The sequence below is a fragment of the Diadema setosum genome, chromosome 10 (genome assembly GCF_964275005.1).
Source record: "Diadema setosum chromosome 10, eeDiaSeto1, whole genome shotgun sequence".
Taxonomy (NCBI): Eukaryota; Metazoa; Echinodermata; class Echinoidea; order Diadematoida; family Diadematidae; genus Diadema; species Diadema setosum.
The window spans coordinates 38,895,837-38,956,784 of NC_092694.1; the positions used below are offsets into that span (position 1 = coordinate 38,895,837).

A 60,948-nucleotide genomic window follows, 5' to 3' on the forward strand; every position below is an offset into this window, starting at 1 on the left:
TTCTTTTGTAAGAAGAGTAAGCATATGAAAACTTACAAACGCACCTGTTTCAATCAAATTTAATATTGCCATGACTGCACGTGTTTTTTTTTTTTTTTTGATTGCTTGCATGTTTGCTTTCTTTCCATTGCTTCGCGAATGCATGCGATTATAGGTAGATGTTGATCTGCTATTACTGAAGTCCAAATAATATCAATTGATGTATATTTATAGAGGTATCTCAGATTTATGCAAAATGAATTAATAACATAATGATATGAATGTCTATATGCTTGCTTCCATTTGATATTTATCAATAGAACGCAAGGCATTTGGATATCCTGGATAAGAGAAAGAAGACCAACAGAAATAGAACGGTTATTTGATCGGTTACACATCACTTCACGATTTTTTTTTTAAAGAGAACCGTGTTCCACAAGATGGTATCAGTTGCAACCATTTATCGAGGACTACTTTCGCCCTACGTAAGTCCAGTGCTGATGAGGGGAAAAGCGGCATTCACACTTTCTGTGTCTAATATGCTCCTTAGAAAAAGACCTTGTACAGATCTTTACGTCTATGTTTCTAATCGTTGCTTGACAAAGCAAGTCTTCGATGTCTCTTGAGGTTGTTTTGATAATTGAAGGCGTTGAGAAAGTAATCATGAAAATTAAGCATCAGTAGAAGCAGAACTTAATTGTCTTCTGCCAAGGTCTTGTCATGCTGACTGCTAATGTTTTTAATTTCTTGGTAATGGGAAAATGTCGTTATGTAAGGAGTGTATGAATGACTAGGTTGACAGAGCATGCATGCATAAATGCACGGAACATCTCATTCAGCACATTGTTCCGTGTCCATGACGAACGCTCTCTTTTCATTAGGGTTTCAACTTTCAACTGTCATAAACATTTAACTGGATTCTCTATGTCATAAAGTACAACAACATAAAAAGAGGTTATTTTCGAATCTCTATAATAATATATCCTTCCCTTTTACGTCGCCTTTCTGTAGATCCTCCTTTTACTTTGCATTTAGAGCAAACTTTTGCCGTGATATATAGCGTGTATTATTCCTTCGAAATTCAACAAAGAACAGTCGCTCGAAGTCTCCCGAATTCGGGGCCTAAATCCATTTCTCATACAGCGCATTGATAAAACTTGTCACATGCTCATAATTTTTACATGTCCAGAAATGTTGGGCCCCAAAGTACCTCTGCTAAGCAAAACAAGCAGCTAATAGTTGCATTTTTATTCTTACTAAAATCACACAGGATGGTAATTTGATTTGAAATGAATTGAATTGATGTGTTTGTTTTGCTTTGTTTTTGGTTGGAAGCATTTAACAGCTGGAAAGTAAGACAATACGGGATCTCTGCAAAGGACTTCTGCATTGCCTCGGGGAACAACAGCTGCAGCCGGGGGATTCGGACCACGGACCTCGTGACTGGTAGTCTGTGGTCTTAAATCCACTGAGCCCCAACACCCCCTCGTAGTTTGTTTTATCACTTCAAATTCTTTATATAACTGCGTATACTTAGTCCTACTTTGTCATATATTTCTCGATGTTCTGCTTAATATAAAGTGCATATAGAAATGTAAATATATTTCACCATGCGGAAACAGAAACAGCAAATTGAATCCAGCAAACAACGAAAAAACGACGTAAAAATGAACTTTCGGTCTGTCTAAAAAGGACGCATGCACAGAGTAAAGCCATCTCTGCAGACTAACAGTAACTGAATTCGCATATCAACTATAATTGGCAGCTACACATTTCTATCTGTTTTATCCAAGTTTACATTCACAATGAATGATTCCTATATGGAAATTCCCGATGCCAGAAGCTTCGCATTACATATGTAGAGTCATTTATCACAAATCCTATGGCACCATAGGCATTGGCTGACCTTCCAGAGACCAAGGGTCAAGTGGTCGATGGCATGATGGACCAGTAGACGAGTCAAGTGGTCATCAATGGCATGGATGGATGGTGTGGGTGTATTTCCTTGACCCAAACTGACCTCGCCGGACTAGCAAAATAAACCCACCAAAGGTCAAGGTTTCACAACTATCCGAGACCCATACTCTGCTATCTGATTTCTCCTTGACAGGACTGCTATAAACTGGGCGTACGGGTGACCTGATTTGGTCGCATCATGTATACTGATATCTTCACTGTAGAACATACATGGGGGGGGGGGGGGTGATGAAGTACCGTATGGGTTTATGACCATGGAGGTGGAAGGAATAATCCACCTTCTTTGTATGACCATGGAGCTACAACACACCCCATGGAACGATATTTATGGAAGCTGATGGGATCTTAGTTTGAGATGATACGGTGGTCGCCAGTTAGTTATAAGGAGTAACGTTCATTGAAATGTCAGTGGCTTAAAGGTAGGGAATCCCATTTGCATGCCTTAAATGAAGAGTTGTATAAACACAGTGGTATGTTGAAGAGAGTATCATTTTAGAAACTCCCATAAAGTATTGAAAGTGGAAGGTAACATTTAGTACATTTTTATTGACCGTTAGATTTTGAATTGATTTTTTTCGGGGCTCACCGTAAATTCCAGTACATTACTAGCCTACCTTTGCAGACCCATCCATCATGTATATTTTGTGAATAAAGTTCATCAAAACTTACAAACATTTCTATATACATTCTTGCCACACACTCTATATGTTAGTACATCAGCTCTTATACTTTTAGATTTGTGTTTATAGATTAAAAAAAAATACAGAAGACTGCAACAAAAAGGCTTAAGTGTGGCTGACACACAGAACTACTGAGTAGTTGAGTTTTGTGCATTATTCAAATTGTAGATAACTGTTTACTTTCAAATTTCTAAGCAGTGGCCTAAACAAGTCAACTGAGGTTCATAATGTTTTGCTGCATTTTAGGAGTTCTGTAAAAGGTATCCCCTACCTTTAATTAACCCAAGGAGGTACTAGTGAACTAGTACCTCCTTCATTAACCACATAACGGCTGCCATGCATGGGAACGATATAGGCAATAAAATGAAGATTAAAGGGATATACATGTAGTTATTCATTCACTTTTTATGGGGGTGTTTTCTGAAAGTTTTCATGAAAGCCGAGGCGGGTTTAAAATTCTACCACAGTCGGGTGGTAGAAAGCTTAGCGGTGAACCAGGTTTTCTTTCTGGGGTATGTTTGCGGCCACAATCATCATTCAGTTCATATCAGTAATTCACAGTGAAACGGGAGACTTTAACATCCGGCACTGGTCATGTTCCTGGTATGTGATTGTGTGCTTGTTTTGTCCTTATTTTTTGTTTACTCAGCTGCATACTCCGCCACTGTTTTGTTTTATCAAACCAATCATGATGTTAACAGCCATGTTCAGACCATCACGTTTTCACCACTGGACAACTGTCACTCTCATTGATGATAGACGGACATAGGGCCTGAACCTACTTGTATGAGGTCCGTTCATACAGTCCCTAACGTAGACGACTTTGTACAGTTCTGTGAGAACCAACAGGTGATCACGAGGCAGCCAGGTGGGCCCACGATCGATAGACTGACACCTTAATAGTCAGGGTCGTGCCATAATTAAATACTGACCTCAATGGTACCGGGGATTGTGATGCGATTCCTTTTCACTTTCGATATGTCGACACTATAATCGAAGAAAAAACAGAGATATGTTGTTTTAACTTAAAAACTGTAACGACATTGCCAAAGGTATTATGCGCTATATAAGAACGGTAATAATAATAATAATAATGATAATAATAATAATAATAATAATAATAATTAATAATAATAATAATAATAATAATAATAATAATAATAATAATAATAATAATAATAATAATAATAATAATAATAATAATAATAATAATAACACTGAGAAGAAAAATATCTTGCAGTTTTAACTGGATGGGGGATATCGTTATTATAGTTTTACCGGTAAGGTGATTCACTGTACAGAATATAATAGGCCAATCTAAATATTTCACGTTGCACGTCCACATGCACTAGAGCATTAATCCACTATCTTTACATGGCTTCGCAGCTGAACTGAGTTACCATTTCTACTCTTCTAGTAACGAAAAAAAAAGAGAAGAAGAGAGAAAAAGTAAATACTTTAATCTTGTCACAATCGCGTGACATGCTTGTAAGTTGTAGGAGATGACTAGTGGTATCTTGTTCCATCGGCTGCAGCAGTAATGTTAACATGTCAGGACGACGAATTTTCGCGTATTTTCACGCGAATGTTTCACATAACACAATAACAGAGTATTATGCGAAGATATCCGCCGCAAGGTTTTTATTTCGTCTGAGATCGTCGTGTTTACCTACGAGTTGTCCCCTTAGAATCAACAGTCAAGTATGATTTTCTATAGGAACACCTGTGTGTATGCGTGCATGTCTTTTTTCATGCGAGGTTTCGTTTGTGCCTATATACCGCCAGTGATAATGCCCCTTTCGTGGCCGGCTGAGCGGAAAACTATGTCTGGTATTCCCAGTGCTAACAGGTGCAAGGTTATTTTCAAAACTTCGCATCTGCCACGCATAAACAAGGCCCATTATTACGATCTGTCGTTCACAGACACGTTTCACACCGACTTCACTATCTGTCGAAGATAGGGCATGGCCGAATGTTCGAAGTGTTGTAAGATTCTGTTTCACATTAGTTCTGTTGTATTAGGGGGCTTCCAAAAAACAAAACAAAACAAAATAAAACGAAGAAGAAAAGATGATTCATTAGGTTATGCAATGAGTCAGATGCATTGTTACGGCAGTGCATAAATCAACTATTTATACGCATACTGAACCCCCTTCCCCCTTTATGGCTTGAATAAGACAGTTCGGAGTTAGCTCATGGGCACATTGGTACGAATGACCTTTCTTTTTTCTCAGTTGGTTAGGGGCACTTCACTCGTTTTCAGAGCGACATAATGCATAAGCTTTACGTAACAATTTATGGGATTCATCAATCCCGTTCAAACAAAGAATAAACTTGCGTAGACCAGATGAGCAGAATGATCTGTCAATTCACACTTGAGAAAGCATCCATTTCATTATTTTGCATTGGATGTATTGACAATCTCTTTCTATTGATATTGCCAAATACCACTTTTGCTGTCAGGTGGATGTGCTGGCAAGCGGCATTTATAAGGATTACATGAATAATCATTACATGACAGATGCTTATCCCAGTAAATTTAAAAACCAACATGCCTGTTGGTCCGAATGACCTTGTTTCTGCTCATGCGCAAAGTGAAACTCCGAACTGGCTTATAGTAAAACAGCAACCAAACCGAACAGGGCCCGGGTCTGGTTGTTGCTAAGTAGGGCAAGCCTCTGGCAAGCTTTGTGCTTGTTAAGTGCAACATTTGTGAACAAAGCCTGCATATATAATTTGAATACATTACCGAAACGGTCTATTAACACCTGATCAAAATTCGTGCCTTGTATTAGATCAAGAAAGACACTGAGTGTCATTCAAAAATAAGATTTGATAAAACATTAGTTTATTTCATTTGAGGATGAGGTTGTCATTTAATCGGTTTATCATTAAATTCAAATCTATCCTCTTCTTCTTTTTTTTTTTTCATTCTCCCGTTAATCCCACCACCTGCTAAGCAATAAACTTGTCTGTTTTACTATAAAACGTCACAAGGACTCTTGTAAATACGGGCAAACCCTCTGATTGCCTGGCACCAAGTATGTTGCAATAATTGGTGTATCTAACGTTTGAGGTATATTTATGTGGAAAACTTCCCCAGAAAACCTATCAACCACCAAACCAACAAACAACAAACCAACAACAAACAAACAAACAAACAAACAAACATTCTGAGCTGGTAATTCGCGTGAATACGTGTATAGCATGAACCATGTGATGCATTTCCAATCATTAGCGGCTAGTATTTCTCTGGACATATTTTTAGTGGCGGTATTTTGCTTTACATAATATGGATATATTTATTACGATATTATACAGATAAACTTGCTCGTCAGACACGACAACGGGATGTTGTTGGTTTGTTCGTATTGATCTATTTCTTAATCCCCGAGTAAAATGTCCTCGATCAGCCAGAAAAGACTGTTTTGTTGAGATGTAAAATCTAAAGTCCATAATCTCTTGTTTGCACGTACGCTGTAATATGAATTAACTTTAATATACGGTAGTGCGAGAGGAAAATGAACAAAAAATACACTGCTTTGTGTTCCTGTTGGTTTTATAATTACAGCTTCACAATATCAAATAAAAATTATTATATTTTTTGAATCGACATTTAATCTATAAGGAGGCAATGATAAGGAGTAACGCGAGATCAATACATATTGGCAGATCAAATCCAACGAAAAGGAAAAGCAAAGAGAGGTGAATATAAGGCAATGAGATTAAAGCCCCTTGCTTAGAATTGCAGATGATTTAAAAAAAAACTTTTAATTTAGTCTTTCAAAATAGTTATGGAATGTGAGTTAGGGATGAAAATAACCAACATCAAAATGTTGATCAGTATATACAAAATGTGAACAAAAGTTTTCTTTTAAAGCAAGATATTATGGGGGGGGGGGGTTCATTCAGCAAAAATTTATTTTAAAAAGTTTCGAGACCAAGCCGTCACCGTGGCGGTTTATTGAGAAAATCAGAGATAATTATACTTATTTTTGTAGGGTGTTTTGTGATACAACTGAATTATACCATGGAGGGACAAATAGGATAATTTAAACATTTTTTAATCACAGCTTCCCATTTTATGAAAAGGAAATCTGCTCAGTCCTGGAAACGAGAGGTAAAAATCACCATCTCGCATTAGGAGAGGCTGATAAAGCGGCAATCATTTCGTGGGAACGTGGAGACAACTAGGACGCCAACGTGTAGCGCGCATCTTATCACCTTTACACAAGGACTAAGGAGAAACGGGCTCTTATAACTGAACACAATGCACTATGGAAGCAATTCTTCGTCCAGTGAAGTTGATCTTTCTAAAGTGGTTGTTGAATGCATTCCTCCGCCACCCTCGACTCGCCCATTCATCAGCCCCGCCACGCCGGCGCCACAGCACCGACCTCCGCGCACACGTGCACTTCTTGCTGGCAGTGTACTCTTCCAGGCTCAAATAAACGCCCGCGGGACCAAACAGGGCTGACGTTGGGAAGAAAGTCGTCCAGATCTGAAAAACCTGTCCCTGTCTTTACTCACGTATTTACAGACAGTCGAATATTCATCTTGTTTGAGACGTCAATTCTTTTTGAGACTTCAATAGTAGCTTATTTTAAATTAAGAAGTCTTTTACCATTGTAGGCCTTCTATAATGTGGTGAATTAAAAATGCAGTATTAACATTCGAAGTCATGAGAAGCAATGTAAGCCTAGTCCCCTACATTAATATGATCTGTTTTTTTGTTTTCCTTGAAAATACCTTTATTTTCATCGGCAATGGCACATTCTCTCCTTTCTCCCTTCACCGAATGTCTGTGGTTATGACATACAGAATATGTACTAGTATCGTGTATAGTCGGGGAATCGGCAGCTGGGACAGGAACAGGGTGCTGTGGGACACATTTACCTGGGACGTAGTTGCCAAAGTTTTCTCGTTGACGAAGAGAATAACTATCCGAACTGCGATCGGCTTTTGTGTTTGTAAACACGACTATCGGAATGCGGCCAGGCCCATTCAGGCGGCCAGACAGCCTGGCGCCTGCCATGGCTCGCAAGAAGGACGGGCTGGGTCCACCTGCACGCAGCAGACATCGTCACCGGGTCCAAAGGTACTGGACCAGTGGAAAGCCTTGCCGACCCAGTTCGCTATTTGGTGCAAAGTCGAGTTTCACGTAACTTACCATGAGCCATGTGATGGTGTCCTGTTCTACACCATTCTCTAATTCAAAAGAAAGATTTAATCCACCTTTCCCCAGACGTAAATTACTGGAAATTTGTAATCATCCCTTCTTCTGATAATATTATGCTCCATCTTGTCTATATTTTTGACCGGAAAGATTAAAAAAAAAACAACAAACAAACAAACAAACGCACACACACACACACACACACACACACACACACACGTTTCATCTGCTGACTTACATTTCTTTCTCCATTCACGACTGCAGTTTGCTACAGGTATAGGCCTACACCTCATTATTTTTTCAATCTGTATGCCCTACTCCTTCAGTTGCTACCGTCGGGTTAATTCAAGCATTTCCTGCATGGTTTTGGGCTGGGAAACATTTTAAGAAGAAGAAGAGAGGCAAAACACAAATCAAGAAGCCATACAAGTAACGGAAACCAACATAGATGAATTATTGGTATGGTATCACAGCCAGTATCCTGAGGTTTTAGCACACATAGCACACACTAAAATCAAAGTTTGTATCACATCCCAGCAAGCCCTCTGGACGATCTGCTACTTCCGGCGACAAGCTATCTCCGCGCCGCAAGTCCTCGTTTCAAAAAAAAAACAACAACAAAAAAACGCCGAAGCCTTTGGATCATATCTGCTGTATGCGGGCGAGGGTCCCTTGCACACGTGTCCCCAAAAATGAAGTCTACCAAACAATAGACATTACATTGGAATGGTTGCACACAAGACAATGGCCCGTCAATAGACTTACCACCAAACACAACCTGTCGTAGTCTCGTACTATCAACCGTTTTAGATAAGTGTGTTTGCAAGGAAGGTTCTACAGATTATAATTTTTTACTCATATGCATCTCGTACCTTATTTCCTCTCTAGCAATTCGCATGAAATAAGTGTTACTTCATAAAGGGGGATAATGTTATCTATGAAAATATTTCGATGCCATCTATGGGAGAAACGATTTCAAAATAAGCAGACTACTCGTCGTTGGCTGACTGCGAGGTAAAAAAAAGAAAAAAAAAAAATCAGCCGGTGCGAAGTCGATAACACAGAACTCTTTATATGACATTGAGTAAAGATTTCTTTCTATTCTTCTTTTGCTTGTCGCCCCTCTTCTTCTTTTCTGCTCTTTATGAGTGTGACTTTTGTCGCTGGAGATAAACAAACGCGGAAGGCAAATAGCTCACAGGTGTGCGTTTATCGCGAGGAGAATGAACCCAAACCAAAATGCTCGATATCACCAGCGAACCAGCATTAGGCAGGTAGCGTTAGGGCGCCCTCATGAAATAACACTCTGGTGGACGCCACGATCTTGAATACAGCGAATAGACACCATCAACATTTTTGTCGGAAGATTATTCAATTTTCCCACATCTTACCAAATGCATTGATCACTATGAAAAAAAAAAAGGTTTTTATTTTGAAGTCTTTCGAATTTCATCACAATAATGACATGGCGAGGCAAAGTAGAATGTTTGATTCCGGCCAAATGTGATTCAATCAATCTTTGTCTTTACGTTATTGTTTCATTTTCATTTTTTTTTTTGTTCTTGTTTTGCATGAGCCTGCGTGTTATTTTGAATTTGTAATTTTGAATTTTTATATTCATCTAGTGCTGTGTATGTATATTTTCACTTTTATAAAACCATGTGTAATTCAGCCTCTGACTGCTATCAATGATTTGTTGAATAAAGAGACCATTAATGATGATATAACCTCCTTGGTACATTATAATGGCGGGATGTAAAGTGTGTTTATTGTTATATAATGCTAGCGCTAGTTATGCTTTTGTTTCAAGATATTACTTTTTTCGAGATAGATATTCCAGTAGGGAAAACTAGAAGGGCCATTACTTGTATTCCTGTCTAAATTACTTTGCTCTTACAAAAACTTCATGTTGTTACTTGGAGAAAAGCAAGCAATCTGGTAATTAATCCATTCATTTCAATAGAATGACGTAATTAAGTAGTGTTATTTACCCCTTAATTTACCAAGCATCTTTCTGCTAAATCACGGTATGTCAAATTGGTGTGTTACAGCTGATTGCCCTATATACTTTCCCATGGTAGCTTGAAGAGAGAGCAAAAATCGATGGTTATCGAATATGAACCACTGCTGTGGAACACCTGCTACCAAAGCAAAATATTTGAATTTAAATCTGACTTCTTCAAGAGGATAATGGATCCCATTGTTACAAGCATTTCGGCTCCTCCAATAACAAAAATCGAGTTTCAAACTACTGAAGAATAGCATCGTGGGAAAACGGAATAACAATTTCAACAAGTCCCACTTTCTCACGACCTAGTGAATAGGGAAGTTACTTTTCCCCAATGGTGCACCTGCTACCACTCTCAAAGCGTTGGTATTGTCTCCGTAGAACTCAGCTTCCTGAACGCTACAGCCTCGACTTCACAGAGGCCATATCGGCGATGTGAGGAGATCACCGCCCCCATTCAGACCTCAATAGTAATCTAACTTACAAAGGGCAATGCATCGATGAATGGACACCCCTAGCTGATTATTAGTTCACGGGGAAGGATTAGAACGATGACTTTAAAGTTTCCAATTTATCTTTTTAAGCTGTTCAAGAACGTCGCGATAAACAGAGGGGCTTTAGACGATAGTCTTGTGCAGCTGGGTTTTATGGGTCATGTAAAATGTCTGATACAGAGCGCAAAAATTCAACGTCTTTATCAGATATTTTCTCACTGGACACCGTTTCATGGGAAAAGGCGCCATCGGGAAGCCGTGGTTGAAATGTGTTGGGAACTACAATGTGGCATTATTGCAGCATAGAAAATTGGTTGGTAGAGAAGATTACAACAGACTATTTTTCATACCCAGAACCTTGAATCATGGAGCTACTAAACTGTTTAATAGTTCCTGCATGCTTGAATCAAGCATTCACGCCACCCTGAAGGCACCACAGATTTTGACGTTTTCAATATCTCAAGGAAAAAAAAAATAACATACTTTGCTATCTAGCTCCGACGTGTTAGCATGTTGGGGAGCAGTTTGGTTAAAATGTAAAATTTCTCAAATGACCATGGGTGGAATCTGCTGGAACAGTTTAAGCCGCTTCATGTTCAATATTAAAGACAAGAATTAACAAAGATGAAATCAGAGAAGACGCAGAGAGACAAGACACCTTAGTTGACTGCCACGAACAGTTTCATCGCCCGACCTCAGTCTCGGCTCACTGGATGGAATAGAATTTGAAGGGAACATTTTCGGTTAGCGGTACACAGAAACCATAAAGTTTTACCGATATTTGTTTTACTATCATAACTCCATAAATTACAAGGCATCGTTTTTGGTTAAAAAAAAAAAAACTCAAAACAAAGAGCAAAAAAATAAACCATACCTTTGTGAAAAATCCCGTGTCAAACCAGAAACGTTAATGTATGTTGAGAAACGTAGAAAATCGTTATTGTAACATATTTCGACTGTGTTGATATATATGGATTATGAATCATATGAAAATGAACATTTTGTCATAATCATTGTACCCATGTTGTCTGTGGTAAGACAGCAGGAAAATACGTCTTTGCAATCGCTGTTTGTTTTTTATTGTTGTTGTTGTTTTCCATTCCAGTATCTGTCACAGACCTTCGTGATGCAATTAATACTTTCACATCTTTCGGAAAAAAATGGTCGGTGCGCGTTATCCATCGTAACATCATGTAGATAACATGACTCCTATACTACTCTTCCCATGAAGACCTCTCTCAACCAAGTAGAGATTCACCTTCGATTAATAAAGGGAACGCAAACCCAAAGAGCAATGTGGGTTGAGTGAAAGCAGCAACATTAGTAGAACACATCAGTGAAAGTTTGAGGAAAATCGGGCAATCGATGCAAAAGTTATTAATTTTTTAAAGTTTTGGTGTTGGAACTGCTGGGTAAGGAGACTACTAGACGTTATGACGTATGAGTGGACTACAATATAAAGAAAATATAAAGGGAATTCAATAAAAATTCATTTTTCATGAAAATTACACATTCCATCAACTTGATACTGACATATGTTAGGGGTAGCAATTATTCCCCCTGCTTTCTGAAAGCGGTTAGTCAAGTACTCTTTCATTTTGCTAGAAAAGTGAATTTTTGTGGAATTCCTTTTATATTTTCTTTATATTGTTGTCCACTCATACGTCATAACCTCTAATAGTCTCCTCATCCAGCGGTTCCAACACCAAAACTTTAAAAATTCATAACTTTTGCATCGATTGTCCGATATTCCTCAAACTTTCACTGATGTGTTCTACTAATGTTAATGCGTTTACTCAATCCACATTGCTCTTTGGGTTTGCGTTCCCTTATTAAGATGTCGCGGAGTATTTGAAGATTGTATGAAACTGCATCCTTCCAATATCGAATATCGATGTGAACAGGGCCACATGCCCACACTGATACCAGTGGTTCCTTTGGGAGACGCACCGCCGCACCTTCTTTTCTACAGAATGGGCATCGATGACTTGTTCCCGACCAATCAGAGGTGAGAGTGGGCTATGAACAGGTGTTCGAGCGCGTAATTAGCTAAATAGCAGGTTGTCTATTCCTGCTCTGCGATTCGGGGATGATTCAAGCGTTCCTTCTGACACGTGTGCGTTGATGCATGAAAAGCATGGGAACAGGACACGCCTTGAACTTATCTAAATGTTTGCTTAGCTCTTTCTTGAACAACCTGCGTTCATGAAAACACCGCTTATATTGATTGTCAGAGATGCACTTCATATTGGTGGCTATGACGATGTTCACCAAGTTCATTGGCCGATAAGTGTGTGAATCATTGTCCAGTATTGAAAGATGAAGGATGAAAACACACCATGTACCCCCCCCCCCCCCATGATTGTCTTCTTCAAAAATGTCGGAAGTGACCATTGCTTATAGTTATTATTTCCTACACACCCCAACTGAACTATAAGGCTCAAGTCTAACCAAGGAGGTACTATCTATAGCCCAGTAGGCCTACCTCATTGGTCTAACCATGGAGCTATCATGTTGTAGCTCCATGGTCTAACAAGCATGGAGCACTTACCTCCATGCTATTAGGGATCTAGAGATCTATCCCTGCCTCAGAGGTCTTGCTCAACAGTGTTTTGGCAACGTGTCGCCAATCGTTTGACAGAACATTAAAAAATAGCAGGGAATTCATGGCACTCCTGAGAAAAGATGGACTATAAGCGAACAGAAATCGAATGAAACTGATTAAAAAAGGAAAGATGACAGAGATGAAAGATATAAGGAGACACGGGCATGTTGCTCGATTTTAAAATGTATTCCACGTCAGAAGAGCCGGTGACGCAAAAATTAATATGATAGAAGTGGTTCTTGATGTAAAACCAATCAAAGGAAACGAGTAAAGTTGACATGATACATGCACAATGAAAATTTGTCATTTTTCACGTACCAGTAGGTGTCGCTATCGTACGTACTTGCAAATGAAACGATCGAGGTTGCAATCATGTTTCTCGCCGTATTACTCACTGACCTGTACACAAAAATAATAGGTCTATCCTATGAAATCCGTCGTGTTAAGTCATTCATAGAGAATTTAAGTGGTGAGGGAGTTGTTCAATTACTGGTCCCAAAACATGCTTTGTATGTAAAATTGAAGAGTTGTGAGGCTCTGACGTCATCAAGTCACCTTATTAGATAATGTGATTGCTATTTCTGTTTCGGTTAAAGAATTCAACCCTTACTATTGCACTACAATGTACTTTCTTATTGTATTGCGAAGTTAAATGAACATTCTGCCATTTTGTATTGTACACTGATGTCACCTGAATGGGGATTGGCTTTCACTTCATTATGTCCAGTAATTTGTCTCGAGAATTCACATCGTAACAAGAATCGGAATGAAATGGGCCCAACATGATGGGATATACTTCAAATAAGAGTATAATGGAGAACATTTATGCCAGCATATAGCATTTTAACACAGTATTTCTGTTGCGAGGAAAATCAAGTCAAAACTCAACTGATGTTCCAAGGAGTTCGATTTGTCTACTTCTTTTTCAACTCTATTGAGGCCGATTTCAAAATGAAGTGTAAATGTCTCTTCTAGTATTTTGTTTTCTTCTTGAAATTATTCGAGTCTTTTTTTTTATCTTTAAAGGTTCGGTTGGGAGGGAATCAAAAGGATCGGTCTGTCACTTTTGAAATTAATATCTTCAACCTTGTCCTCCTGTGATAAAGAAATTCTACAACAATACGACGCAGTCTCATCTCTTCTTTCTTCAGTCCGATGGAATAGTATCATACATTGAACAAAGAATAAGGGCAAATATTCAGTTATCTGAATGAGCGACAAGTTATCAAGTTTCGCTATGAATGTGAAATTTCGCCCATGCCATTAAGTTTCCTCTTTAAATCTGAGAAACAATAAATCTCATCACACCTCAAAAGCTGTGATGTCATTTCATCCTCTCGAGGAAATTGAAAGGTTGTTCCAACGCAAGATGGCGCTATGATTTTTGTCACACCTCACTAGTAATCTCTGGCATGGGACTGGGGGAAAGTTGATGCGATCCTCTCTAGTTTGAAGATGACGTAATAAAAGACCTGACACTCACGCCTTGGGCAGAGTGAAACCCTATCAGAAAAGGAAGACAGAATACCAAAATCAATGGAAAGTCATTTTTGTAGTCACCTACATAATACTTCAAAACGCTGACGACTGCGTATGTGGAATCATACAAATTGAGAAACCCAGAATTCGCTTATGTCTGGAGGAATAGGAAGATGAGAAATGAAAGCGAACAAACCCTCTCAGTTTGATCTGTCTTGTTTTGACAACAGGAAAGAACGTCTGGCCGAGAATAGCTAGCCCGGGAGAGGCCATGATGTAAAACTAGGAAAAACCATGCAGGGACCACATTGTTGACGTTGCTGATGGCGTGTACGCCCCAGAGGTTGGGAGAGGCTAGCCTCACTGGCTGGCGGAGTTTTCACCGGGAGTATCGCATTTCCCACAACGAGTCGTCCAGTCTGCTGTGCACATGTGGCACTGCACGTCGGGAGCCGTGATGAAATGAGCCATTCCGTGATTCCTTCACCGTGCTTTATGACAAAGACATCAGTTGATAGATATCCCTCAGATCTGGCCAATTTATCTTCTGGAAATAACGCTGTAATCCTCCGTAACAGCATGTCCATGACATATCAAGACGATTAAAAGAATTCGTGATGCCCATCAAAATAGCTGATTTGTGAAGTGAAGCAGTGATAACGGGATAGTCTCCAGTATCTCTTAGCAAACCAGAGTAGAGCATAATGGGCGTAGTGCAAAGCATGATGGATCAAGAATTATGGTAATAAGAAACGAAATAATGTATCTGGGGTTTTTTTCTGTGCTCCACCCAACTTAAGATCATTGCCCGCTTTTGAAATTATAGACATCGTACCATGATGAATATCTTACCATAATACTATTTTATTATTCGTGGTACTGTTAGCACACGCGCGCATTAGTAATGTTTATCATGTATTTTAAATTTTTTAGTTTGTGTGTACAATTAGCTGTTTTCGAAGTGGTTTGTTCGATGGCGGCAGATTAACTTAATTACGTTATTCAATCTAGTCTAAATAATGGTTGTATTTTGTACGCTTTCCAAAATTTGATCAAGACATTCGAAATCGGCATTAAGATTGTAAAACTTTAAATACATTTCAAGGTTAATCAGTGAACACTTATACCATGGACCCTACGTGGTAATAAGAAACGAAATGATGTATCTGAGTTTTTTTTTTTCTGTGCTCCATATAACTAAGGATCACTGCCCGCTTTTAAAATACATGTATACAGCTATATATGTATATAAATATATATATATATATATATATATATATATATATATATATATATATATATATATATATATATATATATATATATATATATATATATATATATATATATATATATATATATATATAGAGAGAGAGAGAGAGAGAGAGAGAGAGAGAGAGGAATCTTCAGTGTACTAACGCAAGATGTTTAACTTTGAAAGAACAACCTAAAGATACTATACTTTATAATCAACAATTAACCCTCTATAATCATCACTGTATGAATCGGAATGGCTTCTAATATCAAAAGATTCACAGAAAGATTTTTTTTTCTACTTCATTGTAAAAAGGAGGCATTTTCTAAAGACTTGTATGCGCAGCAACGAACGACCATTGATGTGACATCATCTAATCAGCTTTTTGCAGACGATAAACCATTGTTTCATGCCGCACTCGAAAGTTCTGATGTCATTGTCTAATTTTGTCTTCATTTTATGTTCGCTGTCCACATTTTTGAGAATAATTCATATATATAGCAATATAAAACTGAATATGAAGTGGAGAATGCTCCTTTTCGTCACCGTTTTAGATGAATAAGTGTAAGTACATGTACGGCCTAGAACAACTAACAAAAGTTAACAGATAAGGTCAGTGCCTGTAAGTCACAGTTACAAATTTACTAAATTAGACGACAGAATATTATACCGCTTTTTGCGACATCACATGGCTGCATCTGATGCCTCGAAACCTAATCCTTAAAATGGTGGAAATAAAACAAAGCGCGTATGTAGCGGTGAGGAGTTAAAGGGCAACAAAACACAGCTATCACAATTTTCTATCGGCAACTCATACTTCAGACGGTGGATGGAGCGAGTGTCAGTACAGCAGGCACCGAGCGATCACAGATAAAATCGTCAATCGTGGCATTCTCCGTTCGGTAATCGATCCGCAAGGCGTCGGAACGTATCATCGGCAGACCGTCGCCGATCGCACATGTTTGAAATTCGAGAGATGCTTGTCGGCGGAAAATACAAAATAATGGTTCTGTTGCCGCTGACAGCTATCGTGTGTTGACGAACAAGGTCTAGGCTAGGGCAGCGAGGGATGGGGCTGGACTAGGGGTGGCCTGAGGATGGGCAAGGCTCTTGCCGGAACAATACTACTGATGTGGGAGTTGATTTTTTGTTTCCTTTTTTTTTTCTTTCTACCAACTTCATTATAACTTAATGACTTTCACGTACTTGTATATCTAAACGCTTCGGGAGTACTTCGGTCGTTCTGTAGGCCCAATGATAAAGACTCTTAGCTAATAGGCATCATAATGAAATCTCAATTTATTGTCGCTAAAAGATCCAGCGTCTCCTCTGGTTTAGTGTGTGATGAGGAGCAATACCCAGGGCAAGTCTTGTGTAAGGAATAGATACGAAGGTCAAATAACTCTTTTCTCGTTGTACGACACGACCTCCATAATTTACTAATTAATTTCTCGGCTAAGAAAAAAAAAAACTGAACAAATACGCGAAGTTCTCAGACTTTTAAAGACAAGGCAACACAAACAATCGAGTGTACAAAGACTCTTTCACACACGCCTGCACACCCTCTCACTCGAAAACGCATGCACATGGAGATCAGTGAATCACCCCCTCCCCTGCCTGCCTGGTGTAAGTTGTCAATAGATGGCAGCAATCACATTTTAATCATTACTCTTCATACCGATGTCACCTGTCATGTCGCCCCGCCATGAGTCTGCTTCTTCGTCCATGAGATTCATTTCACAACATTTTTCTCATCATATGATGGAATAGCAGCTCAAAGCCTACTGGAAATTCCCTCAAAAAAGTTCTCAAAATATCATTTGAATACGTTCGCGAAAATACTATATGTTATTTCAACATCTGATAAAAATCATAATATAACGAAACGGATAAGCTCGGCAATTTACAAATAAAACTACTTGTACGATCTACTAAACTCTGTTAAAGAGGGCAAGAAGATTACTCAGTATTGATTTTATCATCGCTGTCATCCACTGTGAACGTGACGAAGAATTCGATATAGATACCCGAATTTTTTTTTTTTTTTTGATACCCGAATTTCTTCCTTATTATCTGATAGCGTAAGATTTCTAAGTCTGCTGAAACCTGCATGAAGGAGTGTACACTATGTGTTATGTGGTTAAAAAAACCCCCAAGGAATACAGAGCAAAAGACAAAATAAAAGCAAAGATCGGTCATATCTAAATATGAATAGACTGTCAAGAGAGGCTCGATAGAACACGAAACTGTGTCGATATTACATGTTTATCATATCATAAATAACATTATCAATTCATCAGAGAGAGCGGGAGCTTTCGAGAGGGAGAGAGGAAGGGGCGGGGGGAGGGGCCGCGGCCGGCCGGTGCTATGTTTTGTTTTGTTTTGTTCAGTTCTGTTCTGTGTGTATAACATTACAGTCCTTCTCTCAACATTTATATTAGGGCAGACATTTCTGTCAGCACTGTCTTGCTGAGAATCAAAGCAGTTATCGTGATCCCGATGTGAAATCCGTGCTATCCATGGCAAAATATTTGGATACCCTTCGAGCTCTATCTCTTGTCGGTCTCCGATGAGAGACGGGATATTGGGCAGGGACTTTGCCGCCCAAGAAAACTGCTGTATGATCTGTCTTCATCGCCAGACGACCGGGGGACTTCAGCGATGATACTAGAACATATTATTTCGAGCAGCGCATTGAAGCGGACTACCGTGAGATCCCACAATAATTAGATTGTACCGAACCGTAATTAGGGCATGTCCAATCCCCTCCATTGCGTGTATACGGAAAGTAGGATAATAGATGACGAATTACGAGGAAGACATTATTTTGATTTAATGGTGGAGTTCGGTAGATCATGAGATAGCCATTTGATAAAGTGCTGAATATGCCCTCTTCATCAAGGCATGCAGGGAATTTTAAATTTTCTCTCTTCTCACCAGACGTCTTTCGACACTAGATATTTCATCTTGCCCTTTTATCTTTTTTTTTTTTTTTTTTTTTTACTTTTCCAAGGCTTTCCCTTTCTCTCTCAAATTCCGTCCGCTCTTACAATCATTTCTGTGAGTTAAACAGCGCAAGCATAATGGGATTGGTACTTTTTTATATATTATGGTGACTGGGGGTCATGAAAAAAAAAATGATACAAACGTAAGCAGGGTAATCAATCCACCAATCCATCCATCTATAAATAAATAAATCAAATAAAAAAAATAATTGGCCTTTCAATCAATCAATCAATCAATCAATCAAGCAAGCAATCAATCAATCAATCAATCAATCAATCAATCAATCAATCAATCAATCAATCGATCAATCAACCAACCAATCAACAGAACAGAAAAAGTGTAAGAAGTCAAATGGAAAATATGTAGTATGGTCAAATTTATTGGTCCTTGTGGAGAAAAAAGCTAGTTCCTCTAAGATCGTACGGATTCTCCCCACTGGTGATCTTCATTTAATCTTCCGAATAACGTTGCCAGATTTGACATAATTATGCGTTCTGACATAATTTGTGACGCTTCAGCATCTTTAGCATTATGCTAGGCATAATTAGTCTCTTTTTTTTTTCTTTTTTTAAAAGCATAATTCTAGATTCAATGTGGACAGTAGGCATATACATGTATACGGATTATATATATATACAAATCTATCTATCTATCTATATATATATATATATATATATACATATATATATATATATATATATATATATATATATATTGTAACAAAATGATATTTATTTTGTGTAGAGTGTAGTGCATTTCCTTTGGAATTTGTGCGAAACTATTGTTAGAGCGAAATTTGTTCATAGATATTCAGTAACACAATGTAGTCGTGGTTACTTTGTGCTGATTTATACATATAACAAGCTATGCATTCTAAAAGAGTGTTTGAATTGTTCCTTTGAGTCAGCCTTCTGTATTGATGATTATTTGTCAATTAGTGGTTTTTGTGGAGATTCAGATAGTGATAAAAAGTATGGATGATAAGTGCAGCGATAATTCCTACAGTAAGTTCAAAGTTGTGTTACAGAGGTTTGACACACACATTTAGCATTGTGTGTGTATACGTGTGTATACAGGTTGGCCATATGACACATTTTAGACAATTAATGTTGATTAATTAGTAAACCTGATCAGTTATGGGACTGAATATGGTGTTGATGTTTGATTTAAATGATTTCAATCAAACTGTGAAGAGTTTAAAGGGATAGCTTAACTCTGTGTAAAACTAAAGAAAGAATAAAGGAAATTTTAGGAGAAATTGATAACCATGCCTATAATAATTCAGCACAGGTACTATTAGCTACCTCATTTTTTCGTTCTAAATATGTATGTGCTTGTATCACACTTGCACGCAACTCTGCTCATATTCTCAGTGCTCGGCAGTGAAGAAGAGAGGCTGATCCTCGGGATAGCATTGTCTTTCTGTCTTGTACTCGGTACGAGTTGTGAACGTGAGTATGTACACACAACCTGTAAATACAGTTAAACTCGCCTAAGTCGACATCGCATATGTCGAATAATCGCGCAAGTCGATAATTTTAAAAAGTCCCGATTTTTCCCCATTGACTTACGTGTATTAATTCACTCATAAGTCGAATTTTTTAAGTCGAATACTCGCTTAAGTCGATGAAATTCCAAGAACACTTTCACGGAAAAACCATTGAATTCACTGTGCCTAAGTCGAATAAGATTTTATTGTGTAATAAATCACTGTCAAAATCACGAGACGCCAGTTTTTGTTTACATACAGTATATACCAAAAGAAACTGCGTAAATAAACATTAACGTTTCATTAACGCAAGCGGTTTCACCTGAATCGTTAGTAACGCAAACTAACGATCGGGAAAATTAACGTTTGTAGCAACGATGAGTAACGATCCCTAGCGCAAATTAACGATGTTTCGTTATCAGTAACGATAGGTAACGCAAGAACTCGCGCGAGATTTTGGTTTTGTAACGAGACCTGGTGAAAGGACGACGTATAGCCCCTGCCGAGTGTAGCGATCTATGCCTTATATTTAGCGGAGTCTTTTCGCGAATCGAATCACGATTTCGCGAATGGTTAATTTGCGACCGGGGTCACCAAAAACGCACGCCGGGCCACCAAAAAAGCCGAATGTTTGCCTTCAGTTCTGGAAATGAAGCGGTAACAATCGGTTCCATAAGATGCTGAATAAATGTCAGATGTTTGCTCTTTTAATTTTGGAAATGAATAACGGTAATATTCGATTCCGTATAATACTAAAATAAATGTCGGATGTTTGCTTATACTTTTGGAATGTCAGAGATTTGATTTTGCGTTCTGAAATGAATAAGGATAAAAAAAAAAAAGTATCCGGAAGATGCTGAAATAAATGTCGAATGTTTGCTTTGACGTTCGGATATGAAAAATAATGATATTCAACTCCATACGATGATAAAATAAATGCCGGATGTTTACTTTTACGTTCGAAAGTAAATAACAATTACATTCAGCTCCGGAAGATGCTAAAGTAAATGTCGAATTATCCCTTTGACGTTCGGAAATGAATAACAATAATAATCAACTTCGTAAGATGATGAAATAAATGTCGGATGTTTACTTTTACGTTCGAAAGTAAATAACATTAACATTCAGCTCCGGAAGATGCTAAAGTAAATGTCGAATTATCCCTTTGACTTTCGGAAATGAATAACAATGATAATCAACTTCGTACGACGATGAGATAAATGTCGGGTGTTTGCTTTTACTTTCGAAAGTAAATAGCAGTAACATTCGGCTCCAGAAGATGCTAAAATAAATGTCAGATGATTGTTTTTACGTTCGTAAGTGAATAGCAGTAATATTCTTCTCCATACGATGCTTAATAACTGTCGGATGTTTGTTTTTAAATTTCGAAATGAATAACAGTAACATTTAGCTGCGTTTGATGGTAAAGTTAATGTTTGATATTTGCTTTAACGTTCGGAAATGAATAACAATAGTATTCAACTCCGTCGGATGATAAAATGAATGTCTTATGTTTGCTTTTATGTTCGAAAGTAAATAGCAGTAACATTCAGCTCCGGAAGATGCTAAAATAAATTTTGAATGTTTGCTTTGGCGTTCGGAAATGAATAACTATAGTATTCAACTCAGTGCGATGATGAAATAATTGCCGAAAGTTCGCTTTTACGTTCGAAAGTAAATAGCATGTAACATTCGACTCCTGAAGATGCCAAAATAAATGTCAGATGATTCATTTCACTTTCGGAAGTGGACAGCAGTAACATTCGGCTCCTTACGATCATAAAATAAATGTCGGGTGTTTGCTTTTGAATTTGGAGATCGAATAACGGTAATATTCTGCTCCGTACGATGCTAAAATAAGTAACAGATTGTTTCTTTTACATTTGGAAATGATTAACGGTATCAATCGGCTCATTTAGATGATGAAATAAAAAGCGGTAATAAAAAAAGCGGTAAATAAAAAGCGGTAATATTCTGCTCCGTACGATGCTAAAATAAGTAACAGATTGTTTCTTTTACATTTGGAAATGATTAACGGTATCAATCGGCTCATTTAGATGATGAAATAAAAAGCGGATGTTTGCTTTCACGTTCGGAAATGAATAAGGATGATATTCAGCTCCGTAAGATCCTAGAATGAATGTCGGTTACTTGTTTTTACATTTGAAAATGATTAACGGCAACATTCGGCTCCGGAAGGTGTTAAAATACTTGTAAATGGTGGATGATTGCTTTTACAATCAGAAATAAATAACGGTAACTTTCGGACCGAACGTAGGACCGATGTAGTTTTGCTTGTTTTGTTTTGTTTTGTTTTGTTTTTTTGTTTTTTGTTTTTTTTTTTGTTCGGGCCACCAAAAAATAAAAATCAATCATTTTGGGGCCACCAAAATAAAAGTTAGTGTGGAGCCCTGGCCTGCATCAATGTGGATAAAGTGTCTTGCTGAAGGGCAAATATCGGGCACACCGCTCCAGTTCTTGGCTCCAGAGTAGACAACATACATGTACATTATACATAATATGTACGTGTGGTGTAACTTTAAGTCGATTTTTTTTTCGACTTACGTACAAGTCGAAACTCGCCTAAGTCGATGTGTTTTGCTCAGTCCCGAGAAGATCGACTTATGCGAGTTTAACTGTAAAACAAGTTGGTGTTCCGGTACATCGCCTCTGAAATTGTGATGCATTCGTGTTCAGTATAACATAAGTACTGGTTGGAATGAATGCTGGTGAGACTAGGATGGCATCCGGTGGTTCTGCTGCAGAAGACAACTCATCCAGCAGCCTTTGCGAGCATTCTCGAGCGGGCTTTGCTGCACCGTGGGATAACTGAGTATCCAGAACAGACGTCGGAGAACGAAGTTCAGTACTTTGGAAGGAACAAGTACGTCCCACGTACTTTCAGAACAGACGTCGGAGAACGAAGTTCAGTACTTTGGAAGAAACAAGTACGTCCGACGTACTTCCAGAACTGACGTCGGAGAACGAAGTACAGTACTTTGGAAATGAAAAGTACAAACGACGTACTTCCAAGGCGAACGTCAGAGAACGACGTACTCTAGAAACGACGTCGGGAGTGAGAGTGAAAATTCACTGGTCAGTGTGTTGGGTGAATTAGATGTGAGAAGTGAGAATGTGTCTTTGAATCAGATAGTGTGAAGTGCAAGGTGTAGACTGGTGACGTACAAGTGGTGGGAAACTTAAGGTTTTATCCTCTTCATAGAGTGATCGTATATTTCGATCAAACGGACGGTCGGCTCGGTCCGCATAAGTGCCAAGGCCCCGTTGTTCGCTACAATATATATATATATATATATATATATATATATATATACATATATATGAAGGGGTCGGTGCAATATAGTGCTAACCCACACTTTTGTCAAAATTGAGTTACATGCATTTTCACAATCCTTAACCTTCACTCTAACCTCCGTGAAAATATCATATTTGAATTCAACCTATAAGATGGTAAAAAAATTCATGCATTCATGTTTTGTTAATGTACAATGTATGGACTTTCCGAACATTCAACAGCGATTATCTCAAAATGACTATTGTGTGGGTTAGCACTATATTGCACCGACCCCTTCATATATATATATATATATATATATATATATATATATACATATATATATATATACATACATTATGTATATACGTTTTGTTTGTTTGCTTTTCAGCCGATTTGGGCGCCAAGAAAATGTGAGGACCTTTACCACTTTTCTTTTTTCTTTTTTCTTTTTTGGATGTCAGCCCATTTCCCGGGCAAATTTTTAGTTTCTTTTTCTCTTTCTTTCCCTGATAAGATGTAACATAATTTCATGGCAACAATTTCTGGCCACCTCAAGCACAATCCCATTATTCATGCTGGCAACACTGATTCTGAAAGTATGATGTCATTGTTCGAAAACTTTATTTAAAACATACATGTACATTATCAATCCATATGATGCAATATAGAAAAGAGCTATATCCACAATTCAATAATCCATTTTGATGTATTCAACATTCGTACAAACAAGGCTGACAATATAAAACATCTTTCCATACAGAATTCTTACAATCTCTTCAAATTTTTACATATCATACACACATATATCAAATAGAGAATGAAAAATTAAATGTGCTAATGCACTACTGGTTAGGTCCAATTACTGTATCATCAATCAAACAAAATTAACCTTTTAGTCCAAACTAAATTCAGTTGTGGGATTAGAATTTCAGAAACTTTCATGTATTACTTCTCATCAGTCCCAGGTACTCATGTCTGCGTTAGTACTTAGTGGCAAATGTGATCTTATGCAGCGCTTGGTGCTAGCCAATCCACACAGTCTATGTACACCCGACATTTGTATTACATGCATGAACAACACAAACGAAGAAAAAGAAGAAAAAATAAGTTTCTGTAGAAATACTGATTGGCATATGACATCACAATCATTGCTTTAAAGTTATCTAAAAAAAAGTGTAAGTACACTGTATTATTCTCTCGCCTATCTGCATGACGACAAATTAACATAGGGCATCAATGCGTATCCAGACACTTTCAAATCGATTTTAGTCAAATAAACTCTCGATAGTTCCTGATGTGCTCTAAGCATATTGTGCTGTCAAACGTTCTTCTCAGCCGAGCAATATTATTTCCAAACTTCACTATATAATGCAAATATGAAAAGAAAAATCTTCAAGCAGAGCAGAATGTGCATGACACATTTGGGAAAGCAAATAAGACACGGACATCAAATAAGTAATAACTAGGTAAAATGCAGCATAGAAAACAAGGAAAAGTAGAAATTACGCGGTGTGTAATATATGTCCCCGCCGGAAATAGAATTTTGTAGCAAAATGTACAATATAGGTCAAAAATCAAGGTCAAAGGTCAAAGAAGTCAAAGGTCAAGATTCTGTGTAGAAGTTTTGAAGCCCTCACCTAGTGCCATCACATAAAGCAAACGGAGTCGAAATCGGGTTAGAAATGGCGAAGGAGTAGCATTTTGTAGCCAATGTACAATAAAATGTAGGTCAAAAATCAAGGTCAAAGGTCAAAGAAGTCAAAGGTGAAAATTCTGTGTAGAAGTTTTGAAGCCCTCACCTAGTGCCATCACATAAAGCAAACGGAATCGAAATTGGGTTAGAAATGGCGAAGGAGTAGCATTTTGTAGCAAAATGTACAATATAGGTCAAAGGTCACAACTGAAATTCTGTGTAGAAGTTTCAAAGCTCCCATGTAGTGCTATCATATAAAGCAAACAGAATCAAAATTGGCTCATAAATGACAGAGAAGTAGCAAATTGAACATTTTGATCACACACGGACGCACACACGGACACACACACGGACACACACTCGTCGAACTCGTTCGGCGGGGACAAAAAAAAAAAAATCACAATGAACATCACATTACGTCTAGTGGAGATGACGCCTGTCCAGTGATCAGGAGGTCATGGGTTCGAATCCCGCTCGAGTATGTACGCCCTTGATTTTTTATCATGGCTACTACTAAACACTGATCAATTCAGTGCTTATTTACGTCGATGCAGGGCAATTTGTCAATCAGTTGCAATGAAAGCATCTCGACGGAAGAATTTCATGAATTTGAACATCACTGTGTTGAGAAAGAGAATATGAAACTGGGACTTATACAATTTTACTTGAACAGGTTTTCCCATCAAATTCTCACTTATAACAGGAACATGTGAGAGCATTGTTATAAGAATATGTTGGAAAAATCACTTTCAAATGCATGTAATGAATACATTGTATTCACTATTGATTTCTACCCTTTAGTTTCAACCAAATATTTACAGCCCTTGAACTCACAAAAGAAGGCAAGCCGCTTACCAAAGTTTGAATCAGCAGGGTGAGATACATATCAGGCAGAATGGACTTCTGTTTCTGCTAGTACACTGCAAATATATTTCATCACCAGCAAGATTTCTCTGACCTTTGACCTCACTAAATTCACCTCGACATTATGCACATTTACAGCAAGTGTCATACAGAAGAACACTTTGGCTTATTATGCATATATCATGGTTACTTCAGTCACCTGAAGAGAAATAACAAACCTTGGTCTCACCACACCTTTAGGATAGACTATAACAATGTCCATTATCCCTGTAAATCAAACACAAACATGTGGATCAGAACGCTTACATCCGACCTGGATTTTTAGGATAAACCATGGCAAATATCCAATCCATATACTTCTCACGGTATTGGTCCATCGAGTATCAAAGCCAATGCCTTGTTTGTGCAGATTATATCAAACATTAAATTGTGCTATGATGCGAGTAGAGCCATTAAATTCTCTGCTTTCTGGCAAGGCCTATAGAATGGATGCTGCAAGAAGTGATAACAAGCTAAAGCAATTCATAAGAGTTAATGTAACTGAATAAAAATGCATACCACACTAAATACCAATGATAGATGGTGTCTGGGATAAAAACGTCCACTGTACATCTTGATTCTCATGTTACTTTCTTTAGCTAAAGAATGATATTTTGGGTTCATTTTTTAGGGAAAAACATAATGAAGTGAAGAAACAAACCGCAACAAAATGTGCGGAAAAAGCTAACAACACAATGCAATCTCATAACAATACACAAATAAAATTGTACATGAATGATAGCACAAAAGCAAACGCTAGAAACTAAGACCCCGTTTACAGTGCGAGGCCCAGCCGCAGCCGAGCCCGCCTTCATTTCAGTGCGGGGCCAAAATTGGCCGCGTATTTGGCCACGCTCTGGAGGTGGTCTCGGCCCAGCCCCGCACTGTAAACGGGGTCTTATACGAGTATGAAAAAGAAAATACATGTATCACTGCAGTTGTGCATGACTGACAATCTCGCACAAATATGGCTGTTATGTAACAATGATCCTTGGTGCAGATGCTCTTAAAAAAGAAAATCACTATTTCACCTGTTTAGATGATGGAAATCTATGGTAAGTGAAAGTGTGACAACCTCACAGAACGAGTCTGGGTAAACTCAAAACTATCTACATTTCAGAAAGGGAAACAAAGAGTGACGTTATCATGATTGTCACACAAAAGATGTCGACTCCACAACCAATATTGTCCAGGGAACCTCATAACTGCAAAGTTAATTGACTAGTACTAATAGTAGGTATCTCTCATTTATTCTCACTTTTAATTGTGTACATTTCAGTCTGGCATTGAACAAGGAGGAGAGGATGGCAAGCTCATGACATGCACCTGCATCATCTGTGATGCATTCTTGTGAGATTACAATTTTGAAGACGATTAATGTTATTTCTGAGCGAACAAACAGCCAAATAAGAAGTCTAAAAGATGGTCGTCAATTATTTTTTTTTCCAATTTCTAATCAGACTTAAATTTCTAAATGATACCTTCATGTGGTATTCAGTCCAAACCTTTTTAGGTTTTTTGTCTAAAAAATCTGTTTTACAAAGAAAATATACTGAAATGAATTCCATATCACTGATGATATCCTGAAATGCAGAACACTTTGACTCAGTCTCCTCTCTACTAATATTGGCCTTTGACCCACAAAGTATTCAAAAACAGGATGGACAAAGAGTGGACATGTAAACCACAAAGTGAAGACCTTAACTTTGCAAATTTTTGGCGACTAAAATGTCAGCAGAATCTATGCAAAGTTTAGGGAGGATTTCTCTATCTCAGACAAAGAGCGAATCATACCTGAAACTAAGGACCCATTAACCCATTGAGGACGAGCTGATTTTGCCTTAAGACACTTTTCACATAGACACCTGCCCCAGTTTACTCAGGACTAGTCTTCAATGGTTTAATCTGGTGCTGAATGGCCCCTGTGAGTGAAATATAGATGATGTGGTAAGAAGGATACTTACAATCTAATGGCATGTGCAAATGTATCAACATCACTGTATGGCAATGAGCTATAGCATTTACTCTCAATGTGAGCTTACACTGCAGGAAACATATGGAGCATATCTACACAGCTTAGAATGCTAAACAAACCGTTCAATGCTTGAGTAAAGATAAGATCTTAAGTACTTAAGGTGTACAGGGTGAAAAATATGATGGACAGATTGTCTTTACATTACAAGAGTCAATGGAAGGTGAAATATGAGCCCAGTTTGAGTGAGCATTACACAGCAGGCCCAATGTAGGAAAAGAGAGAAGCATTCTGGCAGAGTACTGTATTCAACTTAGGGAGACAATCAATATGTCAATGTATATTTCACAGTAACCCGTGGCAAATTTATGAGTCAAACGGTATTCTCGAAAAATATTGCCTCCTGTAATGTTAGTGCACTGTTGTATGTCATGTTCAAAGTGGGAAATCATGAACTTTTATCTCTTTGGAAATCGTCATATGAATCCCAATTCCCAAAACATTACTGTATACGCTAAACATTTTGTGAAGTTTTTATTTTCGTGAATTTGGTGAGATGGGTGCTACTCGCGACTAAAAAAACATGCCAAAAGTATCAACTATGATGTCGACATGAATGTGACATGCACGCATACATTTCTCGGGTCAGTCCTGTAGTCCAAAAAATTGTCTGGAAGTCTTGATTCACAACTCGCAAAATGTATGGCGTATACAGACTCAGTATAGATGTACTAATAAAATATATGGCACATGGAGTAGTAGCACACCTTACACCTAAACCAACCTCATTCTGATGAGTTCATCAGTATGGAAGACAACATGAACTACAATCACCAAAGTGGGAGAAAAAGATCATTTATGGATGATTATCAAGGAAAGAAAAAAAGAAATACTTGATTTTACATAATGTATGTGGGCCCAGCAAAAAAATATGCCCAGCAAACAGCATGCCTCCTGTGAACATCATACTGGCTCTTTGTTTGATTTGTGAAAAAAGCAAATCTCCACTGTGTGAGATGCATGGCAGATGGAATGAAGATCCAGACATACGTTGTACATCTCTTGAGAAGTCGAGGTCTTTACTAACTCATGAGAAAGGTGGCATGATGATTTTTGACATCAATTGATGCCAAAGAGAGCTAGATAAAGAGAGATCAACTCATGCTTTGCGTAACGTCCCATCTCAAGTAGACCTAGTGCATCTCTCATTGGTTGAATCAATTCACTTACATATTCACTCCTCTGATTGGTCAGTTCATCCATCTGATTGTTCATTGCAGTCCTTCTCTGATTTATGAACATATCACACAGAGTTTTAATTCATATATGCACTCATCCCAGAATGTTAAAATCATTTCAGATCATCATTAATCAGGTCATTTTGTTCATTTCCTGCATACTGTGGGTGAGAATAGGGTCCACATCCACACATGACAATCGCTTGTATGCTGCATTCTGAACGTTGACTGGTGATACAAAGACTGTTATCACTTCTCCCAAGGCAGCCTCCATGGATGCTGAATATTGTTTCTCCTGAAAAACAGGTTTCAGTCTCCTCACTGGCTGTTTTCTTCCAGGACTGGTGGCTGGCTGAAAGCTTCGTAGATGTTGGACGCGAAATCCTTCACACACTGCATCAGGAGTAACTCCTTCCGAGTCAAACAAAAATTAAAAAAAAAAAATTTTTACAATTCATCCTACATTACCTGTGAATTTCTTTCAACAAAGACCCAAAACTATCTGGTGTAAATCTGTGTGTTTTAGGGAAGGTTTTAGGTATAGCATAATTGGTATTAGGTATAATTTTGTGCTTCATGTAATATACACACTAGTCAAAATAACACTCCTACACAAAAGACGCACTTTCCATTCATTTTTTTTTTTCTACTCTCCATTTTTGGTATGCATGTAAACTTGGTATTTCCCCCCAGTAGGTGATGTTTTGTCAAGTCATGGAAAACTGTACTTAAATTGTATGCTTGTTAGAGACAAGAAACAGTCTTGATACTATATGGTGTAATAATAAGTTATTTTGGAAACCAATGTCATCACAGAGACTTGCTACTCTGCAATGACATGGATTTATTATGCTACATCAGAATTTAAAATCCCCTAGTTCCCTTGTAGACATCTAACAGAAAATAATATACTCTTACTTTTATTGTTTTCTGCACACCAACAAAATTTGTAAATGAGGATTATAACATAAAATGTAAAACTATGAAACATCAATTGTGAATACAGTGCAAGGATGCCAAGGTGATTATTGTACAGACAATTAACTTTCTGAGGTATATTGTATATCGTATCAAAATTCTAGTGACATTCAGGGGTTGTGAAACATTCTTTTATTTTTTTTTTTGGGGGGGGGGGGGGCATTCCGTGGCCCCTGACATTGTTTGCCAATAAGTCACCAAGGGTAATGACAAACTTTCCCATACTGCAATCTTCATGTATTACAAAATGGTAAACTTGGGGGTTATTGCACTGAATGATACTACTCTCCTAGATCTAGGCTAAACATTTCTGGTGGTGTATGGAAAGATGCCCAGACACAATCACTACATTGTCTGCCATGAGACTGTACAACCATTGGAGGACTTACCTGAACAAAATGATTTGGGGGATCACAGCAAAGTGCATTGACCTGCCCATTAACAATGGGCACAATCTTGGCAAGGGGTAGTTCGAGACCACAGGGGCTGCATGAAAGACAGGGGTAGAAAAGGATGACAATGTTAACCTAGTTAGATATCACAGCCAACAAAACACACACCACACACACACAAGCTTTCTTCAGAGAACTCTCCATTCCTTTTGAGATACATTGCATTCCCACTACAATGAACACAGTTATAATTGCATAATGAAATTCCTGTAACCACAGAGTAAAAATTCCGCTTACCAGGAGTAAAAATCCATGTCCCAAAATTATCACCTATATGTCTTTATATACTGTGTTTGTTTGGTTATGATGAAATTTGATACAACAAGAGAAAACCGCCAGTCCCGAGGACTTTTATAACGAGAGCTGCCTGTATCCTGCTGCTCCTTCACTGCCTGACAAGAGTATATTATATATATCAAAAGACTTCATTTGCATTATACAATCTGCAACTCTGTAATCATGTAGGTGGGTAAAACTGAAAAGTGATGGGCAACTTACAGTTACAAGGAAAGAATTTGTAAACTTATTATTGTCTATTCAGCGGCTTGAATGCTGAGCTATGCTTTTATTATATGCATTTTGATAAAAGAGAAAAAGAAAGACAAGAAATAAGATAAGCCCCTGAGTAAGGTCACCTTTGTCCATTGACAGTTGAAGCAGGCCTGAAGAAGTCAGCCATGTTGTCCAGTAAGCGGCTGAAGCCAATGTCCAGACAAGTATTCAACACGCTGCTGAAGTCAGCACTACATGTACATGATGAACAAAAACAAAGTAGATATAGATATGTGAATACAATCTTACACTTCTCAGAGAGAAAAACTGGTTGCATTTCAACTGTCTTTACATTACAGCTGACAAGGAGGATTCTATTTTCAGCTGTAGTCCAGAAACCAGGAACATCACCTGATTCCCCGACATTCAAATAATCAGAACTTTTCAGAATGTTTTTCTCTTTAGAGTTTGCAGATCATGAAGCCATTGTGAATCCTGGTGTCAGGATAAGTTAGAATGTTTCATTACACTGAAAAAGGGAGGCTGACAAAGCATGCAGCTTGTACATTTCTAAAAGACTGCTGAATGTGACACACAATGATTCTCATTGAATATGTTCAATCACAGCCAAGGGATCATATAGTTTTGGTTGAGACCTCACTTCAGGTTTTGAACATTTGTCTGGTGAAATAATGAGACACCTCTTATGAAATATGAAAGAGCATATAATTCTACGAAGGATTCAACATTTATTTGATGAAAATTGGTTTTGAAATGGCTGAGATATCGAAAACAGAGCAATTTTAATACAAGGTGGGACCCACCTTTCATTAGGATTGCTTTGTTTTACTTTGTTTTTGGATGTCTCAGTCATTCCAAAACCAATTTTCATCTATTAAAGGGTGTGTACAGTTCTGGTCGAGGTGAGGATTTAGCTTTTAACGTTTTGCGAGATATTCAGAAACCACTCTATGAGGTGTCAAAGAGCATGCAGTTCTAAGGGGTATCAAAAGTTTATTCGATGAAAATCGGTTTTGAAATGGCTGAGATATCCAAAAACAAGGTGAAACAAAGAGATCCTAATAAAGTTGTGGCATGTCGCCTTTTATTATTAACACTTTTTTGGATATTTCAGCCATTTGAAAATCAATTTTCATCAAATAAACGTTGAATCCTTCTTAAAATTACATGCTCTTTCATATTTCAAAAGAGGCTTTTCATTATCTCACTTAGGAATGTTCAAAACATGAATCCCCACCTCAACAAGTACTGTACAGTCCATGAAACTTTGAATTCTTCTTAGAATGGTACACTCTGTATCATTTCATAAGTGGTTTCTTAGTATCTCACAAAAAGTTAAAAGCCCAATCCTCATCTCCACCAATACTATACCAGCCCTTTAAGTCAGAGCAAGTACTGGTGACAGTAAAATGATCTACAATGGAAGATTTTCAGAAAAGTGAAAGTAGACTGAAATCCACTCATTTTGTAGTGGAGGAATGACACAGCCTTCCTTTCTCATTCACACCAATATACCTCTCAGTCCAGCAACGGAGACATTGCTATAATATGTGGTGTAATGGTATGTATTGCTTTATTGGACTCATAGGCCCAACTTCAGAAAGGTAATTGAAATTTTCCAATTTAGTACATGGACACAGAAGACATACCTTGCAAACCCACCTGTATATCAACATCCTTATTTGGATATCTGTTGGCATATGCTGTGTTTCACATACAATCAAAATTTGCATACTGTAAAACACAATATTTTCACGGGATGAAATTTTCGCAAATTGGAGCTGACGGCCTTTTTCAAGCCATGAAATGTTCGCAAGTTGCCTCTAACATTCAATGCGTATAATGTAGACAAGAACTTTCACATGCATTTTAATTTTGCGAATCTTGGCTCTCGCGAAATTCATGAAATTAAAAAGCACGCGAACATTCCTCGTTTTACAGTAACCAGTAATCTACAAATTAGATTTAACTTCCACTGTGAATTTCTGCCATTTAAGTTGAGCAAACTTGACCTTGATTGATCCTTGAGGTCTCACCTTTCAATAAGGTCCCTTGTTTCCATCCTAATCCTGTTTAACATCAACCTGTCATCTGACAGTTGGCACGCTGCATCCTCAGCATCCAGTCCCTCCGGTGTAATCAGGTACCTCCCTAGCGGGTGAATGGAACAGTCCGGAACCACAACTACATTCCCAAAGAAAGATGAAGAAGAAAAAGTTTTCAATAATCCAGTACAAAATACTTCACAGAGTTAAAAGGAGGTTGCATGTGTACACAACACACTGCCTGGATAATATAAAATGTAGTGACCCACTTTCAGATTAGGGTTGTCCTACATTATATGTCTGTGTCAAATACGGAATACTTGAAAACCTTGATATTGACCTTAATCTGCCAACAGTGTACCAAGCACACTCTAAAATTGTGATGAAAATTTTGCGTATTGATATCTGGCAAAGTTATCTAGGAGATTAAACAAATGAACAGATAGAAGCCCGACCAGACTGCCTTTAGCATTGTTGGAGGGTTGGGTTTTCAAAAAATTCAGCAAGATTATTTCACTAACAGCTCACCTTCTCCACCAAACTGAGTTGTTTCAACTTGACCTCTGACCTTTGTAATGACATCTTCCATGTCTGACAGACTGTGAAGCTTCTGAAGTGCAATCCTAGAGAGAGATCATAATACAATGTACAATAAGCTGTTTGTGATTATGGCTTATAAAACAGATATCTCTCACCAAGAAACAAAGGGTAACTTTATCTTCATTACTGTACATACAGTTGTATTTTGCGAGGTTTTTATTTTTGTGAATTTCATGCGTTGGGTGCTATAGGGTCCATCCCACTAGACCAACACCCACGAGTCATACAGCCCATGAGTTCGACATTGAAAACAGGTCCACGAGTCATACAGCTCACGAGCCATACAGCCCATGAGTTTGACACTAGGCAAATAAGCCCATGAGTTCGACATTAGGTAAAAACAGCCCACGAGTTCAACAGATACAACACGGGGCGTAATGTGTAGGTCTCATGGGCATCATTGGCTTAGTGTCAACTAATGGGCTGTATGACTTGTGAGCTGTATAACTCATGGGCCGTATGATTCGTGGGTGTCGGTCTCGTGACATGCACCCAGGTGCTAGTCCCTAAAGTAACAACACACAAAAACTTTTAATCTGATCCCGACGTGAATGTGACATGCATATAATTATGTACAATTTATACAATTCTCCATACAATACTATACTCCATGATTGCGAATTTAATCACTCTTAATCACAATTGTTAGGTCGCGATTCACATAAAATCAGACTTGCTAAATACACGGCATATACAGGAATGGATCACAAGAGACCAATCTTGCAAGAGGCTGTTCGTTGTGTTGTGGTGTTTCTTAATCCTCACAAACTGTTGCCGATATCATAGTTATCATGTTTATAGGAGAAACTCGGCTTGTTGAAGTAGAGTCTATGATGCCCAAGGTAAACCAGGCATGAAAACCCAGTAACTACAATAAGCCAAAATGGAGTACTTGATAAATGGACTTAAAGTGTGAGTGACACACTCAAGCTTTTCATGGTTTGTCTTAACCTGTTGACGATGGACTGATTCTGCTACAACATGCATTTTCCATAGACACTTGCCTGAATATACTCTGGACTCATCCTCAGTATGAGGGTTCTCAGAGTGTTATGATGTCAGATTTCTATGGTCTTTGTTCTGTGTATGTTTGCTGAGAACACAGTATACAGGAGACTACACATCTCATACTTGAATTTCTTCAAGTCTGAAACCAAAAGTGATAAAGCCAAGATGATGATGTAGGTGGTGGATGAATATTACCAGTTGTCCCCTGTTTAACCATTGAGATGGGACCATGGTGTTGAAGTTGAATTTGGTTACACCCTTTGAAAATCATCCAAACTCGGTAGGAATCACTAGATATACAAACTGTACAGAGATTATCTACCAAGTGTTGATATAGATTTTATTATTTTTATTTATTTATCTATTTTTTATTTTTTAATAGCACTGCCTTCAAGCTGAATTGTAATTCTCAGGTTACAACTAACCCTGCTGGTAGGTTGGTTACTGTTGATTAAAGGTGATTCAAGGTGATATGCATACGTATAATACAGGCATTGTGAGATTTGGATCTGTCCTCTGAGTAAAAATCACCTTGCACCTAAAAATTCTTCAGGTTTTGTACAGGTTGACTGTGCGTGGACATTCATAATAAATGTATATTTACACATTGTACCAACCTTCCAACTACATTTTGTACGACCTCCTTCACATGTTTGGCCAACTCGTTCAAACCTGCATAAAGATATGTAGAAAAGATAAATGAGCAATTCAAGCCGTGAAAACAGTGAGTCACTGCTACACGTACTGTAAAAGTGAACATTCTCGCCCATTTTGTGCGACCAGAAACTAATGTGAAAATAAAAGCATACATATATTTTGCCTGTTACAGTGGACTCCCGTTATAACGAAGTCCTCGGGACCGGCAGTTTTCTTTCGTTATAACGAAATTTCGTTATAACCGAATGAATAAACAATAAAAATACATAAAGTTGATAATGTTGCGGCTCTAAATTTTATTTCGTTGTAACCGGAATTTCGTTATAACCGTGTTCGTTGTAACGGGAGTGCACTGTATATGGACCACTAATAAAATAACATCTTGATTCTGCAGAATTAAAAACAAGCAAAATTCATCTTACCAGGCCCAGTGTGAAAAAGTACTCGCACCAAAATATCAATTTTTACAGGAATTTGTATTACACTGGATTACCAGTATCTTATACAGTATGTGTGAAACACAATGCACTACAACATAGATGATGTTGCTCAAAACATATGAGAGCACGTTATCATTTCGCAAATGATTTATTACAGGTGATTTTGTACAGAGGCATTTAATCAAATCACTTTACTTACTTTCTTACTGTTTTGCAGTATGTGTTTTTTAATCCCTGTCGAATGATGAAAATAAATAAAATGGAATGAAATGAAATGAAAAGAACCAGAATGAATTATAGTATTGCTTACCATCAGTAAGGAAGTACTGAACCATAGCAAGGTATTCCTTTTGTACATCAGGAGTAGCATGGACTCTGTAGTGGGTCTGTGCATAGGAAAGAAAAGCCAAAAGGGAAAAGATTATGAAACCTATGTCAGGATTGTCTGCCATACCATGTTCATATCTTCTAGAATTTCAAATCAAAGCAGTATGAAATCAGTGTGACATCAGAGAAACTCTTCTGTTTGATTTCATTGTGAAGGTAAAGGTGTACTCACAAGAATGTGTTCCACTGATATTTTTTTTTTTTTCACACATGTCACATTATCATAATGCTGCTGGTGATGATGATAATCATCAACATCATTATCACAACCATCACGCAATGCCAGTTTGGATTAAAGACATAATTTACCATAGACTCTGCAGATGAAACACAAACCCAGCATTAGTGCTTTAAAATAGTTTTAAAATGTAAGTTAGGGATAGAAACAACTAATGTAAAAATTTGAATCAGTATAATTGATGTTAAGTATTGTTAAATACAAATATACAAAATGTGAACAGTACTTATAAAAAAAAAAAATTTCCAGACTAAACCATCTACAGTTACAGCTTATTGAGAACAACAGTAATATCTCCTTATATTCTAGACTTTATTGCAAAAATCTTATATGGTATGTTCAGGCCTCGAATTTTGCCAGTTTTAGGGACAGGCAATTTTTGGTTTTAGGGGCACTCTCTCTCAAAATTTTTTAAGGGCAGCAAGGAAAAGTTGCAGTAAGCATGGTAATTTTGAGAGAGGCACTGCGGCATGTATGTTTTGTGATACAACTGACCTACACATACTGTAAAAGTGGAAATTTTCGCAGTGTTGAAATTTTCGTTCATTTTGCACAACCAGAACCTAGTGACAAAATAAAAGCATTCTAATATTTTTGCATGCCCTATGTTCCAGTAGTTGATGTCTTGATTCGGCGGAATTAAAAACACGCGAAACTTTCCTTGCCCGGCCGAGCGCGAAAAATTAGTCGCGAGAAAATATCCACTTTTACAGTACATATGCATCAAATATGATATCTTGAACATTTTTTAAATCACTGCTCCCAAAGGTAAACAGGACCTTTAAAGTCTACTCCACGTATGTTATAATGGACTCACCAGACCATTCTTTCCTGCCAGTGTATCAAGATACATGTAACCGCCCAGAATATTGAGTTGCACTCTCAGAAAGACGGCCAGTATCACTGTACTGTAGACGGCAGTGACGGTCCTGGCAAAGCCTTGAGGGAAATATTTCACAAAAATCATTGATTAGCTCAAGCATGAACCACTCACAGCTACAAAAGTCAAAACGTATGTCACTATCAAAAGTTTACTTAGCCCTATTTCATATCAAAATAAGAATTAAGTAAATATCTTGACTTATTAGTTCAAATATCTATTCTAGGATTCTGATCTCAAACATGTTTGTTGTTTTTTTTTTTCCCATTCAAAAACCTGTATTAGTAATGAGAGTTTATTACAAAGTAAAACAAAGGAAAAAGAAATGGCGAAAAGCAAACAATGCATAAGCAGACTCACTCATGATCATCTATGCAGCAAGATACCCCCAAATAAATAAATATGAAACAAAATAACAATAACAAAAACAAAAACGATCATATCAAAGAGGTACCTACTTACTCTGCCCTTCCTACATACTTTTAATTCTTACAATTCTCTGAAAGAAAAAGTATCCAAACAAGCAATGACCTTCATATCTCCTGTCTCAGAGGAATTTTTAGATTATTAATGGCAAAAAAAGAAAGTTTGCACTATGAATTTCATTGATTCATACTTTTATTTCTATTCTTTTTTTTTGGGGGGGGGGGGGTTGTAAATCTTAAGTAATTGACACATGTTACGATTTTGGCAATAGTTCAGTCAAGTTTAGAATTTCACATCTTCAATACTAAACCTTGCTCATTTTGTTTAAAACTTCTTGCTTTTTTTCAGCTCTCTTCACAAAAGCCAAACATTTATAAAAAAATGAAGTGAACTTACTTAAGACTTTTAGTTCATCCCAGACTGCAACTTTGTTTTCAGTTCTGTTCAAACATAAAGATACAGGAAAAACAAAGACTTTACATTCAATTTCCAAACACAACAAAAAAAAAGTGAAATAAACTGTGCACCTTATAAAGGGAAAATAAAGAAACTATGAATAGAATGATTACTGTACTGGAAAACAAAATATAAATATAAGGCTGTACTAGCTGCAAGATTGAGGCTCAAACATGGTAAAAATAAACAATCTGATATTCATTAGATAACTAGAAATGTCGCTACGGCGACTGGTGTATGCCTCCGCCATAATACATGGTTCTCCTAATAGGTCTATAGTACAATGTCTTGACAATGCGTGATGACAGTTTCACACAATTGGCAAAATATTAAAATGACAGGTTTGCCACAAATGTGCTGAATGCTCACTTTCCTACAACTAGGTTCAATTGGATGAATGATTAAAACGTCAGAGTGCAGGTATTTGGGGGAACTGATGATTTTCACTTGACTTTTGACCCTTTTACAAGTTTATGCATTGAGTAATTTTCAAGGTATTGAGAAAAAGTATAATTTCAGTATCAAATGGTAAAATAGTATTATCGAAACCTGGCCTTTGACCTTTGACCCCACAGTTCCAAAGAGAATCACTGTTAGGTAGAACATGCATAAATATGTAAGTTTCATGACAATACCTTGAGTTATTTTTGAGATATGGAGGAAAAAGTGCAATTTAGCACTTTCACTTGACCTTTGACCTTTTGGCAAGAAACTTCCCACAGGATATATATCAGGTAATACATGCATACATCAAGTTAAAAAAAAAAAAAAAAACCTTCAGGCATTGCATAACCATAAGGAAAGTAGTGATATTTTGAGGAGTTGACCTTGACCTTTGACCCCCTGACCTTTGAACCATGACCCCCAACTTCCCTAGATAATCACTGCCCATCGGTACAAGCATATATACTAAGTTCCACGAAGATACCTCGAACCATTTGCGAGATATGGAGAAAAACATGAAATTTCAATTTTTTTTCACAAAATAACCTGTGACCTTTGACCTTTGACCCTGTGACCCTAAAATCCACACAAAGTATCATCCCCCAGGGATATACCCTCATACCAAGTTTGATGCAAAACCACCACACGGTTCTTGAGATATCGACAAAAACAAAACGGGACGGACGGACGTATGGACGTACGGACGTACGGACGTACGGACGGACGGACGACCCGAAAACATAATGCCTCCGGCCACTTCGTTGGCGGAGGCATAAAAATCCACAACAGATGAGGGGCATCCAGTAAGAAATGAAACATTAAATCACCATGCTTTCTTAAATAAGATTGTGTTCTAGCGACAAGCAATATGTCCATACTTACCCCGATTTCAGCCTCTGGATGAGTTCTTCTGTGTGCAAGTGGCGAATCAGCAGCTCTTTAAGCTGTGGGAGCATTGACATGACTGTACAGAAACAAAAGTACAGGCAACAAACACATAATCATACAAAGCACACATCATTTGTTAACTCTTGTCAAGGTCAAACAAGTATTCAATATGCAAAACATATACACTGTAGCAGTGTTTCAAATATATTTCCAGATCACCATATCAACTATTTATGTAACGCTGCACACTGGCACTGGTCTGACGGTCCCTGACCAGTAGAAATCACTGTCGAACCAGTAAATTTTTTCAGGAATGGACTAGCAAAAAGTGGAAAAACTGGTTGCCTACTTGTCCGTCCTGTCTGTTGGACCAGCAGAAAAAATGGATTACTGATATACTGTACAGCCCTGACTTAGGGGTCCCCAGAGTGTACAAAATGTAGAGAATTGTGGGGAAGACTGCTCAATTCTCGCTATCGCCAATGACGTAAAAAGTACCCGGATGTTGATTTAAGCATCATTTACGGTGCATTATGGGATAGTCCGGTAGCAAAATCACTTCCATTCGTACGCACGTGATACGTGACTAATGCTATTTACACACACAACCGACCGCATTCTACGTGTACTTCCTGTTTTCTCGACTTGAATTACAGCTTTAATATGATTTGAAATTTCTCAATTCTTACGAAATTGCTGTTAATACGACTATTGGTTGTTGCTGCGAAGCTGCCATGTGTTGTTCGCACGACAATAAATGAAAAAAATCTGCAGAAATAGGACCCTTACTGGCATGCGAGACGTGACGTGGTCGCGTGGGTGAAGTTTGCGGGTGACTCCACAGCGCAGTACGTGCACGCGCGACTTACTAGTAGTGGTACTGTAGTAGCACTAGGTAGTAGGCCTAGTGCCTACGTACATTGTACGTACTGTACTTACTTGGAAGAAGTTGCTTCGGAGACATGATAAGTTCGAGATCACTGTTCGTTCCCGATTGTGTTCGCGACATTTCGACAGAGAACAAATAAAAAAAAGATGGGCATTCTATGACGATATCCAGGTGGGTGAATATTTGGGGTTTCCAGCATATTTTCAGCGTCTGCAGAGATGACTGATCTGTGATGTGCACATCGATCGCATGATCAAGCAGTACGATGTGTTAGCTTATGCGCTGCGTGCAGTGGGTGCATGCTAATGCAAGGCCGGCCGCCGGCCGGCGGGGAATCGACTACAGTGTACGAGTATGACAGGCCTGGCCACTCGCTTGCTCGGGCGGTACAGCCGCCTACTGTATCCGTGGTCGGCGCGGCGCTATAGGTAAGGTACACGTACGCGCACGCTAGTGTTGTGCAAATTATGCTCCGCGCCGGAAGTGCCCTTGTAGTCCGGGAGCCAGCGGGGGTCAGCCTAGCTGAAAAGGTTACCAATTTTTATGTATATAGCAATTTAGTACATACGCCCCTAAGTATGGAAATGCACGTCTGGCTGGTCATCGGTGGTGGGTGTGGCCAGGAGGGCCAAAAAAAGGACCCCTCAAAATTAGGCTAGCCTAGCTGGAAAAGTAACCCCATGAAAACTACTGGAACTTGTTCGTTACACTTACAGGATAAATGAATGACCATTGCCAGACGTTTTAAGTGGTGGGGGGTAGCCGCCAGACGCTCTTAAAGGCCCAACTCCAGCTAGGCTAGCCTAGCTGAAAAAGTAACCTCATGAAAATCACTGGAACTTGTTCGTTACACTTGCAGGATAAATGAATGACCATTGCCAGACGTTTTAAGTGGTGGGGGGTAGCCGCCAGACGCCCTTAAAGACCCAAATTTTTCCAGCTAGGCTAGCCTAGCTGGAAAAGTAACCCCATGAAAACAACTGGAACTTGTTCGTTACACTTACAGGATAAACTAGAGATTGTAATTTGTCATTACTGACAAATTAAGGTGATCCGATTTTTTTTTTTTTAATCAATGATTCGAGTCCTGATCGAAATAGGCATGACCATGCAGGTTTCATCTGTGTTGACGGGACATTGGCCGTGTGATGTTTGGATTCTCATTTAGAAAAGGGTCACATCTGGTATCTTTGGTACTAAATCTGTATACACTATAACGAAGATACAGCAACAAGTACACATGACCTTTGACCCACCTTCACACTCCCAAGATGGCATCTGAGCAAAAAGTGATTATTTTGTGAAATGATTCTTGCGACATCGTCAAAACGTGTGCAAAATATGGAAAAGATAGGACATGTACTCACCAAGATACAGGATGAAACATATATGACCTTTGACCCTAATTTACATACCCAAGATGGTGTCTGATCAAGTAGTTGTTATTTTATGAAATAATGTACGTGACATGAACTAAACATGTGCAAAATATAGGGGTGATAGGGTATGTTGTTCTTGAGTTATTGCAAAAAAAGTTGCAGAAAGATAGATCTCAATACATCGAAGATAAGCTTTAATTTCAACCAAGTTTTTTGACGTGATCCCGACATCGTATGAAAAAACGAAGGGCACACTTCCGATAGCGCAAAGTCTCAGCTACAACATATTCAAATCTGGAAGAAATTCACAGCAGGGCAGATGAGCTAGTGCTCGATAAAGACAATCATGTCAATTTTCAATTCTGGAAAAATTCCCTCCCATAGAGATAACACGTCATAACGAAGATACAGAAAGAAGTATATATGACCTTTGACCCCACTTTGCACACACAAGATGGCATCTGAGCAAAAAGCGGTTATTTTGTGAAATGATTCTTGTAACATGGTCTTTGCGTGTGCAAAATATGGGAAAGATAAGACATGTATTCACTAAGATACAGGATAAAACATTTATGACCTTCGACCCTAATTTACATACCCAAGATGGTGTCCGATCAAGTAGTTGTTATTTTATGAAATAATGTACGTGACATGAACTAAACATGTGCAAAATATAGGGGTGATAGGGGCTGTTGTTCTTGAGTTATTGCAAAGAAAGTTGCAGAAAGAAAGAAATATCTCAATACATCGAAGATAAGCTTTAATTTTAACCAAGTTTTTTGACGTGATGTCGACGTCGCATAAAAAAACAAACGGCACACTTACGATAGCCTAATGTCTCAGCTACAACATATTAAAATCTGGTAGAAATTCACCGAAGGGTAAGTGAGATAGTGCTCGATAAAGAATGTTATGTCATTTTTCATTTCCAGAAAAACTGACCTTCCATAGAGATAATACGCAAACTGGTCAAATTTGACAAGGTTAAGTTCAATCCATATTTACGAGGTGACGCCGTCATCCAATCAAAATGTTGTTATTACAGTAATGAAAGACTATTTAATAAGCTACAACATACTGAAATCTGAATGAAAATTGACAAAGGATAAGTGAGATACGCTCGAGTGAACTTTAAATTTGATGACGTCATTTTGAAAATTTACTTTTTTTATTTCATTAAGAAATTTGATATCTTTTAATCATTTTGCCAGCATTTCCAACCCATGAAATGACATGTACAACTCATCAGCTTTTAGAATATGTAAAGAAAATGGGGGGTCACCGTCCATCCTGACGAGTAAAATCGGATTTAAAATTGGTGGTTTTTTGGCATAGTTGCACTGTATATCGCCATTGACGCGCGCGCGGAATTTCAACTTTGATGGGCCCGTATGACGTCATATTGAGTCGGATTGACTTGAAACTTGGTAGAAATATTCCTAGACATTTCAGACATCCGATCCGTGTGAAAAAACGGGAAATTTCTATTGCATATGAACTGTGCGTGCGCATATGTGCGCGCGCGTACGCGTCCGTCCAATTTTTTCAATTTTTCAAAAAATGCTCCAAATGGTCTGAAACGTGTGCAAAAAAATTTTAAGCTCGATTGAAGTATACAAATATTTCGACGCGCGCGTACGCGCACGTTTTAAGAGAAAATATGAACTTTGAGAACATGAGTAGAATTCGCATAATTTGAAATTTATGTGACGTAGATTTCATTGAAAAATTCCATTCCATTAATGAGATATGATTGAGAATGTGTTTTCATATAATGACGTCATAGTGACGTCACGGTCGACTGATCACAATGATACATTAGATTTGTAGTCTTTAGGACATGATGCATACATGGTATAATTTTGAAATTGATAGGCAGAGGACTTTCTGAGCTAACCTCTGCACAACTTTTGGGGAGAAATAAAGAAATAAATAAAGAAGAATAAAGAATCAGTACAGATACAGAAGGTGATCCGAGAGGATACTCGGATCACCTAATGAATGACCATTGCCAGACGTTTTAAGTGGTGGTGGGTAGCCGCCAGACGCCCTTAAAGACCCAAATTTTTCCAGCTAGGCTAGCCTAGCTGAAAAAGTAACCTAATGAAACCCACTGGAACTTGTTCGTTACACTTACAGGATAAATGAATGGCCATTGCCAGACGTTTTAAGTGGTGGGGGGTAGCCGCCAGACGCCCTTAAAGACCCAACTTTTTCCAGCTAGGCTAGCCTAGCTGAAAATATAACCTAATGAAACTCACTGGAACTTGTTCGTTACACTTACAGGATAAATGAATGGCCATTGCCAGACGTTTTAAGTGGTGGGGGGTAGCCGCCAGACGCCCTTAAAGACCCAACTTTTTCCAGCTAGGCTAGCCTAGCTGAAAATATAACCTAATGAAACTCACTGGAACTTGTTATTTACACTTACAGGATATATGCATGGCCGTTGCCAGACGTTTTAAGAAGTGGGGGGGGGGGGGGTAGCCGCCAGACGCCCTTAAAGACCCAACTTTTTCCAGCTAGGCTAGCCTAGCTGAAAATATAACCTAATGAAACTCACTGGAACTTGTTATTTACACTTACAGGATATATGCATGGCCGTTGCCAGACGTTTTAAGAAGTGGGGGGGGGGGGGGGGGTGTAGCCGCCAGATGCCCTCAAAGACCCAATTTTACCAGCTACTCTCTAAAAAAAATCGAGTGAAAATTTTCACTCTAAAAAGAGTGAATACAAAAAAGAGTGAATTTCGAGTGAAATTGGAGTGAATTTTGAGTGAAGATTTTGGAGTGATCCCTGACGTCACTCCAAAATGAGTGAAAATGAACATTTTCACTCAAAATTCACTCCAATTTCACTCGAAATTCACTCTTTTTTGTATTCACTCTTTTTAGAGTGAATATTTTCACTCGATTTTTTTTTTAGAGAGTAGACTATAGCCCTGATGGCTGGAAAAGTAACCTCCTGAAACCCACTGGAACTTGTTCGTTACACTTACAGGATAAATGAATGACCATTGCCAGACGTTTTAAGTGGTGGGGGGTAGCCGCCAGACGCTCTTAAAGGCCCAACTCCAGCTAGGCTAGCCTAGCTGAAAAAGTAACCTCATGAAAACCACTGGAACTTGTTCGTTACACTTGCAGGATAAATGAATGACCATTGCCAGACGTTTTAAGTGGTGGGGGTAGCCGCCAGACGCCCTTAAAGACCCAAATTTTTCCAGCTAGGCTAGCCTAGCTGGAAAAGTAACCCCATGAAAACAACTGGAACTTGTTCGTTACACTTACAGGATAAATGAATGACCATTGCCAGACGTTTTAAGTGGTGGTGGGTAGCCGCCAGACGCCATTAAAGACCCAAATTTTCCAGCTAGGCTAGCCTAGCTGAAAAAGTAACCTAATGAAACCCACTGGAACTTGTTCGTTACACTTACAGGATAAATGAATGACCATTGCCAGACGTTTTAAGTGGTGGGGGGTAGCCGCCAGACGCCCTTAAAGACCCAACTTTTTCCAGCTAGGCTAGCCTAGCTGAAAATATAACCTAATGAAACCCACTGGAACTTGTTATTTACACTTACAGGATATATGCATGGCCGTTGCCAGACGTTTTAAGAAGTGGGGGGGGGGGGGGGGTAGCCGCCAGATGCCCTCAAAGACCCAATTTTACCAGCTACTCTCTAAAAAAAATCGAGTGAAAATTTTCACTCTAAAAAGAGTGAATACAAAAAAGAGTGAATTTCGAGTGAAATTGGAGTGAATTTTGAGTGAAGATTTTGGAGTGATCCCTGACGTCACTCCAAAATGAGTGAAAATGAACATTTTCACTCAAAATTCACTCTTTTTTGTATTCATTCTTTTTAGAGTGAATATTTTCACTCGATTTTTTTTAGAGAGTAGACTATAGCCCTGATGGCTGGAAAAGTAACCTGCTGAAACCCACTGGAACTTGTTCTATGTTTGTATCTCACCTGATAAACACTGTCGACATAGTATTCTGGTGTTCTTTCAATAACTTTCCACACTTTTGAGCTATATGACCACCAAATTCACTCCTCAGATCATCTAATGATTGCTGTCAAGTGTTAATATTGGTGAAGTCCGACTACGTCAACAGTCAAAAAGTCAATGAACTAGGCCTATGCCATTTGAAAATCTCTGTAATCACAAAGTCGATACGTGGACGAGAAATCACTTCGCTTTTGCCTTGTTAGATAGTGAATATTTGTAAGCTTCCGTTTCTAATTCATACAGCACCAACATACATGTCTGGGAGTAGCGGTAAAGAAGATTAGAGTCTTTGGCAACAAGTGCAAAATTAAATTCTGTGCCTTATTTGCTAAACAAACGTGGTATAGTGATAGGAGGACAACGACCTGTTAGGCAATATGGCGGACCAATAGCTCTATATCATTAGTGTTATAGAATAAATGACAATGATGTAGTTCTGAAGCATACTTTTCATTAGATGCTTTTGCAATGACTCAATGTATACTTTTAATCGAACTAAGTATATATCCATGACTTGCTCATGAATTACGGCAGAACGATTCGGTGAGGAAAGTTTTCTGTCATGTCATTACGGAAGAAGTGAACGTGTCAATATTTTGCTATTTGTTCCATAAATATTTCTGAAGTGAATGTATTTTCCTAAAACATTTTTTCTTTTATATATTACCTACGTTGCATCCAAATGCCTATTCGTTGAAAAAAATGCGGGCCATGTATTCAAAGGTCAAAGATCATAGGTTAATGGAAGTAGGGCATACATTGTACAACATTTCACTAAGTTGTTGGTTTGTTTTTTGTTTGTTTGTTGTTGTTGTTGTGTGTTTTTTTTTTGTTTTTTTTTTGGGGGGGGGGCATGATTCAAAGTGTCCTAAAACCTTGTATAATACATGTATTTAGTTTTGTAGTCACGACTCTTGCTATGTATGATGCCAAACTCTTCCCTCTCATACAAATGCAGCCGTTTCAGGGAAATAATTATGATAATGATTGTTAATGCTGAAGTGGTTCATAACATTCTATTGATACTATTTATAGAATTAAAGTGAATTTGACAATGGTATATGATATCCGCAATTTACTCTTTGACAGGTTCTATCATCCGATTAATAATGTATAAATTGAATATACAGTAGTCCCCTATTCAGTAACTACAGGTTAAGTTAGATAAGCTGCATTCATTTTGCACGCGACCATGGCGTTATAGCCAAAGATGATTGAATTCTGTAAAATCTGTGTGCCTGCACAGGATTGGAAAACGAAACAACTTTCTGTGTATAGAACAACGAAACAGAAACTGGTGCATGCATTATTCTCAGTCACTTTGTTATGCATAATGATGGTTTGCTCATTGCAGTTCCGGAATCTCAGCTCGAGGGACTCGAATTGATCCCAAATCAGTCGGCATGCGTGTATCACCCAAAACAATATCTGAACACAATTATAACTGCAGTCCTCCATAGTCTCTATTGGTTGCCGATAAGGGCTGGTATCAAGTTTGATTTTCATATTATTTACAGTGCCTTGTATTTAAATGTTTTCATCGAAATGCCCGTATACGGTATGCGTATCTCAGTTAACTCTTTAAACCATAGTTGTAATGTACTTGCCAAGAATCTGATGTTTTCAATAAGCGTGAACTCCAAGACATGTCGTGATAAGGACTTTCAGACAATTAGCATCGTCATTATAAAACGAATTCCCCTTTTACAAGACACGTTTTAGATTTTAGATAGAAATATGGATTCGTTTGAATGCATACAAACAGCTTCTTAAATCCTCTTACATTTTGTTTTTAAGATAATGGTGTATACTTTAGAAGTGTAAGAAGCATGCTCTTGTTTTAGAGGCTTTGAGTACTGGTAAGAAGCATAATATGTTATTCTTATAGATTATGTGAATAAGTACGCATTCAAACGTTTTGAATAAAACGTATCCAGACAACTGCATATCATATTTTCACCTCTTCCGTCATGCAGATGTATACTCTTGCCGAGAAGGTTAACTGTTTGATAGATATAGTGCTCACCTTTTTTTAATATTGAAAAGGTAATTGGGTAAATTTTTGGTTTCAGTATATTATTCAAACACAACTAAGATAACTTTTACATTAACATTTTCACAACTCACAAATTCCACACGCACACACATTTCATGATTCACAAGATCCAAGTTACACTAATCCTATTTACTTTGCGGAGTGCAACAACATAAGTTATATTCTGAGCAAATAGGCTTACATCAGTTCGCACTATTCAAGGTTTAGAGTAGTTATGGAACTAAATCGTACCCGATTATGTGATGCTAAGTTGCACCTTGAGATGATGGGCAATATTGCCCCTATAAAGGAGCAGGCGGTGACACTGACTTGCTCCTTTAAAGGAGCAATTTTGCAGCAGTCATGGAGCAAATAAGCACCACATATAGGTGCAACATCATACCAATAAGGCACAAGATTGCACCCTCAAGAGAGGGTACATTCTTGCATCCTTCGGGCATAAAGTTGCACCTAAAGGAAAGAGGTTGCGCCTTTTTCAAGGGGGCAAAGTTGCTCCCGAGGGTGTAACTTTCACCCTTTCTTGAGGGTACAAAGTAGCACGCAAAGTTCCAAGATTGCACCCTCAAAACAAGGCACAATCTTGGAACTTTGGGTGTTTCTTTGCACCCTCACGAAAGGATGTAAAGTTGCACCAAGATGTAAAGGCTACACGGGGTGCAAAGGTGCGCCGAAAGGTAAAGGGTGCAAGATCGCACCCTCAAGAAAGGTGCAACTTAGCACCCCTTAGTGTGGGTGGAAAGATGCACCCTCAAGAAGAGGTGCAACCTAGCACCACTTAGTGTGGGTGGAAAGATGTATCCAAGGGAACATTTTCGCACCCTCAATAAAGGGTTCAACTTTGCACCCTCTCTGCAGTATTATTTTATACACACGTGAATTCCTTGTTCCTGTGAACTACGTTTAATATGAGCGTGACCCAGTATTAGACACGTGTCAAGCCTTTGCAGACACAGAATTTTTTTCTTCATATTGTTTAAAGGTCATTTAAAACAAATTTAAATATATATTTATTTCTTTTAAGTTAAGAGGAGCAAAAATGTGGAGATCATGACCTGTGATACATGTTACGGAAAGTCTATATTTTCATGTGTACTCGGGTTTTTTTTTTTCAACTACAAGGAATTACCTATGGGCTAATTGGATAAAGAAGCTAAGCATTACTTTTTTTCATCAGTTAATGTCAGTGCTGGTGTATTATTCTTGAAAAGTTGGCATCTAAATGTCCTCCAAACCAAGTATTTTTTACACTGTATAAAATTATATTCCTGTGAGTTACGTTTCTTATGAGCATGACAGATCTGTAGACACGTGTCATAGTGGTTACAAACACTAAGTTTCCTTTGCTTCCATTGTTATCAAGAAGCGATTTTGAACAATTTCAGATGTTCTGGTTTTTTTCTATTTCGTTACGAGAAGGCAATAATGATTTCATGTAAAACATGTTAAGGAAAGTTGATAGTTTGGTTATTTTATCATTACTCATCTTCGTCTTCTCAACAAGAAGATGATACACATGAGCTCATTTGCTAAAGAAGTTGAAGGATGTTTAATTGCTGGTAGCCACGTAGGGGCTTTTGTCATAACATTTTGCATCTAAATCCCTCGAAACTAAGTACATGCAGTATTAGTTTATAGATAACATAGTATTTTTGTTGTTGCTGTGAGCTTATTCATATGAATTTTAGACATGTTTCTCATATGTTTCTGTCATATGCTTTACTGAAGAACAGCAAATGTTGAGTTTATTGCCAAGAGAGGTTGATCATTACTTTACAGTTAAGTTCATTGAAGGGCCGGAGCATAAACTTGTCTTGAAATATTAGCATCCTAAACCCTCCAAACCAAAATACGTGCAATACTAGACACGACAGGAATTCCTTGTTGTTGTGAGTTATGTTTCTTAAAAACACTGATTTTTTTCTGCTTTTGCAATGTACTATGTTCAAAAACACTCTTGAACAATTTTCAGATTTCATTTCTTTCTTAAGAGAAAACGGTGAGGTCATGTGAAGCATGTTCCTATAAGTTTTATTTCGTTAATAATTTTTCTTACCCATCTCCGTTAATGATTTTTCTTTACCCATCTCCTCAACCGTAAGGTGATACGGTACCTAAAAAAGTCATAGGCCAAAGGTGTTGAGCTTTAATTCCCCTTTTAAAAGTAAATTTAAGAGCTGGGGCATTATTTTTAAAAAGTTGGCATTTTAAGCGATGTACACCGAGGACGAGTCTTACTGAATGGATTTCTTGTTGCAGTAGAATTGTATTTTTTATGAGCTTAATGGAGTATTAGACAATTGTATAAAGTGTTTGCAAAAACTGTTAATGTATTCCCTTTTGCTAATGTCCAAAGAGTTCATTTGCCAAGTTTTGATTGTCGTTTGTTTTAATCATCAGGGGTTTGTTTTATCATGGTCATAGAGGAAAGAAACTTAATTATAAAAAAAAGCCTTCATGATATAAGAAGAGATACTGTAGGAGACAATTTCATCAAAAGTTGTGATTTCCAACATTTCCAAAATGCAATTGATGAATATTTCTCCCCAGGGCACAGAAAGAAAGTAGTTCTTGGTCTTGTTTTTTTTTTTTTTTTTTTTTTCACGTCAGTATGTTATAATACCCGCGGGTTTACGCCCATCCCACCAATTTCCATCCGGATACTGTATCCGGCCCTGCTTTTTTGTTTTTGTTTTTTTTTTTGTTTTACACTGCAAAGAAAATGAGAACACCGATGTTTGAGAAAAATCCCGACATGTTTGATTGGGCAATTCTTTTTTGATGTCTATCATTCTTTCCAAATAAGTATTTTGGTTATCACTGAGGACAAATACAGATACCCTATTTCTTCTACCAAAACCACAGCACTGTATATTCTCATATTTCTACAGTATTTCGTCTCAACACTTGCCCTATTGATATTTCAAAGCATGTTTCCCTGTGCGCTCAAGAAACTCCCCCATTAAAGGAGATCTCCGGGTGATTCTCAGATTTTTACATTTGTACAACTACGAATTAGTTATACTGAGGACAGAGTTTCAGAATTTGTGATAATTGGGATGAAGAATAAGAATATTTTCAAAAAATAGAACAAACTGCAATGAACAAGGATGATGACATGGGAGAGTCACCATAAGAATGCATGAGTTGGGGCTCAAGGAAGCAGAACAAAACAATAAGGTATGCATAGACAGGTGAACTCGCAAGCAAGCGGTATAGTTATGGAATTACACTGCTATTATTTCTGAAATATGTGAACCTTATAGCTGGTAAAATTGGGTCTTTGAGAGCGTCTGACAACGGTCATACATTTATTCTGTAAGTGTAAGAACAAGTTCCAGTGGGTTTCATGGGGTTACTTTCCTAATTTTCAGCTAGGCTAGCCTAGCTGGTAAGAGTTTGGTCTTTGGGGCGTCTGGCGGCTATTGTCTGGCAACAATCATTCAATTATCCTTTGAGTGTATCACAAGAACAAGTTCCAGTGGGTTTCAGGAGGTTATTTTTCCAGCTATATATAGGTTTGTCTAGCTGGTAAAATTGGGTCTTTGAGGGCGTCTGGCGGCTAGCCCCCCCCCCCCCACCCCCCCCCCCCACCCCCCCCCCCCCCACCACCACCATTTAAAACGTCTGGCAACGGTCATGCATATATCCTGTAAGTGTAAAGAACAAGTTCCAGTGGGTTTCACAAGGTTACTTGTTCAGCTAGGCAAGCCTAGCTGGAAAAAGTTGGGTCTTTAAGGGCGTCTGGCGGCTACCCCCCACCACTTAAAACGTATGGCAATGGGCCCGTTTCACGGTTAGGCGCCACTTTTCATTTTTTTCAGTTTTCAGTCTACTACACAGAATAAGAGTAGATTCATGAAATGTTTTGCTATGCATGTGTTAGACCCCCATGGGGTCTACCTCCCATAGCATAACGAAAATGCAACTCCAAAGCATTTGCTCACAGTGAGGCAAGATGTGCCCAAATCGGACCCACTGTGTGTCAACCTGGCAAACATCCCTTTTTTGCAAACTTTGCCATTCTGTATCATATCTAGCTATGAGTTAAGTGAACATATCTATGTTAAGTGTATGAGTAGCCATAATGAATCATATCAGAGTTTAAAAGTTTGAACTCCTTTTTGTTACATTTTTTCCACCCCAAAATTCTCTTGGTGGATGTGACATTGTCCGTTCACATTTAATCATCTGCTTATATGGGTTGTGTAAGTAAGAAAACAAAGGCAAGTCTCAGGAAAATAACGTAAAAGTAAAGTATAGCTTTGTATGAGTAACTGTAGAAAGTTTGTTTGTGCTTCAGTTCCATCTGATGAAATGACAGTAATTTGAAAACAAAATCTAAATGTCCGTTCACATTTTTGTCACATCCACCAAGATTTTATAAATCTATAACTTTTTAATGGTTTAGATTATTTCTAAAATTTTTGCATAAATCAATGATACACAGTTGGGTGGCTATCCCTCTGAAACAATTTAGGATTTGAAATTCAAATGCTTTTTTTATTTCACAAAACATGGTGTCCGTTCACACATGTCACATCCACCAGCCTTTCTTGTCAGAAACACATTTTGGTGTGCATCTCAGTAAATACTGGTCCAATTAACTTTAAATCCCAACATATTTTAGATTCTTTAGTAACCTTATAAATGCCACTGATTTTGAGATTACTATGAAACTAAAAATTTGAAAAACTTAAAAAATATGTGAAATGCCCTGGTGGATGTGACATTTTAAGATGTGAACGGACATTTCCGTGAATATCAAGTAAAATCTAGGGACAACTTATTTTTTGGGGGACAAAATATGTTTAGATTAAAAAAACATGTCTTTCCCAAGATATCTAGATATCAGACACCCACTTTTATACCACATTCACTATAATTTTACATTAGAATACTTGTTCACAGTGAGGATGTAGTATGATTTTGTCACTGTGACTGTGAAAACTGATGTTCTACATATTCTAATCAATTTTCCAGATAATTAATCTCAAAAAGGCAAAAGAATATAAATGTTATTTAATTACATTGAATAGACCTCTCCTGTATACTGTATTTAATAAGTTTAAAAATGATTGAATATGTGGTGGATGTGACATTTTGGGGTGTGAACGGACACACAGTATATCTCCCCAACGCACAGCATTTTTCAGCATTAGTTCCCAATGCTTCACGCAGCATCAAGACTTGAACACAGTGTGAGATGATCCACAACCATTGGAATGGTTAACTTAGATTGAGGGGTGAAAAAAAAAGTTAAATTGATTTATATATCACTTTACTGCAACTGATTGAAAATTGCCCTTCAACATAGAGGTAAGCACCGGTTATGCAGTGTTCTAGTAGTAGCCATGACAAAAAATAATGGGCATTCAACTTGGGTCAGATTTAAACCAGCTATCTCCTGATGCGTAGTTTCCAGTGAAGGTACAGTGAAGGTGATTCACAGAGATAATGATATGGGTCCATCTCACTGAAGGGGTCCGTTTAACCCCACTTTCCAATGCATTTTTAGAAAGAAAGGAATTCTTGCATCAGCGTAGTTACTCAGTGTTTTAGGAGTATAACCAAATGTGTGATGAAAAAATCATGGCCATATGATACTCAAGCTGGATTTAAATCGACCATCTCCTGATTACCAGACTGGCGTCATATCCACTAGACTAGCAAGCTTCCGCTACAGAGCCCGTGCTAGTTCTACAATGTACATGTATGTGATCCTGTGCAGTAGATACTGTGTATTTACCTGGTATTCAAATAAATGCATGAATCTTACATCAAGTTGTTTTTAAGTGGAGCTGATTGACAAATTGCCCCTTGTCGATGTACAATAAGCACCAATTATTCAGTGTTTATAGTTGTAGTCCTAATAAAAAATCATGGGCATACAACTCTGGAACCAACAAGCTCCTGATTATTAGGCAGGCACTGTAATTCATATCCACTAAACTGCCTCAACCCCAACAGCCAACCAGTGCTCCTTCCAATTCTTTTTTAGCAGAGGGTAAGTCATTATTTATGCAAATAAATAAACCCTTGTATCAAGTTGTTTTTATTGCAACTGACTGACAAATTGCCCGTTGTTGACAAAAATTAGCATTATTCAGTATTTGCCATGATTAAAAAAAAAATACCCTTGCTGTATGTGCTTCACAAGATTACATGTTATAGCCAGCTATCAAAAGCTCATTAGGGTTGTTCATTATTCCCAATGTTTGTTATTCTGAAACACACAAATTCCCTTAACTTACAGGTTCGTTCAGCGAAAAAATGAGAGAGGGTTTATTTTTCTGAGGCTTTGTAAATCCAAGAATTAGATAAAGGTCATTATTCCAAAGGTTCATAAATCCTAATATGAAATAAGGCATGTTATTCTGAAGGTTTGTTCATCTGAAGGTGTAACAAGTTTTGTTAACCCTAAATTATTATTTTTTAATCTGAATACATAGTGATACTCATAAAGCAAAAAGGGGAATAAAGTTTGTTATTTCCACACACACACACACACAAAAATGAATGGTCTTCAATTGACAAAGAATGGCTTATCCTGGTGATGATGTAGGAGAGGTGGAAGGGTGGTATATAGATGAGGAGGAGAAAATGCTTCTTTTTACAGAACACAAACTATACAAATAAAGATTTCATTTTGTCAATATGTAGGGCCTATGTATACCCTGTGCATTAACATACTAACAGCGGTGCTTCAATATCAACAAACTATGGCAAATTAGAAATGTGACTTTTAACTGACATGATAAAGTTTATGGGTGGAATCCTGGTAGGTGACATATGCGAGAGTTATTGTAGCTTTTGCCTGTGCTGTAGATTTACAATGATTAATGCACACAGGGTCATGACCACATAATCTGCATTTTTTGTTATCATTATTGAGGATTGGTCTTTATACCAGGTTTTCACTTTTAAAGTTTGTCATAGGCAGAAACTATAGGTAGGACGAAAGGGAAGATTAAGACTCATATTACTTGTACCTTTTCTTTTCGATACCCTGGGAAAACACTTAACTGCACATTGGGGATTTTGATCACAATAAAAACGTCACATTCACCATGTTGGATATCATTTACTGTGAGAAAAATTGAGTGCATTTGCTCTATCAGAAACATTATGTATGACTTCATTGGTTAAAGAGTAAGGATGTCATTACTATGTTGATGAATTTATTGTTTTATTAATATGCAGTTCACATAAATTGAAGGTAAAAAAATGTCTGTTCACATTTGATTTTGTCACATCTGCACCAAGGAGTTTCAGGCATTCATACATTGAAACTTGAGAATACAACTATATGTGGACCCTTGTGAGCAGTGATTTGCATTCTAAAATGTGGTTTTTCTATGTGGTTCTTCCAAGTAGGATTACTGTTACCAGTTTATGATAGAGAAAGATTAAAATTCGGAATTCTGTTCACAATTTTGGCATCACATCCCCTGTGTTGAATCCAATTTACTCTATGAGAATTAAGTGAACTGTACAATTAACAGTGTACATGTATGTCTGCAAAAAGACCTACAAAATACTTTGGTCATTCAGTGCATGTGAGCCAATAGAAATGTTCGTAATGATTTCAACTATTACTATGAAGTATAAATTGAAGAAGAGCAAAAATGTCTGTTCATATCTCCAATCCGTCACATCCACCACTTATAAGGAATTTCAGGCATTCATAACTTTTACATGACATGGAACCTTGTCAGCAGTGACTTGTACTTTGAATACAGCATTGTTGATGGTACTGCATGCATTATAATCATTGGTTGCAATGCAAGGTGTGCAGGAAAACAAAATAAGGAAATTGGTGTTCCGTTCACATGTCACATCCACCGTGTTGGATATTACTGATATTATTTATGCTGACAAAAAAAAAAAAAAAAAAGCTTTCTTGTGAAACATAATTTGTTTCTTACTGTAAACTGACTTGTGCTGACTGTTCATTGGGTAATCACTTGGCTTATTTCTTTTGTTTATTGCTCAAGGTGTAAAATGTCCGTTCACATCTGTTTTTGTCACATCCACCACATCCTCCAGCTGAAATTTTAAATGTAAAAGTTGGACACTCACAATGTTAATATTAGGTGTGTGTATGTCCCCCAACATAAGCATTATCTCCATGAAATATTACACATCCTGAATGAGGAAGTGTAAAACAAGAGAAACTTTTTGAAGTCATTTACTCTATTTCACACCATAGTTTTCCTTCAAAGCGGTACAATTTTCCAATAAATCCAAATAAGAACACAAAATCTGGCACGAAGCTTGCTTAAATATCACTTAATCATGTTACAGTATCAAATTACCTGTTGGACACATAGTGTGTCAGCTCTGTCCATGGTATCATAGTGTTATCTTTCAGCAAAATTACCTTCATCTCCTATAGAACCATACATAATATCAGATATTGTAATAATAATTAAGCTCTGGCATTACATTTTCCATTAAATTCACATTCTTGGGAATAAAAAATCAAGACATTCCATCTCTTAAAGAGAACTTGAAATTTTGACCCCTAGGTTGACAAAAAGTGGCGCCTAACCATGAAACGGGCCAATGGTCATTCATTTATCCTGTAAGTGTAACGAACAAGTTCCAGTGGGTTTCACAAGGTTACTTTTTCAGCTAGGCTAGCCTAGCTGGAAAAATTTGGGTCTTTAAGGGCGTCTGGCGGCTACCCCCACCACTTAAAACGTATGGCAATGGTCATTCATTTATCCTGTAAGTGTAACGAACAAGTTCCAGTGGGTTACATTAGGTTACTTTTTCAGCTAGGCTAGCCTAGCTGGAAAAATTGGGTCTTTAAGGGCGTCTGGCGGCTACCCCCCACCACTTAAAACGTCTGGCAATGGTCATTCATTTATCCTGTAAGTGTAACGAACAAGTTCCAGTGGGTTTCATGAGGTTACTTTTTCAGCTAGGCTAGCCTAGCTGGAAAAATTTGGGTCTTTAAGGGCGTCTGGCGGCTACCCCCCACCACTTAAAACGTCTGGCAATGGTCATTCATTTATCCTGTAAGTGTAACGAACAAGTTCCAGTGGGTTTCATGAGGTTACTTTTTCAGCTAGGCTAGCCTAGCTGGAAAAATTTGAGTCTTTAAGGGCGTCTGGCGGCTACCCCCCACCACTTAAAACGTCTGGCAATGGTCATTCATTTATCCTGTAAGTGTAACGAACAAGTTCCAGTGGTTTTCATGAGGTTACTTTTCCAGCTAGGCTAGCCTAGCTGGAGTTGGGCCTTTAAGAGCGTCTGGCGGCTACCCCCCACCACTTAAAACGTCTGGCAATGGTCATTCATTTATCCTGTAAGTGTAATGAACAAGTTCCAGTTGTTTTCATGGGGTTACTTTTCCAGCTAGGCTAGCCTAATTTTGGGGGGTCCTTTTTGTGGCCCTCCTGGCCACACCCACCACCTATGACCAGCCAGACGTGCATTTCCATACTCAGGGGCATATGTACTAAATTGCTATACACATAAAAATTGGTAACCTTTTCAGCTAGGCTGACCCCCGCTGGCTCCCGGACTATTGCTACCAAGTGCACTAAATCTTGACGAAAAAGCCACATCCGGGTACTTTTTACGTCATTGGCGATAGCGAGAATTACTGGTAAGCTCTAACAGTTACAATAATGATATGGGGTTCATACATGATAAATTCTCAACAAATACAGCCTGAATAAATGTATGGCTTTACCCAATGATACTGAGGTAATCTACATGTATGTATGTTACCTGTCATGTTGCAAGTTCGTTGGTTGCTGTCAAAGTGGTGTTGTCTGCGAGCCATGGCCAAACACTCTGACTCCTCAATCTCCCTCCATTCCTTCAACTTCCACTCAGCATACTTGTAGAGCAGTACGCAACCTAGCCAGGAAGGGGGGGGGGATACTTGTGAGATGTTTAGCAATAGGCCACTTGTTTTATGAGCAGCTAGCATGCTACATCTTAGAATGTGAGACAAATTTTTGCAACTAGCTCCCCAAAGTCACTTTTTTGCACGTCAGAGTTATCACTAGGGAGCAGGCAGATCAATATTTCATGAAGTAATCATGGTCAAATGCGATTCCTATCAGTGACAGAAAAGCATACATTGTATAATCAAACAGACAGTGATAGTCTATCATTGTCTGTTTAATTATACAATGTATGCTTTACTGTAGCTATCCATTTGCTGATGAAAAATAGGCATGGTGAGGCTATCTCGTACAACCTCAGTGATGTAGTTTGAAGTATCATGAAGACTACAAAACAGCTTCTACTTGAAATTAATGATGGTATACATGATGTACCATACCACATCTGACAACATATGACGCAAAAAGAAATGAACTGAAAAGAAACAGTACCAATGAATCTGTCATCTTTTCCTTAAAGGACAAGTTCACCTTCATAAACATAAGGATTGAGAGAATGCAACAATATTAGTAGAACACATCAGTGAAAGTTTGAGGAAAATTGGACAATCGATGCAAAAGTTATGAATTTTTTTAATTTTTGTGTTGGAACCGCTGGATGAGGAGACTACTACAGCTTGTGAGTCATATGCGTACAACAGTATAAAGAAAATGTAAAGAAAATTCAACATATTTTCACTTTTTTTCGCATAATAAAAGAGCACTTGACTTGCCTCTTTCTAACGGCAGGGGGAATAATATTACCCATAACATTTGTCGGTAACGAGTCGGGGAAACGTGTACTTTTTTCAAAAGATGAAATTTTGTGAAATTCTCTTTATATTTTCCTTATATTGTTGTACGCATGTGACATCTAAGTTATTCACACACTGCAGTAGTCTTCTCATCCAGCGGTTACTGCACAAAAACTTCAAAAATTCATAACTTTTGAATGGAATGTCCGATTTTCCTCAAACTTTCACTGATGTGTTCTACTAATATTGCTACATTCTCTCAATCCTTATGTTTATGAAGGTGAACTTGTCCTTTATTCTATCGAGGACGGCTGATTCTGCTCCACCATGCATTTCCCATAGACACCTACCCGAGTACACCTGTATATTCGGGACTCGTCCTCAAGGGGTTGATGGTGGATAGATTCTAACTGTTCAACACTGTGATGGAGGAGCACGAATCCCACATAATGTGTAAATTTATGTGTGTGTGGACAGGTTCATTCTTCAATTCTGCCTTGAACCTTGAAACCTTGATGAGATAATCCCTGAAGCAGCTCTTTCCGAACTAAACTGGGATGGGATGTGCTGTGACAGTGGGTGATGGTGCAGTCGTAGTATATTTACAATAAAAATAGTGATGTGCACACTAAAAATTCTGTAAGATTTTTTACAGCAACAAGGAACCCACAGGAGGTTTTAGCCCTCTGATGGCAGGAAGGGCAGCCTCCTGGAAGGCAGCTACTGTTGGGGCAGTAACTGCCATGGTTGGTAACTGGTTCCAGATGCAAGTGGTTCGGGGATAAAATGAGAATTTATATGTCATATGAATCAATTGATGCTACGGGGACAGTGAGCTTGAGCACATGATCTCTTCTGCTGACATATGGAGCTTGCTTGGGTTATGAAGTGAGGAAGATGGATGTTGACTAGCTGGTGATGTATTCTATAGCCTAAATTCAAACAAGCCTTCATACTGGAATCACACTCACACAAGTCACAGAAAACTAACAGTTAGACGTCTAACATGTTGTTAGAGAGTATACACTACAGTCGTAATGCCAGTCATGGACCCCTAAATCAGTGGGCCAGCGCCATTAAATGCCATGCCTGGTCTGTGAAGTGTAAAATTTCTATTTCTAACACTGAGAGTAAATGGTAGAGCATTTTCTATGCAGATAGGGAGTGATTATTATCTGTGCCATAGTGAGAATTTTGACAAAATCATGGACAGCACAGCTATAGACACTAACTTCAAAAGTGGAAACACTTGTCTTGATGAACAAATTACATTGATAATGACAGTCACACAATTATGCACGTATGGGACTAGGTACCAGGGACAACACCTCCCCCCAATAACAAACCCGCCAAACAATGATGAGACTGAGAGATAGCATCAGATGCGGCCAAAAGATCTACATTGTGAAGATGGGGAATTCATACCTCCAGTGACAGCGCCGACGACGAAAAACTTTCGCCTATGACGCTTGATGAAATTCCAGATACTCCCAAGCATTGTGTAGTCGATACGTACAAGAACACGATGCACCTAGGCCTAGGCCAGCAGCATTATTGTCAGTGTTTACGATCAAATAACGAGCGACCATCGCATCGGCCATCCACACATATAACATCATCAACGATTCTATACGACGCATTTCTTTTGTTGGTATGGTTGAGGGGTCTAGATATCGCGCACGAAAATTTGAAATGCTCTTATAATAGAAGTTATTCCTTAATCGTACCTGAATTTCTCAATGAATATCACGAAAATGCAGAAAAATCACCTCCCAGAATCTCCTGATGATACGATGACGGAGTAGTGCGCTGTCGCCGTTTGTATGTCGGACTTTTTTTTATGCGTTCACCTTCTCGGGGTATGTAAAGATCGCGCAGCTGCCCTATGTAGTTTCATGCGTGAAAGTGTCTGCCCCTCTCTGCGGCTGTAGCGTGCTTCGGCTTTCGTAGAATATTATCAACGATCGATCGAACAAATTACGAATTCTATCGGCTACGATCATACGAACGAGACAAGCGAGACGACACGTCTAGGCTACAACATCCTTAAAAAAAGATTTTAAGCTAAGGTAGGTAAATTATAGTGTAAAAAATTGGAAATTTAGTGAAAAATTTGTTCCAAAAAATTGGAAATTTGGTGCAAAATTTGTTTGAAATCAAAATTTCTTACAGGTACCTGATTTCTTCTCATGTTTAGCGGTTGTCAGGTATTTTTATTCCATGGGCGTATCGGCAAATTTTGCGCTTAGTCCTACGCGTAATATTGCTTGCTATACGCAGTTACGCTATGCGC

The 60,948-nt window shown here is 38.1% G+C and overlaps 1 protein-coding gene across 1 annotated transcript; it reads right to left on the bottom strand.

The window, feature by feature from the left end:
• Positions 1–29,292: 29,292 nt before the first annotated feature.
• On the bottom strand, positions 29,293–60,171 carry LOC140234118 (peroxisomal biogenesis factor 3-like). The gene is made up of 12 exons (XM_072314192.1): positions 60,081–60,171; positions 57,740–57,871; positions 39,659–39,740; positions 38,273–38,316; positions 37,384–37,509; positions 36,256–36,318; positions 35,466–35,520; positions 33,769–33,863; positions 33,232–33,379; positions 31,318–31,425; positions 30,620–30,716; positions 29,293–29,663 (listed from the first exon to the last, which is right to left on the bottom strand). The coding sequence occupies exons 1-12, from the start codon at positions 60,151–60,153 to the stop codon at positions 29,571–29,573; spliced, it is 1,116 nt and encodes a 371-aa protein (XP_072170293.1). The 5' UTR covers positions 60,154–60,171; the 3' UTR covers positions 29,293–29,570.
• Between the last annotated feature and the right edge of the window lie 777 nt (positions 60,172–60,948).

Coding starts and splice junctions, on each gene's coding strand:
- LOC140234118 (XM_072314192.1), bottom strand. CDS start 60,153: ATGCTTGGGAGTATCTGGAATTTCATCAAGCGTCATAGGCGAAAGTTT. Junction 35,521..36,255: donor TCAGTACTTCCTTACTGATG/GTAAGCAATACT, acceptor ATCTTTATGCAG/GTTTGAACGAGTTGGCCAAA. Junction 30,717..31,317: donor TCAACTGTCAATGGACAAAG/GTGACCTTACTC, acceptor TCTTTCATGCAG/CCCCTGTGGTCTCGAACTAC.